Consider the following 72089-nt stretch of genomic DNA (forward strand, 5'->3'; position numbering starts at 1 on the left):
TTGGCCTCCACTGCGAACAGAACAATAGACATCCGGGACCAATCTTTATAAATAGAAGCGTCGAGCACATTCTTCATAATGCAGATTCTTCATAAAATCCTGAAAGAGAATTGGAAAATGTTGGATTACTCGGCTGGTCTGGCAACATCTGTGGAGAGAGAAAGAGAGTTACAGTTCCGAGTCAAGTATGACCCTGCTTCTCATACTCTGTTTCCCTCTCTACAGATGCTGCCAGGCCTGCTGGGATTTTCCAGCATTTTCTGTTTTTATCACGGGACTACCGCCAGCTCTCGGCGACCAACGTGGACACGGTGGGAAAAATGGATTTCGCCTGATCTGTAACTATTCAATGATTCTCTAAACGAGAGTGTAAGATCTGATCAAAGTGAAGTATCCAATTGGAGAGTTGCATCCTGGAGATTTGAATCTGTCTCCACAGCTGCTTCCGGTGCTGCTTTCACAGACAAGTAGCCGAAGAACCCCTCCAGTGGACAAACATGAGGAAATTCATCCAGTGGAAGCGGCAGAGGAGGATTCTGGAAGAGGTCAACTGGGTCACCTCGACTGTACTGTTGGCAGCCGAAGAACTGGCGTGAAGAAGTGGTTAAGCTGTAAACATGACCCTCGCTCCCTCCCTCCCTTTCCTCCAAACTACTCCCGAGTTCAGTCAATGGCACCATATCGATCGTACAGATTTAAAAAAGTTATTTGCACAGTCCGCAATCTGAACCCGGGATCTCTCTCATTTTATGGCAACAGAAGATCCTAAGCGAGAATCATCCCACTAGACCAACGAGCCAGCCGGTGGTCAGCGTGCCGCTGACAGCATTTTACCATTACCTCCCAAGCAAAATTTATTTTATCAACTCAATGGGCTTTTTAATTCCTGTTCAATTTGGTTTGGTTGTTAAAGTAAAATCGAAAGAAACTCTTTTTTGTCCCTTGCTTTTCTCATCGGGGTCATTGGGTCAATTTGGTTCTTTCTGGTTTGTTGGCCTCCGCTGCGAACAGAACAATAGACATCCGGGACCAATCTTTATAAATAGAAGCGTCGAGCACAAGGGCAATGCCGCTATGGAAATTCTTCATAAAATCCTGAAAGAGAAATATAAAATGTTGGATAACTCGGCTGGTCTGGCAACATCTGTGGAGAGAGAAAGTTACAGTTCCGAGTCCAGTATGCCACTGCCTCCCATTCTCGGTTTCCCTCTCAGTCAATGTCTGGTACTGTATGTGAGGGTGGGATTCAGTCTCTATCAGACATTGGTACTGAATGTCAGTGTGGAAATCATTCTGTATTTATCAATCACAATTCTTGTTTGGGAAACGTGAGATGAATACGTAACATCAGTATGGCTGTAAAAGATAGAGAAAGTCACACAGAAAGAGACTATCAGGATACACACAGTGACACACAGAAAAGGTGCAGTGCAAACCAGCAAGATACTGAGATGGAGAAATTGGGTATTTAGGAAAATGTGTTTTCTGCTGCACACAGAGAGGCCCTGTTTGTAAATGTATATCCTGCTGTGTAACCGTGCTCTCTGATGTGTAACTGAGCTCTCAGCTGTGTAACTGAGCTCTCTGCTGTGTGACTCTTCTCTCTGTCGTGGAACAATGACTCTGCCGGTGACAGATCTGCACTGCACTAATTGGAGGGCTGTGACCAGTGGTGTTCCACAGGGATCAGTGCTGGCAACTTTGCTCTTTGTAGTATATATAAATGATTTGGAGGAAAATGTAACTGGTCTGTTTAGTAAGTTTGCAGACGACACAAAGGTTGGTGGAATTGCGGATAGCGATGAGGACTGTCAGAGGATACAGCAGGATTTAGATTGTTTGGAGTCTTGGGCGGAGAGATGGCAGATGGAGTTTAATCCGGACAAATGTGAGGTAATGCATTTTGGAAGGTCTAATGCAGGTAGGGAATATACAGTGAATGGTAGAACCCTCAAGAGTATTGAAAGTCAAAGAGATCTAGGAGTGCAGGTCTACAGGTCATTGAAAGGGGCAACACAGGGGGAGAAGGTAGTCAAGAAGGCATAGGGCATGCTTGCCTTCATTCGCCGGGGCATTGAGTATAAGAATTGGCAAGTCATGTTGCAGCTGTATAGAACCTTAGTTAGGCCACACTTGGAGTATAGTGTTCAATTCTGGTCGCCACACTACCAGAAGGATGTGGAGGCTTTAGAGAGGGTGCAGAAGAGATTTACCAGAATGTTGCCTGGTATGGAGGGCATTAGCTATGAGGAGCGGTTGAATAAACTCTGTTTGTTCTCACTGGAATGAAGGAGGTTGAGGGGAGACCTGATAGAGGTCTATAAAATTATGAGGGGCACAGACAGAGTGGATAGTCAGAGGCTTTTCCCCAGGGTAGAGGGGTCAATTACTAGGTTTAAGGTGAGAGGGGCAAGGTTTAGAGTAGATGTACGAGGCAAGTTTTTTACGCAGAGGGTAGTGGATGCCTGGAACTCGCTACCGGAGGAGGTGGTGGAAGCAGGGACGATAGTGACATTTAAGGGGCATCTTGACAAATACATGATTAGGATGGGAATAGAGGGATATGGACCCAGGAAGTGTAGAAGATTGTAGTTTAGTCGGGCAGCATGGTCGGCACGGGCTTGGAGGGCCGAAGGGCATGTTCCTGTGCTGTACATTTCTTTGTTCTTTGGTTGTGTCAAATCATTCCCTGTTGTGTAAATGTGTTCCCGGTTGTGGAAATCGATCCGTCTGAAGCAGAACCTTTCTGCGCCATTACGGAGACGAAATTTCAATTCCTGATTTATTCAATCTTGTCACCAAGGGTTCAGACCCCTGGATTCCCAGTCAAGCGACATCACCTTGTGTTTTTGTTATGAAGGCAATTAATTCAGCATGAATATTTTAAGATACTAATATGGAAGCCCTCAACGTGGGGCTCGAACCCACGATACTGAAATTAAAAGTACCATGCGTTACCGACTGAGCTAGCCGGGATGGTGCTGCACTCTTTATGGCAGAGTAGCGGCGGTGCTCATTCGGAGGATCAGTGTTGACGCGTTGGGTCGAATGGCCTCCTTCTGGGCTGGAGATTTTACGATTCGATGATACAAGGAGGTTGATGCGGTGGAGTCCTTCTGCCATACTGCCCACTCCTGACACCATGTAGGAATTCTGGTCTCTCAATGACTGGCGACCAAGGTCTTTTAATAAAAAATAATTAAATTAATAATTGAGCAGCCCCTCCTGGTTTGTGCTCTGACCGCGATCCGGGGAGAACTGCTCGAATCCAGACACGTGATCATGTTAGTTGCGTCATCGGGTCATCACGTGACCATTCGGCCTGCACAGGTCTCTTTCTGTGCCGTAATTTCTAGATTCCATCATTTTAATTTTCTTCCAGACTGGGAAGTGAGGTCCTGTTCCATTTGAATTTCTAATATATTTCCAATGTAACTGATGTTGTTACACAAACTATTAAATCAGTGGAATTGTGCGTTTAGGGAGTTGAGATTTTCGAGTCTCTCAAGGCTTCTCTCCAAATCCAATGGCCATTTTCCACGAAGTATCAACCCCTCCTCACATAAACACTATCAGAACATAGAAAAATACAGCACAGTACAGGCCCTTCGGCCCACGATGTTGTGCCGAACCTTTTTCCTAGATTAATCATAGATTATCGTTGAATTTACAGTGCAGAAGGAGGCCATTCGGCCCACCGTGTCTGCACCGGCCGACTATTGGTCGCTTGAATGGAATAACTTCCTGGAGTGATTCCAGGCTGGTTTTAGAATGTATTCCATCGACCAAATAACTAAGGAATGACGCATTGAATGCAGCTGCGATGGCCGAGTGGTTTAGGCGTTGGACTTGAAATCCAATGGGGTTTCCCCGCGCAGATTCGAATCCCGCTCGCAGCGACTGTGATTCGATGTATTTGTTCATACCCCGCACAAGCCGCTGACTCGAAAATTAATACGTTTTCCGATTGTTTATAAATAAGCGGTTTGAACGGCAATCCAGTTCAGTCAGATATTTAACATTTTTGGGGGGGTGACTGAACGAAATATTCAGATGAATAAGGAACTCACACCCAAAACAGCAATCAGTAAATAATAATATTTCCTGCAACGTTCGGAAGGAGAAGCAGCAACGGCAGCGAATGGAAACGTGGTTTGGTTTCATTCAGCTGAATGTATTTCTGGGTAAAAAGATCGTGGCAGAAATGGAACATATTTTTAAAATATTTTCTTGTTCTCTTTCCTTTGTCTCCATCTGTTTCTTTGTCTCTTTCTCTCTCCCTCACTCGTTGCTTTTGTTCTTCTCCGGGGACTCATTGGATACACAGTGAAACTCAGCCCCATCTCATTCCAACTCTTTTGGACCAACACGTCCTGGTGATGGACGGTCCTGAATCAGTGGAAGAATCGACAAACTATTCCATTCATGGCTCTGTGAGAAGTTCCATTCCTGGTTGTGAGGTGGCTCTGAGATAAAGGGATCGAGAGAGAACGAGGTGACTGCAGTCTGACTCTTACTCTGAAAACCAGTTAGTGCGCCCTTGTAGAAAGTGGATGTGTCTGAGAACAGGAGGAAAGCAGATCATGGGCCTGTGATTGATTTTATTGAGCAGGACCTTGAAAAGTGATGCAATCTTCTAACCAGTCGGCGCCTGTCTGAGAACTGGCAAGGAATTAAGGCTGATATTGAAACGGTTGACCTTGAATTAGTTTAGGCAAATCGATTCTTTATGAGGTGTTGGTATATTGTTTTCAGAGACACTGTCATACTTTCTTAAAATATGATTTGTGCTTGTTTTTGTTTTGTTCAATAAGCTGGGGAATCTATTTGGAGCGGGTGCAGTTGGTTAATATCTGTGCCTCTTGCTTGTCCAGCTGCCCGTGCAGCAGCAGCTCCATTCCTGTCGAGACCTGTGGACACAAACAGGATATCCAAACTATTGCGCACTGCTGCCGTCTCCTGGTTGAACGCGAGTTGTACAACACGGTAACGCTGTATTCGTAACACATTTCAATTGGAGCAAAAGAACATTAACATGGTTAAATATTATCATTGTAGTAATCATCTTGAAATCCCCAGATATCTGATTTCTGACTGAGCTACCCAGCTCTACCCGATCTATCGGAATATGAAAGATTCCCATTGCAGCCATATTGGTTACAAGAATATCGAATCCCTGATTTAATACATTCACCCGCTTCATTGTTTGTGTATTCGTTCTATAAATACAGAGGGGGCAACATTGCCCAGGGACAGGTGGTGGTATAGTGGTGACTGTCACAGCATTTGACCCAGCTTCAGTTCCTGCCCATAACAGTGGTGAATTATTTAATTAGATACCGCAGGTCCGGGCAGAAAAGGAGTGGACACTCCTGAAATAAAATTCACCAATTGTTTTCATCACCCATGGGTTCCTTATGTAATAACCAGCATCAATTTGTTTCGAGTGGAAACTTAGTTTAAATAAACGACAATCTTCAACATTAATAACTAAGTTCTCAGTCTGCAACCATAGTAAATAGGTTGGTTAAACGGGACAAAAATACGAGCCACGCAAAGTTCCGTTTACAAAATGAGCTTAAAACACTCCTAGTGGCTGAATAACTTAATCACTAAGTAAGTTACATAATTAATACCAGTAAAAAGTTATTGCTGAAACAGGATGAAAAGGGCAGCATCAGGGCACAAGGACAAGGTAATGTCTCAGACCAGAGTAAGAGTCCAATGTAATGACACACAGAACACCAGAAATATATTGCATAAATACATTTATTGTGGACTGGTGCAATCTCCTGGCTGATCGGGAGCCGTGTGACACAGACCCTTTCATTCAGGAGCGTTTTAAATTGGAGTGAAATTCACACAAACAACACGAATTTCTTTCTGCTCACTGTGCCAGTTATAGTGATCTGTATTAAACAGCAGGAGCGGGACCCGCAGTCTTCACCTTGTTTTAAAATAATTTAGAGTACCCAATTAATTTTTCCCAATTAAGGGGCAATTTAGCGTGGCCAATCCACCTAGCTTGCACATCATTGGATTCTGGGGGCGAAACCCACGCAAACACGGGAGAATGTTCAAACTTCACACGGACAGTGACCCAGAGCCGGGATCGAATCTGGTACCTCGGCGTCGTGAGGCAGTAGTGCTGACCACTGTGCCGCCATGCTGCCCTCGCAGTTTCGTTGTTGAAATAAAATCAAAAGAAACAATTTTTGTCCCTTGCTTTTCGTACTGGGATCATTGGGTAAATTGGGTTATTTTTGGTTTGTTGGCCTCCACTGCGAACAGAATAAAACACATACGGGACCAGTCTTTGCCGTTGCTGAGTAAGCACTGTGCAATGGTCACTCCGAACGATTCTGTCATGAAGCTGCTTTTCAAGTATTCTCTTTCTCAATCTGCTGAAGGCTGAGCTGACACATTGAAGGTGAGGGCGAATCCTATCTGCTGGATCTGCCTTTTTCCAGTGGTGGCTTCCGGTCATGGAAAATGGTCCACATTTTCCACGATCTCGCTATTTTATTCTGTGTGCCATTTCTATGTGAGTGTTGACACCATAATTCAGCTCTTGGTATTCACCATGATTCAGGGACAGCACGGTAGAATAGTGGTTAGCACTGTGGCTTCACAGCGCCGGGTCTCATGTTCGATTCCCACTTGGATCACTGTCTGTGTTCTCCCTGTGTCTGCGTGGGTTTCCTCCGGGTCTCCGGTTTAATACCACACTCCAAAGATGTGCAGTTTAGGTGGATTGGCCATGCTAAATTACCCTTAGGTTAGATGGGGTTGCTGGGATACGGGGAAAGGGTGGACGCATGGGCTTCAGTGGGGTGCTATTTGAAGAGCCGGTGCAGATTCCATGGTACGAATGGCCACCTCTGCACTGTAAATTCTATGATTCTATATTCCCTTAAAAATGCATAATGAATGAATGAAAATCGCTTATTGTCACAAGTAGGCTTCAAATGAAGTTACTGTGAAAAGCCCATAGTCGCCACATTCCGGCGCCTGTTCGTGAAGGCTGGTATGGGAATTGAACCGTGCTGCTGGCCTGCTTTTGTCTGCTTTAAAAGCCAGCGATTTACCCCAGTGTGCTAAACCAGCCCCTGTCTGGTTTCTAGTCTAAACCATTCATCTCACACGTCTCCAGACTGAAAATCATCTTTCGTCGTTTGAAGTTCGAGACTGTCCACGTATCAGTTCAGAACATTTCCAAGTTTGTATCATCATCAAACTTTGAAACTGTTCCCTCTACACCATGATCTAGCACATTGTTATATACCAGGGAAAGCAAATATTCCAGTAGGAACCCATGTCGAACACTACAAACCTTCTTCCAGTCCGAAAATTCTCTACTGGCCATTATATTCTGTTTCTGATTATTCAACCACATTTATATCCATATTGCTACTGTCGCTTTTATTCCAGGAGCTACACATTTCGCTAATTCTGTGCAGTTTTGGTTTCCTTATTTAGGTAAATACGGTTCAGAGGAGGTTTCCTCGATTGGTCCAGGAATGAGCGGGTTTTCTAATGAGGAAAGGTTAGACAGACTGCACTTGTTTCCAATGGAGATGTGAAGAGTGACAGTTGATTTGATTGAAGTACATCAGATTTTGAATGGTCTTGGCAAGGTGGACGTGGAAAGGATGTCGCTGCTTGTGGGTGAGACCAGAACTACTGGGCAGTTAAAAACAAGGATGCCGCCCTTTTCGGATGGAGATGTGGAAATTTCTCACTCCCAGAGAGTTGTGCGACTTTGGAACTCTGCCTCAGAAGGCGGCGGAAGCGGCACATTGATTATTTTTAAGGCGGAGATTCAGCAAATAAATCAAAGGTTTATTGGGGTTACATACAAACATTGCATTCAGCCAACTACCTGGATGCGCAAGCGTTCGTTTGTTTTACTTGATATCTGAGGATAAATTCAGAGTCCTACACCATGGTGAAACGGTCTTTAAATGTCGCGTTCGTTTCTTCGCGTGTTCTGTATTGACACATTCTCTGGAGCTCAAACTTGCTCCCGATTTCAGTCAATGACACCACATGGATCGTACTGATTAAACATAAACAGGGCTCGTCCGGGATTTGAATCCGGGACCTTTCGCATTTTATCGTTAACGGAAGTCCCTATGCGAGAATCATACCCCGAGACCAACGAGCCAACCGACATGCAAACGTCACTCAAACCAGCTTATCATTGCGTCCCGAAGCCTATTGTATCAGCTCAATGCGCTTTTTAATTCCTGTTCAATTTTGTTTCGTTGTTGAAATAAAATCAAAAGAAACAATTTTTGTCCCTTGCTTTTCGTACTGGGATCATTGGGTAAATTGGAGCATTTTTGGTTTGTTGGCCTCCACTGAGAACAGAATAAAACACATACGGGACCAGTCTTTGCCGTTGCTGAGTCAGCACTGTGCAATGGTCACTCCGAACGATTCTGTCATGAAGTTGCTCTTCAAGTATTCTCTTTCTCAATCTGCTGAAGGCGGAGCTGACACATTGGAGGTGAGGGCGAATCCTGTTTCATGGATCTGCCTTTTTCCAGTGGTGGCTTCCGGTCATGGAAAACGGTCCACATTTTCCACGATCTCGCCATTTTATTCTGTGTGCCATTTCTATGTGAGTGTTGACAACATAATTCAACTCTTGGTATTCACCATGATTCAGTCAGTGGTGGTCTGTGGAAAGTAGGATTCAGTCTGTGGAGCTCTGTCTCCCATAGTCTTGACGTTCAGAGTGACCATTACACAGTCCTTGTGGCGACAAGGTCCCCTTTGCACATTGAGGATTCGCACCATCCGGTTATTTGACACTAACACCCTGCTAAGTGCGATCAATTTTGAAATACAATTGCTGCATATTTCAGTCCCTGACACTATATGGCAGAGTCAGATTCATTCCATATTTGTAATATACTAATCATTCTTCGGATTGTTACATATCTTCTGCAACAATCTGTCTTTGGGATTCAGTTAAATCGCTTTGCGAGAGTCTCTGGGACTGTATGAGAGTCTGTCATTCATTCAATATCTTTCATACTCTGAAAATCTGTGTGAAGGTTGAACTAAATCTGTAATGATCAATCTCTGATATTGTTATTGAGTGGATAAAATCATTATGTTGTTTGCTAGTTTCCGTTAAAACGTCTGCATATCAGAATCATGACAAAACTTTCAGTGGCAGTGGGCATGCGCGTGTGTTGGGGGAGGTGCATATAGACATTTGGGTGGTGAATGACTCTTTATCTGTCAGCCCCTGCTGTGCACAGTAACAAGTCTGACAACACAAGGTTAAAGTCCAACAGGTGTGTTTCAAACACTAGCTTTCGGAGCACTGCTCGTTCCTCAGGTGAATGAAGAGGTATGTTTCGGAAACATATATATAGGCAAAGTCAAAAATGCAAGACAATGCTTTGAATGCCAGCATTTGCAGGTAATTAAGTCTTTACAGGTCCAGAGATGAAATGAAAATCGCTTATTGTCACAAGTAGGTTTCAAATTAAGTTACTGTGAAAAGCCACATTCCGTCGCCTTTGCGGGGAGGCTGATCCGGGAATTGAACCGTGCTTCTGATCTGACTCGGTCGGCTTTTAAAGCCAGCGATTTAGCCCTGTGCTAAACCAGATAGTGGGTAACCCGAGGTTAAAGGGCTGTGAATTGGCTCACACCAGGACAGTTGGTAGGATTTCGCGAGCCCAGGCCAGATGGTGGGGGAAAAATGTAATGCGACATGAATCCAAGGTCCCGGTTGAGGCCATACTCATATCTGCGGAACTTGGCTAGAAGTTTCTGTTCGGCGATTTTCCTTGTCGCGCGTCCTGAAGGCCGCCTTGCAGAACGCTTACCCGGAGATCAGAGGCTCAATGCCCTTGACTGCTGAATTGTTCTCCTACGTGTTCTCTGGTGTGACATGTGAATATTCGATTCATTCTCTATCTGCAGACTCTGTTGCTTTGTGTGGCACAGGTCTCCCCAGACCAACGAGCCAGCCGCTGATTTGATCTCACTTGAAGCAACTTTTAATTGCGTCCAAAGCCCATCAGTTTCCCCACACAATTATAAATCAGAAATATGAAAGGACAATGTGACATTTATCTCTCTGTTCTGGAGCTGATCAGAAGCAGTGATGTCAGTTTGCACCACTCGCCAAGTCGGTCTGTCGATGCGCCTCGCCAATCATGTGGGTAATGTGTTTCTGCCAGTCAGTGGGTTCAGTTGGCATTTTAGGAGAAATTCGAAGTCATCATGACTTCATCAGTGGCCTCATGGTTAAGGTGTAAGTGATGTTAATAATGATGTGATCAAATGAGTGTCTGTTTCAGTGTTTCCGCGGGGAGTTTTCATGCTGAGGAGAAACATGTTGGACATGGTCTGGGAATGTTTCACTCCGGTCCATTCCCAACATATCCTGATCTGATGGGATGGGCATTTCCTTCCAATCGTTGCAGAACACTTTTTAAATATTGATTAATATTCGTTAATTATCATTTATTAAGTATTGTTTCATATGTTTAGTGTAGTTTATTTAAAAATACTAATTACCAGACGCGATAAATTTTTACTTTCATTCCCGAAACAGCCAAATTGGGTGAAAACCATCAATGAGATGCATAGGGAGCGCCGATCATTTGTGTGGTCAGTGGTTTGTTTATGGAGCTGAGTAAATATTCCGGAGCAGAGCCGCTGCGAACGGGGTTCGAACCTCCACGGGGATACAATAACGTGGGTTTGCCGTTTGTGTCCACACCTTTGGCGAGGAATGGAGCTGCTGCTGCCCGGTGAGCTGGGCAAGCAAGAAGCACTGTTATTGACCAACTGCACCCGCTCCAAATAGATTCCCCAAACTACTGGACAAAACAAAAACAAGCACAACTGATCTTTTCAGAAACTATGTCAGTCTCTACGAAAACAATATGCCAACACCGCTTCAAGATTCGATTTGCTGTAAGAATTCACTATGAACTGCCTCAATGTCAGCCGTAATTCCTTACCAGCTCTTAGACAGAAGCTGACTGTTTAGAAGTTTCCTTCACTTTTCTAGGTCCGGCTCAGTAAAATCAATCACACCCCCATGATCTGCTTTTCTCCTGTTCTCAGACACATCCACTTTCTACAAGTGCGCACGAAATGATTTGCAGAGTAAGAGTCAGACTCGTTCTCTCTCGATCCCTTTATCCCAGAGCCACCTCACAACCAGGAATGGAACTTCTTACAGAGCAAGAATGGAATAGTTTGTCGATTCTTCTACTGATTCACGACCGTCCATCACCAGGACGTATTCGTCCAAAAGAGTTGGGATGAGATGGGGCTGAGTTTCACTGTGTATCCAATCAGTCCCCGGAGAAGCACAAAAACAGTGAGTGAGGGAGAGAGAAAGAAACAGAGACAACAGAAAGAGAACAAGAAAATATATTTTTTAAATGTTCAATTTCTGCCACGATCTTTTTACCCAGAAATACATTCACCTGAATGAAACCGAACCACGTTTCCATTCGCTGCCGTTGCTGCTTCTCCTTCCGAACGTTGCAGGAAACGTTATTATTTATTGATTGTTGCTTTGAGTGTGAACTCCTTATTTATCTTTATGTTTCGTTTAGTTTCCAAAAAGAACGTTTTTCCAAAAAACTGAATTCGATAAATGTTAATACCGTTAACAGACAACCAACCGAAATTCCGATTCATTGTCGAGCCGGCAGCTTTTCCGGGGAGTTGAACAAACATTTCGAATCACAGTTGAATCTGCGGGGGGGGGGGAACGCTATTGGATTTGAAGTCCAACGACTTGACCACTCGGCCATCACAGCTGCATCACTCAACAGTAATTTGGTCGACAGAATACATTCGAAAGCCGGCCTGGAATCACTCCAGGAAGTCATTGCATTCAAGCGATCAAAGCGGCCCCGGGGTTTATGTGAGGAGGGGTTGAATCTTGTGGAAAATAACCATTCGATTTGGAAAGAAGCCTTCAGATATTCGAAAATCTGAGTTCCCTAAACGCACAATTCCACTGATTAAATAGTTTGTGTAACAACATCAGTTACATTAGAAAAATATCAGAAATTCATGTTCCTTTTCAAATGCAGCAGCACTAAACTTCCCAGTCTGGATGAAAATTAAAATGATGAATCTAGAAATTAGAGCACCGAGGGAGACCAGTGGAGACCGAATGGTCACGTGATGACGCAACTAAAATGATCACGTGTCTGGATTCCTGCAATTCTCCCCGGATCGCGGTCAGAGCACAAGCCAGGAGGAGCAGCTCAATTATTAAATCAATTATTTTTTTATTACAACTCCTTGGTTTCCAGTGATTCAAAGACGACCATTTCTACATGGTGTCAGGAGTGGACATTATAGCAGAAGCATTTGAACGCATCAACCTCCTTGCTTCATAGAATCGTAGATTCTCCAGCGCAGAAAGCCATTTGGCCCAACAAGTCATTACTTACCCTCCGAATGAGCACCGCAGCCACTCTCCACAAGAAGATGTTTAATGGGCAATGCAGCACCAGCTCGGCTAGCTCAGTCGGTAGAGCATGGAACTCTTAATCCCAGAGTCGTGGGTTCGAGCCCCATGTTGGGCGCTTCCTTACTATTATCGGAAAAGATTGATGCTGAATGAACTGTCTTCACAACAAGAAGGCAAGGTTATGTCGCTGGACTGGGAATCCAGAGGTCTGAACTAACCCTTGGTGACAAGATTTAACAAATCTGGAATTGAAATTTCGTCTCAGTAATGGCGCAGAAAGGTTCTGCTTCAGGCGGATCAATTTCCACAACTGGGAACACATTTACACAACAGGGAACGATTTGACACAACCACAGTGAAGATCTGTCACCAGCAGAGTAACGGTTCCGACAGAGAGAGCACAGTTACACAGCAGAGAGCACGGTCACACAGCAGAGAGCACAGTTCCACAGCAGAAAACACATTTTCCGAAAAAAACAGTTTCTTCATATCGGCACCTTTTCGGTGTGTCATTGTGTGTGTGTCCTGATAGTCCCTTCCTGCATTTCTCTGTGTCTTTCTCTGTCAGTCACAGCCGCGATGATGTTACGGATTCATCTCACTTTTCCCAAACAGTAATTGTGATTGACAGATGCAGAAATATTTTCACACTGACATTCAGTACCAATGTCTGATAGAGACTGAATTCCACTCTCACAAAAAGTACCAGACATTGACTCATAATGAAGGCATCCTGCTCTCACAACCTGTTCCAGAGACTGAGGTGCAGACTGTTCCCTCCACTCGCGAACACTACCTGTGATTTACAGATCCAGAACAAATCTCAGTCAGGTGAGTAGCAGAGTTTGATGGGTACGACATGTATTCCACAATCGCCTTCTCTGCGCCAGATAATCAGACGCAGTCGACATACGGTGTCTGTGTTGTTTTAACAAGAGTTTTACACAAGAACCGGAACACATTTACACAATATCAGGGTATAAGACGGAGGAGCAGAAGTAGACCATTCAGCCTATCGAATGTGCTCTGTATTTCAATGAGATCATGCTTGATCTGATATATGACGTGTTATGACCTCATACGGTGGCACGTTGTCACAGTGGCTACCTCACAGCTCCCGCGATCCGGGTTCAATTCCAGCCTTTAGTCACTGACTGTATGGAGTTTGCACTTTTTTTCTGTGTCTATGGGTTTCCTCCGGGTGCTGCGATTTCCTCGCACGTCCAAATGTGTGTGGGTTAGGTGGAATGCCCATGCTAAATTGCCCCTTTGTGTTTATAAAGTTGGGTAGTGCGTTACAGGGATGTGGTTGGGGCATAGGGACTCTTTCAGAGGGTCGGTGCAGAGTCGATGGGCCGAATGGCCACCTTTTACATTTTAATGATTTCATGATGATCCTCATGCCCACTTTCCCGGCTTTTCATCTCTAGATTTCATGATTAACCTTTTTAACCAATACTCCAACTAAGCCTCAGGTACCAGTAACTCCTCAATGGGCGCTAATTTTCCGGCTGCCAATCATTTGATCAGTCTGAGGGAAGTCGCATCCTGGAAACATCATAAATTGATCCAGTTCCAAAGTAAATTAAGTCGCTGCAGTCCCTGATAACCAAAGGCTGCTTTCCCCGTTGACGGTGAGATCTGACTGATGGTGATTTAACCTGAGGATCACGATACCTCAGCCGAGTGGCAAGGCTGCGAAGGCGGGGTTTTCCTGATTCAGTTCTATTGTAACCGTGTGATCTGAATCTAATTAACCTGGTTCTCACTCTGTTAATATTGTCTCACGCTGATGCAGACCTCACCGATTGGATAGACGAGTGATCGTTCTTCAGTCTCGTCATGGACGAATCCGCTAAATATTAGACCATAAGAAATAGGAGCGGAAGTAAGGCCATTCGGCCCATCGAGTCCACTCCACCATTCAATCATGGCTGATTTCAACTCCATTTACCCTCTCTCTCTCTCCACAGCCCTTAATTCCTCGAGAAATCAAGAATTTATCAACTTCTGTCTTAAAGACACTCAACGTCCCGGCCTCCACCGCCCTCTGTGGCAATGAATTCCACAGACCCACCACTCTCTGGCTGAAGAAATTTCTCCTCATCTCTGTTCTAAAGTGACTCCCTTTTATTCTACGGCTGTGCCCCCGTGTCCTAGTCTCCCCCTGCTAATGGAAACAACTGCCCTACATCCACCCTATCTAAGCCATTCATGATCTTGTAAGTTTCTATTAAATCTCCCCATAACCTCCTAAACTACAATGAATATAATCCCAGGATCCTCAGACGTTCATCGTATGTTAGGCCTACCATTCCTGGGATCATCCGTGTGAATCTCCGCTGGACCCGCTCCAGTGCCAGTATGTCCTTCCTGAGGCGTGGTGCCCAAAATTGCTCGCAGTATTCTAAATGGGGCCTAACTAATGCTTTATAAAGCTTCGGAAGTACATCCCTGCTTTTATATTCCAAGCCTCTTGAGATGAATGACAACTTTGCATTTGCTTTCTTAATTACGGACTCAACCTGCAAGTTTACCTTTAGAGAATCCTGGACTAGGACTCCCAAGTCCCTTTGCACTTCAGCATTATGAATTTTGTCACCGTTTAGAAAATAGTCCATGCCTCTATTCTTTTTTCAAAAGTTCAAGACCTCGCACTTGCCCACGTTGAATTTCATCAGCCATTTCTTGGACCACTCTCCTAAACTGTCTAAATCTTTCTGCAGCCTCCCCACCTCCTCCATACTACCTGCCCCTCCACCTATCTTTGTATCATCGGCAAGCTTAGCCAGAATGCCCCCAGTCCCGTCATCTAGATCGTTAATATATAAAGAGAACAGCTGTGGCCCCAACACTGAACCCTGCGGGACACCACTCGTCACCGGTTGCCATCCCGAAAAAGAACCTTTAATCCCAACTCTCTGCCTTCTGCCTGACAGCCAATCGTCAATCCATGTTAGTACCTTGCCTCGAATACCATGGACCCTTATTTTACTCAGCAGTCTCCCGCGAGGCACCTTATCAAAGGCCTTTTGGAAGTCAAGATAGATAACATCCATTGGCTCTCCTTGGTCTAACCTATTTATTATCTCTTCAAAGAACTCTATCAGGTTTGTCAGGCACGACCTCCCCTTACTAAATCCATGCTGACTTCTCCTACTCCGACCCTGCACTTCCAAGAATTTAGAAATCTCATCCTTAACAATGGATTCTAGAATCTTGCCAACAACCGAGGTTAGGGGACTTTCCCTGACTCCAGTGACTTTTGAAAGATCATAACTAACGCCTCCACTTTTTCTTCACTATCTCCTTTAGAACTCTGGGATGTAGCCCATCTGGGCCCGGAGATTTATCAATTTTTAGACCTCTTAATTTCTCTAGCACTTCCTCCTTTGTGATGGCTACCATATTCAACTCTGCCCCCTGACTCTCCGGAATTGTTGGGCTTTTACTCATGTCTTCTACACTGAAGACTGACGCAAAGTACTTAGTTAATTCCACAGCTATTTCCTTGTCTCCCATCACTAGATTACCAGTGTCATTTTGGAGCGGGCCAATGTCAACTTTTGCCTCCCGTTTGTTTTTAATGTATTTAAAGAAACTTTTACTATCATTCGTAATGTTACTGGCTAGCCTACCTTCATATTTGATCCTCTCTTTCCTTATTTCTCTCTTTGTTATCCTCTGTTTGTTTTTGTAGCCTTCCCAATCTTCTGACTTCCCACTACTCTTTGCCACATTTATAGGCTTTCTCTTTTGTTTGATGCATTCCCTAACTTCCTTTGTCAGTCATGGCTGCCGAATCCCCCCTCTGATAATCTTTCTTTTCTTTGGGATGAACCTCTGTACTGTGTCCTCAATTACTCCCAGAAACTCCTGCCATTGCTGTTCTACTGTCATTCCCACTAGGCTCTGCTCCAAGTCGATTTTATCAGTTCCTCCCTCATGCCCCTGTAGTTACCTTTATTTAAGTGTAACACCTTTACATCTGATTCTACCTTCTTTCTTTCAAATTGGAGATTGAATTCTACCATATTATGATCACTGTCTCCTAAGTGCTCCTTTACTTTAAGATCTTTAATCAAGTCATGCTCATTACATAACACTAAGTCCAGTATGGCCTGTTCCCTCGCAGGCTCCATCACAAGCTGTTCCAAAAAGTCCTCCTGTAAACATTCAATGAATTCCCTTTCCTTGGGTCCACTGGCAGCATTATTTACCCAGTCCACCTGCATATTGAAGTCCCCCATGATCACTGTGACCTTGCCTTTCTGACATGCACTTTCGATTTCGTGGTGCATTTTGTGCCCCCGGTCCTGACCACTGTTTGGAGGCCTGTACATAACTCCCATTATGTTTTTTTGCCTTTGTGGTTCCTCAACTCTACCCACACAGAGTCCACATCATCTGACCCTATGTCGTTTAGTGCTATTGATTTAATTTCATTCCTAATTAACAAGGCAACCCCGCCCCCTCTGCCCACCTCTCTGTCTTTTCGATAGGTTGTGAATCCCTGGATGTTTAAATGCCAGTCCTGAACCCCCTGCAACCATGTCTCTGTGATGCCTACCACATCATACCTGCCAGTCATAATCTGGCCCACAAGCTCATCTACCTTGTTCCGTACACTGCGCGCATTTAAATATAGCACCTTTAATTCTCTATTGACCGTCCCTTTTTGTTTTCTTAGTGTGGTGGACCTTGGTTTACTGAGCCTTTCCATACACTGTGTCATATTTTGTGGGATGGGGACTATCGTAACCTCTCCTGAGTTTTGTCTTTTCGTGCTTTTTTGTATTCCTAAGCAGCTCCGCTTCCCACTGATTACTACTTCACCTCTTGTTTCCCTGACTTTCCCTTGCCCCCCAATCTTTAGTTTAAAGTCCTATTGACCACTCTATTTACTCTTTTCGCCAGAACACTGGTCCCAGCTCGGTTCAGGTGGAGACCATCCCAACGGTATAGGTCCCCCCTGTCCCAAAACTGATGCCAGTGTCCCATGAAAAGGAACCCCTCTTTCCCACACCACTCTTTCAGCCACGTGTTAACTTCCCTTATTCTTGCCTCCCTATGCCAATTTGCACGTGGCTCGGGCAGTAATCCGGAGATTATGACCCTTGAGGACCTGTTTTTTAATTTGAATCCTAGCTCTTTATAATCTCTAAACAGGTCCTGTTTCCTAGACTTGCCTATGTTGTTGGTACTGACATGGGCCACAACAACTGGATCCTGCCCCTCCCTCTCCAGTATCCTTTCAAGCCGGTCAGAAATACCAGGCAACGTACCATGCGGGACTCTTTATCATGCTCACAAAGGATACTATCTATCCCCCTGATAATAGAATCCCCTACAACTACAACTTGCCTCTTTACTCCCTCCCCTTGAATGGCCTGCTGAACCATGGTGCCTTGGTCAGCTGACTCATCCTTCCTGCAGCCCTGTTCGCCATCCACACAGGGAGCAAGTGCCTCACACCTGTTGGACAGGGTCAAGGGCTGAGACTCCTGAGATCCTGACTGCTGGTTCCCTTTAACTGCCTGACCTGCAGTCACACCCTGCTGTCCCTGGCCACTGGCAGGATTTAAACTAGTTACTCTGACAGGTGTGACTGCCTCCTGAAACACAGTGTCCAGGTAAGTCTCCCCCTCCCGGATGTGCCTCAGTGTTTGAAGCTCAGACTCCAGCTCATCAACTCTGAGCCGGAGCTCTTCGAGCAGCCAACACTTACTGCAGATGTGGTCGCTGCAGCTCGGAATGCGATCTGCCAGCTCCCACATCAAGCAGCTCAAGCACATCACCTGACCAGCCATCACTGATTAATTAATTAGTTTAATTTAAGTTTACGAGTTAAGCTGTGTTTTGTTTTATATGTGGTGCCGATTTGCTAGCAACCACAATATGAAGGCACTTTCTGGAAAGTTTACCTTTCAACCAGCAATAGTCTCATCGTACCACAATAATTTACCATTAATCTGCTCCAAGTATACTTTCACGACTCGCTGAAAGAATATAATCCCTATTTCCTGGGGAATAAAGCCAGGCAGGAGTAGAAACCTGTAACTGAATGATCAGAAAATGTCCATCGTGAAATGTGTGTTCCGATGATCGACGGATTCCTCTGTGAAGCCGGGAGCGTTTGTTTTTGCTGTCAAATGCTGGTTGATTCCAGTCTTTCAGCGGGGGCCTTTCACACTGTGTGGAAACATCTTGGAAATAATATTGAAGTGCTTCACATCAGTCCATTCATAAAAGTCCCTGAATGTGATGGGAATTCATTTTATTGAAAAACACTGCATTTCCAACATTGAACACGGGGCTGGAGTCAAAGATCATAGAATTTACAGTGCAGAAGGAGGCCATTCGGCCCTTCGAGTCTGCACCGGCTCTTGGAAAGAGCATCCTACCCAACGTCAACACCCCCACCCTATCCCCATAACCCACTAACCCCACCCAACACTAAGGGCAATTTTGGACACTATGGACTACATCGACAAACAGTGATTGGTTACAGTGCGGAACAAGTGGACAAACAAAGTAAATCTATGAGCAAGAGCAGCATAGGGCGTCGTGTATAGTGTTCTTACAGGGAACAGATCAGTCCGAGGGAGAGTTGTTGAGGAGTCTAGTAGCTGTGGGGAAGAAGCTGTTCCTATGTCTGGATGTGCGGGTCTTCAGACTTCAGTGCCTTCTGCCTGATGAAATAGTCTGTAAAAAGTCAAACCTGGGTGGGAGGGTTTCTGATAATGTTGTCTGCTGTCCTGAGGCAGCGGGAGTTGTAGGCAGAATCACTGTGCGTGTGGCATGCTTGTGTGATGGGTTGGGCTGAGTTCACCACATTGCAGTTTCTTGCGAAGTTGGACCGAGCAGTTGCCATACCAAGCTGTGATGCAGCCCGATAGGATGCTCTGTATGGCGCATCTGTACAAGTTTGTGAGAGTCGAAGCAGACATGACGAATTTCTTGTCCTTCCTTCGGAGGTAGAAACGATGTTGGGCTTTCTAGCTTGTTGCATCAACGTGAGTGGACCAGGACAGACTGTTGGTGATGGCGACCCCCAGAGATGTAAAGCTATCGACCATCTCCACTTCGCACCCATTGATGCAGACGGGTGTGTGTGTTGTGCAACGCCTCATGGCGTCGATGATCAGTTCCTTGGTCTTTCCGATATTTAGAGACAGGCTGTTTTAGGTACTGTTATGGGCGAGGCGTTTTCCGAACCCCAAAATGTATCAGAAAGTTCTACCGATCTCTCCCTTTAATGGATTTGTTGCTTTTGCTAGCACATGGCTTTTTCCCTAGGTGTGGGATTACAATTATGGACACGTGGGTTTTTAAACACAAAACATTGTTTATTCCATGAACTCAACTGAACATCTTAAATAAACATTGGATCTCTTACCACAGCTTACTTCAAAGATAACTCAGAAAATATTGCAACAGTAAATAATTGCTTAAACTGTTCCTTCAAACTTCCAAGAGACTTAACACCTTGAAACAGAATCACATCAGGTTAAAGGCTTTACAATCATCAGTTTAAATCACCTAAATGATCCAAGGATGGTCTTTTATGTCAGAGATCCAGCTCCCTGCTAACACAGACACTCCCAAGCTCTTTTCAAACTTGCAGCTCCCTGGAAACACACAGACACACACAAGGTGCTTTTTAAACTGAAAGTAAAAACCTGAAAAATGGCTGACCTAAAGCCCAGCTCCACCCACTCTCTGGCATCACTGTTTTCTTAAAGGTACATTGCTCAAACATCCATGTCTTAAAGGTACTCTTACATGACACCTCCACCCAAGAAAAAAAAACTTCAATTTCAAGATGGTTTCATTTTTCACTTTTGCACCATTCACTAAGAAATATACACAGTAAATATACACTTTCGCTTAAAAAAAAACAACACATGCAAACAGGTATAATAATATAGTCCATTTTTTCTTTGTTATTCTTCCTCCAACCGAAATCCTTCTCGATTGACAGTCTCTTTGAACAAAATCTCTGCACGAGATCTCTGCACGGGGGCAGCACGGTAGCCTTGTGGATAGCACAATTGCTTCACAGCTCCAGGGTCCCAGGTTCGATTCTGGCTTGGGTCACTGTCTGTGCGGAGTCTGCACATCCTCCCCGTGTCTGCGTGGGTTTATCTCCGGGTGCTCTGGTTTCCTCCCACAGTCCAAAGATGTGCGGGTTAGGTGGAATGGCCATGATAAATTGTCCTTAGTGTCCAAAATTGCCCGTGGGGTTACTGGGTTATGGGGATAGGTTGGCGGTGTTGACCTTGGGTAGGGAGCTCTTTCCAAGAACCGGTGCAGACTCGATGGGCTGAATGGCCTCCTTCTGCTCTGTAAATTCTGTGATAATGATCCATCCATTCCTCTACTACTCTGCATTTCTCTTTAGAATCAGATACTTTAGTTCAATCTGACCACATAGTCCCTTGCAATTCTCCAATACAGGGACATTGGTGATCACAGCTTTCAGGCAGTCAAATGCCTGTTGAAAGTACGCTGTCGATTGAATATTTTTACGTTTCTTCAGCAATTCCATCAGTGGAGTAATCACGCCACAAAACGTTTGCACTAAAGTTCGATTAAATCCACTCATTCTAAGAAATCGCATTATTTCCCTTCCTCTTGAGGATATCAGAAACCCCTCAAGGAAAGTTACTCGGGCTCCGGCAAATTCACTTTCGGCTAGTTTCATTACCAACCCCGCCACCTGAAGTCGATCGAAGAACTCCATACGATGCTTTAAATGTTCTTTCCATATCTGGAAGTTGGAAATAAAAGCAGATTGTCCTACTTTCTCAATGCAATCATTCAAACGTGGGATAGGGTAAGAGTCAGTTCTTGTAACTGCATTCACCTTTCTATAGTCCACATACAACCGTTGGGTACCGTCTGGTTTAGGTACCATCACTATGGGTGAGCTCCATTGGCTGCTACCCACTTCAATTATGCCATTTTAAGCATACTCTCAATCTCTTTGTTAACCTGTGCCAATTTTAAAGGATTAAGTCTATATGAATGTTGTTTGATAGGAACAGCATTTCCTACATCTACATCATGTATAGCCATTTTAATACTACCCAATTTATCACTACAAACTTGCCCATGTGATTTCAATAACTCTCTCTGGTCAGTTCGTTTTTCCTCTGGAAGGTAACTTAACAATTCATACCAAATTTTAAGAACATCCTCATTATCCAATTTAATTTGAGGATGTCAAATTCACAGTCATCTGGATTTGGTTCGTCACTTTGAGTTAGAATCATTAAAACCTCCTTTTTCTCTCCTTCCCTTTCAAAGTACCTTTTAAGCAGATTCACATGACACACTCGGTGAGTCTTCCATCTATCTGGTGTTTTTACCACTTAATTCACCTCATTTAATTTCCTTTCAATCTGATACTGTCCACAAAACCTAGCTTTTAAAGGCTCCCCTGCCACTGGTAACAACTTTATCCCCACTGGCAAAACTACGAACTTTGGATTTCTTGTCCGCTACCCATTTCATTCCATTTTGTACAACTTTCAAATGTTGTCTAGCCAATTCACCTGCTCTATTTAATCGTTTCCTAAAATTTGACACGTAATCCAACAGTGTAATTTCCGATTTCGCACCCACCAATTTTTCCTTAATCAATTTAGGCGGACTAAAGGACTAAATTTGGTAGACTCATTAGGTGCATCCCTAATTGCAAACAATACGAATGGGATTCATTTATCCCAATCCTCTGGTTAATCTTGACAATACGGCCGCAACATTGGCTTTAATGTCTGATGCAAACTTTCTGACGCTCCCTGCGATTCTGGATGGGACGCAGTTGATTTAAATTGTTTTATTCCTAAGCTATCCATAACTTCTTTGAATAACTTTGAAGTAAAATTAGTTCCTTGATCGGGTTAAATTTCTGGTGGTAGTCCATATCTAGTAAAGAAATGAAGTAACTCCTCCACAATCCTTTTAGCTGTAATATTACGTACTGGAATGGCCGCTGGAAACCTAGTAGTCACATCCATTACAGTCAAAAGATATTGATTCCCACTTTTTGTTTTAGAAAGCGGTCCTACACAATCGATTAGGACCCTTGTAAAAGGTTCCTTAAATGCTGGAATGGGTATTAAGGGCGCTGGTTTTATCATTGCTTGAGGTTTCCCTATCACTTGACATGTGCGACATGATTTATAAAATTTAACTACATCTTTATGTAGTCCAGGCGAGTAAAACAATTTTGGATTTTAGCTTGTGTTTTCCTTATTTCCAAATGACCTCCCACTGGTACCTCATGTGCAACTCGCAACACCTCCTTTCTATACCCTATCGGCAATTCTACTTGATGATCTTCTGCCCACTTTTCATCCGCCTGCATATGTACAGGTCTCCATTTTCTCATCAGGCCATCATGTTTACGGTAATAACACACTGGTATACTCTCAGATTCCTCTTCCGTATATGCTTTCTGATATATCCGTTTTATTTCTACATCTTTCTGTTATAACTCCGCAAATATTCCTGAACTAAAAATATCCGCCTCATCCTCCACCTGTTCTTGTTCTTTTTCAACCATCTGATCAAAAATTGTTGCTGATAATTGCACTTCAACTTCACCTTTACTCTTTGATTTCTCCTCTTGTCTTAACCTGTAACTTTGCGACCTTGTTACGACACAAACCGGAAAAATCCCAGGATATTCGTCCTTCAACCCTTCAGTTGACTGATTTTCCACTGGCTTATCAACCACAGTAGGCATCACTCCCACCTGCGATGCAGGTATATCATTACCCAATATAAACTGTATTCCTGGACAAGATAGTTTATCTATTACTCCTACTACCTCTTCACCATTCTTCACTGGACTTTCCAACTTCACCTTATACAATGGAACGCGGCTCCTCTCACCCTGAATTCCACATATCACCACCTTTTCTGGCAACATTCTTCCCAAACTACATAATTCCTCATTTTTACCATTAAAGATTGACTAGCCACTGTATCTCCAAACATTGTGACTTCTTCACCTGCTCCTCTTGATACACATAAGTAAATTTTACCCACACAAGTAAATTCTTTAAATACATCTGGCACCTTCTTAACAATTACTTCTTGAACAGGCTGTACAATTGTTTGCACCTCCTTCGCGTCCCTTGGGATTTCCTTTACCACTCTTACAAACCCCACCGTCTTATCCTGTTTTACCACATCACCCTTCTCAGTGCTTGTCTTCAACCACCAACACTGTGACTTTAATGACCTTGTTTATTACAGTGAAAACATTTGAAACTTTTCATTTCTTTTCCACCCTCCTGGATTTCTTTTTTAATCAGAGGTACACTCCCTTTATTGTCTCCCATCATATCACCTTTACCTTTACCACTTGAGTATTTCTCATGTCCCCAGTTTCTATCCCTCATCGGCTGAAACTGATGTCGGAAAACAATCTTTGATTTATGAACGTATTCATAATCATCTGCCATTTCTGATACTAATTTCGCAGCTCTAACCTTCTGTTCTTCCACATGAGTTCTCACTACATCAGGAATTGAATTTTTAAACTCCTCCAAAAGTATAATTTTCTGAGAACGTAATACATTTGGTCTATTTTCAAAGCCCTTATCCACCTATCAAAATTACTCTGTGTCAGCCTTTCAAACTCCATGTATGTTTGACCAAATTCTTTCCTTAAATTTCTAAACCTTTGTCTGTAAGCTTCAGGCACTCGCTCAGATGCACTTAAGATGTGTTTCTTCACCTGCTCATACGTTCCAGATTCCACCTCCGGTCGTGATGCAAACACTTCACTAGCTCTACCTACCAGCTTTGTTTGAATCAGTAACGCCCACATGTCCTGTGGCCATTTCATTTGTTTAGCTACCTTCTGAAATGAAATGAAAAAGGCTTCTACTTCCTTCTCGTCAAACCGTGGCAGTGCTTGGACATATTTAAATAGATTCCCACCAAGCCTTCGACTATGATGCGCTTTCACACTATCCTCATCACTATCATCCAGCTGTACGTTTCCCTTTACGTCTGCCAATTTTAACTGATTGTCATGTTTCATGGCCATTTTCTGAAGTTCAAACTCGCTCTCTTTATCTTTTTCCCTCCTCTGTATTTCCATTTCTTTTTCTTTTCGTTCTGCTAGGACTATTCTTTCTTTTCGCTTTTCTGCTCTCTCCGTTTCTTTTTCCTCTCTCTCTCTCTTTCTCTTTCTTTTTCCTCTCTCTCCCTCTCGTATTCAAGCCGCTTTCATTCTTTCTCATGTTCCATTTGTTTAATTTGCAACTGAATTTTTGCCATTTCCAATGAATCAAACTCTATCGCATGCAAATTTAAATGCTTAACCACCGCCATAATTACTTCACCTTTTCGCATTTTGTCAGGTAAGGTTAACTGCAATGTTCTTGCCAAATCTAACAATCTGCTTTTCGTTTCTGCCCGTAAAGTACTTCGTGTGACATTCTCCACCCCCAAAAACTTCTGAGCCTCTGAAAGAGCCATTGTTCACAACACTCTCCCCACGTAAACTAAAATACCACACCGGAAAAGGAACAATCCTTCACTGTCTTTAAGTTCACAAAAGCCAATCCAATAGATAGACTTTTATCCCGGACGAGCCCCCAATTTCTATGGGTGAGGCGTTTTCAGAACCCCAAAATGTATCATGGAGTTCAACCAACCTCTCCCTTTAATGTATTTGTTGCTTTTCCTAGCACACGGCTTTTTCCCTAGGTTTATTATTATTATACAATTATGGACTCGTGGGCTTTTAAACACAAAGCACTGTTTATTCCATGAACTCAACTTAACATCTTAAATAAACATTGGATCTCTTAACGCCCCTTACTTCAAAGATAACTCAGAAAATATGGCAACAGAAACAATTACTTAAAATGTTCCTTCAAACTTCCAAGAGACTTAACACCTTTAAACAGAATCACATCAGGTTGAAGGCTTTACAATTATCAGTTTAAATCACCCAAATGATCCAGAGATGGTCTTTTATGTCAGAGATCCAGCACCCTGCAAACGAAGACACTCCCAATCTCTTTTCAAACTTGCAGCTCTCTGGAAACACACAGACACACACAAGCTGCTTTTTAAACTGAAAGTAAAAATCTGCAAAATGGCTGACCGAAAGTCCAGCTCCACCCACTCTCTGACATCACTGTTTTCTTAAATGTACATTGCTTAAACTTACATGTCTTAAATGTGCACTCACATGACAGTGCACTATGCAACTATGTGATTTATCTACCTTCTGTATCTGATTCGTCATTGTTTGGGATACGACCTATCGCAGTGGTATTATCCACAAACGTATAGCTTGAGTTGGAGCTAAATCCTGCCACACAGGATATGCCTCCATATTCAGCGGGTCCGACAATGACAAGACTGAAGAACGATCACTCGTCTATCAAATCAGTGAGGTTTGCCTCACTGTGAGACAAGATTAGCAGAAGGAAAACCAAATTAATTAGATTGAGATCACACGGTTATACTAGACCTGAAACATGAAAACCCCGCCATCTCACAATTCCCGTTCCAGCCTCCCCGAACCGGCGCCGGAATGTGGCAACTCCGGGCTTTTCACAGTAACTTGATTGAAGCCTACTTGTGACAATAAGAGATTATTAGTATTATTATTATTGCTCCTCGCCTGAAGTATGGTGATCCTCAGGTTAAATCACCACCAGTCAGATCTTACACTCAAAGGGCCTATGGTCATCAGGGACTTGAGCGACTTAATTTATTTTAGAACTGGATCAATGTATGACATTTCCAGGATGTGACTTCACTCAAGACTGGCCAAATGACTGACAGCCGGGAAATTAACGACCATTGAGGAGTTACCGCTACCTGAGGCTTGGTGGGATTGCTGGTTTTAAAGGTTCATCATGAAATCTAGAGATAAAAAGCCGGGAAAGTGGACATGAGCATTATCATGAGATCATTAAAATGTAAAAGGAGGCCATTCTGCCAATGGACTCTGCAACGATATTCTGAAAGAGCCTCTGTGTCCCCATCACATCCCTGTAACACCACCCAACTTTCTGAACACTAAGGGTCAATTTAGCATGGACAGTCCACCTAACCCGCACACATTTGGACTGTGCGAGGAAATCGGAGCACCCGGAGGGAACCCACACAGACACGGAGAGAAAGTGCAAACTCCACACAGTCAGTGACCAAAGGCTGGAATTGAACCCGGATCGCGGGCGCTGTGAGGTAACCACTGTGATAACGTGCCACCGTATGAGGTCATAACACGTCATATATCAGATCAAGCATGATCTCATTGAAATACGGAGCATATTCGATGGGCTGAATGGCCTACTTCTGCTCCTACGTCTTATACCCTGATATTGTGTAAATCTGTTCCTGTTCTTGGGCAAAACCCTTGTTAAACCAACACAGACGCCGCATGTCGTCTGCATCTGATTATCTGGTGCAGAGAAGGTGATTGTGGAATACATGTCGTACCCATCAAACTCTGCTACTCACCTGACTGAGATGTGTTCTGTATCTGTAAATCACAGGTAGTGTTCGCGAGTGGCGGGAACACTCTGCACCCCAGTCTCAACAGTTTGTGAGAGCAGGATTCCTTCATTATGAGTCAATGTCTGGGACTGTATGTGAGAGTGGGTTTCAGTCTCTATCAGACATTGGTACTGAATGTCAGTTTGGAAATGTTTCTGTATCTATCAATCACAATTACTGTTTGGGAAAAGTGAGATTAATACACAACAGCAGCACTGCTGTAACAGACAGAGAAAGATACACAAAAAATCAGGAAGAGACTATCAGGACACACATACAATGACACACAGAAAAGGTGCCGAGATGGAGAAACTGTTTTTTTAGGAAAATGTGTTTTCTGCTGCACACAGAGAGGTCTTGTTTGTAAAATTATATCTTGCTGTGTAACTGAGCTCTCTGCTGTGTAACCGTGCTCTCTGCCATGGAACCGTGACACTGCCGGCGACAGATCTTCACTGGAGTTGTGTCAAACCATTATCTGTTGTGTAATGTGTTCCCAGTTGTGGAAGTAAGATCCGTCGGAAGCAGAACCTTTCTGCGCCGTTCCTGAGAAGCAATTTTAATTCCATATTTATTAAACTTTGTCACGAGGTTAGTTTAGATCTCTGGATTCCCAGTCAAGGTTATGTCCCTGTTATGAAGACAGTTCATTCAGCGTCAACATTTTCAGATAATAACAAGAAAGCGCTCAACGTGGGGCTCGAACACACGACCCTGGGATTAAGAGTCGCATGCTCTACCGACTGAGCTAGCCGGGTTACTGAGGCGCTATTTATTAAACCTCTTTTTGAAGAGAGTTGCTGCGGTGCTCATTCGGAGGGCCAGTGCTGACTTGTTGGGCCGAATGGCCTACTTCTGAGCTGGATATTCTACGATTCTGTGATACAAGCATGTTGATGCGGTGAAGTCCTTCTGCCATACTGCCCACTCCTGACACCATGTAGAAATGCTGGTCTCTCAATGACTGGCGACCAATGACATGTAATAAAAAATAACTGACTTAATAATTGAGCAGCTCCTCCTGGCTTGTGCTCTGACCGCGATCCGGGGAACTGCCGGAATCCCGACACGTGACCATTTTAGTTGCGTCATCAGGTGACCATTCGGCCTGCACAGGTCTCCTTCTGTGCTGTAATTTCTAGATTTCATCATTTAAATTTTCTTCCAGACTGTAAAGTGTGGTCCTGTTCCATTTGAAATTCTAATATATTTCCAATGTAACTGATGTTGTTCCACAATCTATTTAATCGGTGTAATTGTGCGTTTAGTGAGCTGAGGTTTTCGAGTCTCTCAAGGCCTCTCTCCAAATCCAATGGTCATTTTCCACGAAGATTCAACCCCTCCTCACATAAACACCGGGGCCCCGTTGATCGTTTGAATGCAATAACTTCCTGGAGTGATTCCAGGCTGGTTTTAGAATGTATTCTATCGACCAAATTACTAGTGAATGACACACTAGACACAGCTGCGATGGCAGAGTGGTTAAGGCGTTGTACTTGAAATCAATGTGGTTTCCCCGGGCTGGTTCGAGCCTTGCTCGCAGCGACTGCGATTCGAAGTGTTTGCTGAACTCCCCGCGCAAGCCACTGAATCGGAATGTTTGTAAATGAACGGTTTGAACCAAGATCAGAATCGGTCAGCATTTGTTTTGGAAACTGAACGACATATAAAGAAGCTCGCACTCAAAACAACGATCAATAAATAATAACGTTTCCTGCAATGTTTGGAAGGAGAAGCAGCAACGGCAGCGAATGGAAACGTGGTTCGGTTTCATTCAGCTGAATGTATTTCTGGGTAAAAAGATCGTGGTAGAAATGGAACATATATTATCTCTCTATCTGTTTCTTTGTTTCTTTCTCTCTCCCTCACTCACTGTTTTTGTGCTTCTCCGGGGACTGATTGGATACACAGTGAAACTCAGCCCTATTTCATCCCAACTCTTTTGGACGAATACATCCTGGCGATGGGCGGTCCTGAATCAGTGGAAGAATCGACAAACTATTCCATTCTTGGCTCTGTGAGAAGTTCCATTCCTGGTTGTGAGGTGGCTCTGCGATAAAGGGATCGAGAGAGAACGAGGTGACTGCAGTCTGACTCTTACTCTGAAAACCAGTTAGTGCGCCCTTGTACAAAGTGGATGTGTCTGAGAACAGGAGGAAAGCAGATCATGGGCCTGTGGTTGATTTTATTGAGCCGGACCTTGAAAAGTGAAGCAAACTTCTAACCAGTCAGCGCCTGTCTGAGAACTGGTAAGGAATTACGGCTGATATTGAAACGGTTCATCTTTAATTAGTTACAGCAAATCGATTCTTTCAGAGGTGATGGTGTATTGTTTTCAGAGTCACTGTCATAGTTTCTTAAAATATGATTTGTGCTTGTTTTTGTTTTGTTCAGTAATTTGGGGAATCTATTTGGAGCGGGTGCAGTTGGTCAGTATCTGTGCCTCTTGCTTGGCAGCTCCCCGGGAAGCAGCAGCTCCATTCCTATCGAGATCTGTGGACACAATCAGGAGACCCAAACTATTGCGCACTGCTGCCATCTCCTGGCTGAAAGCAAGTTGCGCAACAAGGTAACGAGGTATTCGTGACAGGTTTCAATTGGAGCAAAATAACATTAACATGGTTAAATATTATTACTGTAGTAATCACATTTAAATCCCCAGATATCTGATTTCTGACTGAGCGATCCAGCTCATCCCGATTTATCGGAAAATGAAGGATTCCCATTACAACCGTATTGGTTACAAGAATATCCAATCTCTGATTTAATACATTCTCCCTCTTCATTGCTTGTGTATTCGTTCTATAAATACAGGCAAAGTTTGAAGAAATCAGCAACAGAGTGATCAATGTTCCCGGAGATGTGAAACTGCCGCCCCGAACTTCATTTTATGAAGGTGATTCCAGTCACTCCCCACTTTCCCATCAGAACAACGTCCCAGAAGAAATCAAATCACCTTCACAGAACAACCATTCAGCACGAAAGTAAATGATCTCAACTATGCTGACCAGAATCAGTGTGCTCAAACGTGTGTTCTTGTTGAAAGAAAAAATGAGGAAGTGAATAGTGTGGCTACCGCAGGGCAGTAATGTTGTAGCTCCTGGTTTAAGGAGCAGAGTGCCGTAGCGGAAGCGTGTTGGGTGATTAGCCCGAGGTCGAGGAATCGAGGCTATTCTCTGCTATTTACATCCTCCCTGACACGAAAAGTAAAAATAACGCACGTTCCTGTTTGCTTTGCAGCAAATACCTATCAGAAACTTTCTTGCAGTCTCATCCCGACATTAAACCCAGGAATGAAGCAGACAGCGTGACACATTACAACATTGTAAAGCTCACACAGACGGAACCACAGAGAAAATGCTTTAAAGTCTCAGCAGGTCTGACCAGATCTGTAGGGAGAGAAAAGAGTTAACGTTTCGAGTCCAGATGACACTTTGTCAAAGCTGGACCGGATACGATATCCAGTAGTACCCCACAAAGGGGCAATATAGGTATATAACGATATCCAGTAATAACTCAAAAGGGGCATATAAGGAAATAAAGCTTTATCGAGCAACAAATCACAATAGAAACCAAGTTCCCATCTTCCCCTCTCGGACGGATGTGAACAATCGAACCTGCCGGACTATTTACAAGAGAAGACGAATTTTACTCGGAGTCCAGGGATCAATATTAATTCCTCAACCAAAGTCACTGAAGCAGATTATCGAGTCATTAACTGCGCTTTTGCCTGTGTGGTCTTGCTGTGCGTATTTAAGCAGGAATCTCATGTCCTGAGACCAACGCTTTTCCATTGAAAGGAAGGTATTGGACATTCGTGAGGTTGAAAATCTCGCTGGAGAAATTTAACCTCGTGGGGGAAAGGTCAATGTCAGGAGTGGGATTCGCACCCACGCTTCCAAAAGAGACTGCGACCTGAACCTTTGACCGCTCGGTCACCCTGATGCGTTGTCGCCGAAACTAAGATCCGTGCACAAATCGACTCAAATTCTATCTTCATCATCATTCCATTTCAAACAAGATATGCTTACCCTACTTTTGAACACCAGCCAGAGTCCTGTATCTGAGTGTCATCCTTGTCCAGGCCGCTGAGGGTTAAGGAGCTCCTCATTGCTGCATTGATCAGTTTGCTCCAATCAACCAGGGACGAATTCCCGCTCTACCTGTTCCTCACTCGAAGAAATTGAGAGCCTAAGATCTGAGCGACGTGAAGTATCCAATTGGAGAGTTGCATCCTGGCGACTGCAATCTCTCTCCACAGCTGCTCCCGGTGCTGCTTTCACAGACAAGTAGCCGAAGAATCCCGCCTGTGTCCAAACAGGAAAACGTTCATCCAGGAGAGGTGCCAGAAGAGTGTTCTGGGAGAAGTCAACTTTGTCACTTCGACTATACTGTGGGTAGCTGAAGAACAGGTGTCAAAGAGCGGATCAGACTGTAAGTAAAACGTTGATACTAATAAAGAAAAAGGTAGATGTGCTGCTGACAAATAGCGACTTGTTTCCGTTTGGTGTGATTGAGAATATGAATAGCAGAAGATAGTTTGGATCCATCGACCTCTGGGTTATGGGCCGCTGCTCCACGCTGCTCGTGCTTGACCCTGTTCGGGGTCGGACTTGAGGCAAAGTTTGAAGAAATCTCGAACAGCGTGATCAATGTTCCCAGAGAGGTGAAACTGCCGCCCCGAACTTCATTCTATGAAGATGATTTCAGTCACTCCCCACTTTATCATCAGAACAACGTCACACAAGAAATCACATTACCTTCACAGAACAACATTCAGAACGCAAGTAAATTATCTGAAATTTGCTGACCAGAATTACTGTGCTCAAACGTGTGTTCTAGTTGAAAGAAAAAATGCGGAAGTGAATAGCTGTGTGGCTACCGCAGGGCAGTAAAATCGTAGCTCCTGGTTTAAGGAGCAGAGTGCCGCAGCGGAAGCGTGTTGGGGCATTAGCCCAACGTCAGGGAATCGTGGCTATTCTCTGCTATTTACATTCTCCCTGACACAAAAAGAAAACATAACGCACGTTCCTGTTTGCTTTGCAGCAAATACCTATCAGAAACATTCTTGCAGTCTCATCCCGACATTAAACCCAGGAATGACGCAGGCAGCGTGACACATTACAACATTGTAAAGCTCACACATAGGGAACCACAGAGAAAATGCTTTAAAGTCCAGGTAACTGTTTGTCAAAGCTGGACTGGAAACGTTATCCAATAGTACCCAACAGAGGGGCAATATAGAGAAATAACGTTATCCGGTAATACCTCACAGGGGGCCAATAAGGAAATAAAGTTTTATCCAGCAGGACATCACAATAGAAACCGAGTTTCCAACTTCCCCTCTCGGACGGATGTGAACACTCTAACCAGCCAGACTATTTACAAGAAGATAAGACGAATTTTACCCGGAGTCCTGTGCTCAATATTAATTCCTCAACCAGAGACACTGAAGCAGATTATCGAGGCATTAACTGCGCGTTTGCCTGTGTGGTCTTGCTGTGTGTATTTAAACAGGAATCTCATGTCCTGAGACCGACGCTTTTCCACTCAAAGGGAGGTATTGGATCTTCCTGATGTTGAAAATCTTGCTGGAGGAATTTAACCTCATGGAGAAAAAGTCAATATTAGGAATGGGAGTCGAACCCACGCCTCAAGTGGAGACTTCGATCTAAACGCAGCAGCTTAGACTACTCGGCATTGATCAGTTTGCTCTAATCAGCAAGGTCCAATATCCCGCTCTACCTGTTCCTCAGACGAAGGTATTGAAAGTCTAAGATCTGAGCGACGTGAAGTGTCTAATTGGAGAGTTGCATTCTGGCGACTGCAATCTCTCTCCACAGCTGCTTCCGGTGCTGCTCTCACAGACAAGTAGCCGAAGAACCCCTCCAGTGTCCAATCAGGTGAACGTTCATCCAGTAGAGGCGGCAGAAGAGTGTTCAGGGAGAAGTCAACTTAATCACCTCGACTGTACTGTGGCTAGCTGAAGAACAGGTGTCAAAGAGTGGATAAGACTGAAAGCAAAACTTTGGTACCAATAAAGAAAAAGGCAGAGGTGCTGCTGACAAATAGCAACTTTCTTCCGTTTGGTGCGATTGAGACTATGAATAGCAGAGGATGGTTTCGATCTATCGACCTCTGGGTTATGGGCCCAGCACGCTTCCGCTGCGCCACTCTGCTCGGTGCTCTTTATTTTTGTGGTCGGACTTGAGGCAAAGTTTGAGGAAGTCTGTAACTGCGTGATCAATGTTCCCAGAGAGATGAAACTGCCGCCCCGAACTTCATTTTATAAAGGTGATTCCAGTCACTCCCCACTTTCCCATCAGAACAACGTCACAGAAGAAATCACATCACCTTCCATAGAACAACCATTCCGCACGAAAGTGAATTATCTGAACTGTGCTGACCAGTATCAGTATGCTCAAACGTGTGTTCTTGTTGAAAGAAAAAAATGAGGAAGTGAATAATTGTGTGGTTACCGCAGGGCAGTAATGTTGTAGCTCCTGGTTTAAGGAGCAGAGTGCGCAGCGGAAGCGTGCAGGGCTATTAGCCCGAGGTCGAGGAATCGAGGGTATTCTCTGCTATTTACATTCTCCCTCACAACAAAAGTAAACATAACACGCGTTCCTGTTTGCTTTGCAGCAAATAGCTATCAGAAACTTTCTTGCAGTCTCATCCCGACATTAGTCCCAAGAATGAAAGAGACAGCATGACACATTACAACATTGTAATGCTCACACATAGGGAATCACAGAGAAAATGCTTTAAAGTCTCAGCAGATCTGACAGCATCTGGAGGGAGAGAAATGAGCTGACGTTTCGTGTCCAGGTGACCCTTAGTCAAAACTGCACGGGAAGCATTATCCAGTAGTACCCCACAGAGGGGCAATATAGATATATAGCGATATCCAGTAATAACTCACTGGGGGCCAATAAGGAAATGAAGCTTTATCGAGCAAGGAATCACAATAGAAGCAGAGTTCCCAACGTCCCCTCTTGGACGGATGTGAACAATCCAACCAGCCAGACTATTTACAAGAGAAGACGAATTTTACCCTTCTGTTTGGATCAATATGAATTCCTCAACCAGACTCACCGAAGCAGATTGTCGAGTCATGAGCTGGGCTTCTGCCGGTGGGGTCCTGCCGGTGGGGTCTTGCTGTGCATATTTAAGCTGGAATCTCATGTCCTGAGACCAACGCTTTTCCATTGAAAGGGAGGTATTGGATCTTCCTGAGTTTGAAAATTTTGCTGGAGAAATTTAACCTCGTGGAGGAAAAGACAATATCAGGAGTGGGATTCGAACCCACGCCTCCAGAAGAGACTGCGACCTGAACGCAGCGCCTTAGACCGCTCGGCCATCCTGATGCGTTGACGCACAAAGTAAGATCCGTGCACAAATCGACTTAAAGTCTGTCTTCATCTTTATTACATTTCAAACAAGACATGCTTTCCCTACTTTTGAACCCCAGCCAGAGTCCTGTATCTGAGTGCCATCCTTGTCCAAACCGCTGGTGGTTAAGGAGCTTCTCATTGCTGCATTGATCAGTTTGCTCTAATCAGCAAGGTCCGATATACCGCTCTACCTGTTCCTCAGACGATGGTATTGAAAGTCTAAGATCTGAGGACGTGAAGTATCCAATTGGAGAGTTGCATTCTGGCAACTTTTTCTTTTGGACCCACGGTGAAGAATCACTGAAACGACTGCACGATGACATCCATAAGTTCCATCCAACCATCAGGCTCACCATGGACTACTCTCCAAAATCAGTTGCATTCTTGGACACACTCGTCTCCATCAAGGGCGGTCACCTCAGCACTTCGCTTTACCGCAAACCCACGGATAACCTCACACTTCTCCAGCTTCCACCCTAAACACATTAAAGAAGCCATCCCCGATGGACAAGCTCTCCGTATACACAGGATCTGCTCAGACGAGGAGGAGCGTAACAGACATCTACAGACGTTGAAAGATGCCTTCGTATGAACGGGATATGGCGCTCGACTCATCGATCGACAGTTCCAACGCGCCACAGCAAAAAAACGCACTGACCTCCTCAGAAGACAAACATGGGACACAACCGACAGAATACCCTTCGTCGTCCAATACTTTCCCGGAGCGGAGAAACTACGACATCTTCTTCACAGCCTTCAACACATCATCGATGAAGATGAACATCTTGCCAAGGTCATCCCCACACCTCCACTACTTGCCTTCAAACAACCGCACAACCTCAAACAAACCATTGTTTGCAGCAAACTACCCAGCCTTCAGAACAGTGACCACGACACCACACAACCCTGACATGGCAATCTCTGCAAGACGTGTCAGATCATCGACATGGATACCACCATTACACATGAGAACACCACCCACCAGGTACGCGGTACATACTCGTGCGACTCGGCCAATGATGTCTACCTCATACGCTGCAGGAAACGGTGTCCCGAAGCATGATACATTGGCGAGACCATGCAGACGCTGCGACAACGAATGAACGGACATCGTGCGACAATCACCAGGCAGGAATGTTCCCTTCCAGTCGGGAACACTTCAGCAGTCAAGGGCATTCAGCCTCTGATCTCCGGGTAAGCGTTCTCCAAGGCAGCCTTCAGGACGCGCAACAACGCAGAATCGCTGAGCAGAAGCTTATAGCCAAGTTCCGCACACATGAGTGCGGCCTCAACCGGGACCTGGGATTCATGTCGCATTACATTCATTCCCCACCATCTGGCCTGTGAAATCCTACCAACTGTCCTGGCTTGACAGAATTCACACCTCTTTAACCTCAGTCTAACGCCGGCATGTCCACATCAGAATGATACAGGCATAGAAGGTTTCAATTATGAGGACAGTTTAGAATTATAGATGATGGCTTGACACAATTCACACCTCTTTAACATGGGGTTACCCCATCTCTGGATCTGTAAAGATTTAATCACCAGCTAATGCTCGCATTCCGTGTCCAAGCATTGTCGGGCATCTTTGAATCTGTCTATATATATGTTTGTGGACCATACCTCTTCATTCACCTGAGGAAGGAGCAGCTCTCCGAAAGCTAGTGAAATCGAAACAAACCTGTTGGACTTTAACCTGGTGTTGTAAGACTTCTTACTAGAATTATAGAATGGTTCCAGCACAGGGTGCGGCCATTCCGCCCACCGTGTCCATGTCAGTCGCCCAGAGCTGGAAAATCTCAGCAGACCTGGCAGCATCTGTGGAGCAGGAAACAGAGAATGGGAAGCATGGTCAGACTGGACTGGAAACTGTAACTCTGTTTCTCTCTCCACAGATGCTGCCAGACCAGCCGAGTTATCCAACATTGTCTATTTCTGTTGCAGCCTTGCCTTTGTGCTGGGCGGTTCTATTTATTTATTTCTGTGTAAATTTAGAGTTCCCAATTCTTTTTTTTTTTTCCGATTAAGGGCCAATTTTGCGTGGCCAATCCACAGACCTTGCACATCTTTGGGTTGTGGGGGGTGAAACCCAGGCACACATGGGAAGAATGAGCAAACTCCACATGGGCAGTGAGCCAGGGCCCGGATGACGCTTCTGTTTATGAAGACTGGTCCCGTATGTAACGTATGGGCACTGAGTGCAATTTAGGACGGCCAATCCACCTAATCCACGACTTTGCACTGTGGGAGGAATCCGGAGCACCCGGAGGAAACCCACGCAGACACGGGCAGAAAGAGTAGACTCCGCACAGACAGTGAATCGAACCTGGTACCCTGGCACTGTGAAGCCACAGTGCTAGCTACTTGTGCTACCGTGCTTTGTGGCCAGAGAAGTTATTGCAGCGAATATATCAGTGGAGAACACGTGAAGAAATGAAAACGACATTTTAAGACCGTTTCACTATGGTGTGGAACTGATATATCAAATAAAAAACCGCACGCTTGTGCACCCAGGTGACTGGCTGAATGCAATGGTTGTATGCAACCCCGATAAACCTTTGATTTATTTGCTGAACAAGAATTTCCCCATCTCCGCCTTAAAAATAATCAATGTCCCGCTTCCGCGGCCTTCTGAGGCAGAGTTCCAAAGCCGCACAACTTTGAGAGGGAGAAATTTCCTCATCTCCGTCCGAAAAGAGCGACATCCTTGCTTTTAACTGCCCAGTAGTTCTGGTCTCACCCACGAGCAGTGAGATTGAACCAACTGTTTGGGCAGCACGGTAGCACAGTTGGTTCAATATTCTCAGATAATAATATGGAAGCGGCCAACGTGCGGCTCGAACCCTCGACCCTGGGAGGTAGACTCCCATGCTCTACCGACTGAGCTATCCGAATGTTTGATGAAACTGCTCAAATATATGAACTGAGCGGGTCAATCTGAAATATCCGGAAAGATACACCAGCATTGCGGCTTTGAACGGAGTCATTTCAGGAACATTCCCACAGAGAGAAATTCCTGGAACCAGCGGCAGAAAAACATCCTGAGCTTGACGTGATTTGAACACGCAACCTTCTGACCTGGAGTCAGACGCGCTACCGTTGCGCCACAAGCCCAAGTGCGGACCAGTGCGGGTTTCTCCTCATAGATTTATGTTTTATTTATACCCAACTGTGTGAAAGAAACGCAGAGAAGTCAGATTGAGGGATATTAAAGGACCATGAAGTAAAGCAGCTGTACCACGTGGTTAAGGGGATGCACAATAACCCATTGTGCTCTGTACACGTGGCTTCAAATCCCATCCTCGTCTGTAACGTGTCTGTTGTGTCTGGTCCACTTCATGAGGCTGAAGTGAAAATGCTGTGATTTTTAGCTTTTGTCGGAGGGCTTGGACAGTGAATAGTCGAACACTGTCCATATTGAAACCACATTAAAAATGTTGAGAAAGTTACTTATTTCACTCCTCGCTGTACTTGCCACTAAATTCTGACTGAGAAACTTTCTCTTCCTCAGTTTGAAACTCACAAAGTGGTGCAAAAATTGGAAATTTATTATTGCGATGGCCAGGAATCGAATCTGGGTCAACTGCTTGGAAGGCAGCTATGCTCACCACTATACCACCATCGCTCACGGTATGGAAACGTGTCCTTTTGGTTCTTTAGATCAGTTTGATTAACTGTTTCGTAACAAATACTTACTTTGCGTAAGTTATTTCACTCCAATTTCAAATGCTCCTGAATGAAAGTGTCCGTGTCGCACGGCTCCCGTTCAGCCAGGAGATGGCACCAGTCCACAATAAATGTACATTCTATGTGTCATTACACAGGACACTTCCTCTCGCCTGAGACCTTAACTCGTCCCTGTGTCCTGATGCTGCCATTTTCACCCTATTTCAGTAATCATAGAATGCCTCCAGTGCGGAAGGAGGCCATTCGGCCCATCGAGTCGGCACCGACCCTCGGAAAGAGCACCCGATTTCGGCCCAATCGCACCTAACCTTTCGAATACGTCAGGATGGCCGAGCGCAGGTCGCAGTCTCCTCTGGAGGTCAGGGCTCGAATCCCACTCCTGAAATTGACTTTTCCTCCGCGAGGCACCATCCAAACCTGGAACCCCTCCCTAACAGCACTGTGTGTGTACATACACCATATGGACTTGCAGCGGTTCGAGAATCCCCTCACCGCCCATTCTCACGGTCAATTAATGATAGATTGTAAATGTTTGGCCGAATCAGCGACAATCACAGCCAGAGAGACCTGCAATAACCCTCAGGGCAGGAAAGGCAACTCATTGTCCTTTGACCCAAAAGCAAAATACTGCGGATGCTGCAAACCCGAAACAAAGACAGAACATGCTGGAAATATTCAGTTGATCCGGTAGCTTCTGTGGAGAGAGAAACAGGTCGTTCCAACGAAAGGTCAGGTTGTGAAATGTTAACTATTTCTCTTTTCACAGATACGACAGATCTGTACAGTATTTCCAGTATTGCCCTGTGATTAGCTGAACATCCTCAGACTCTGTACCTTCGTCCAGTAAAGTGTCTGTTCACTGAAGAAAAATCTGGACTCAAATCCCAGCCCAGCCTTATTGCGTTTGACCACCTGTGCGATTGAGAACTTCCTCCACAACAGGGGAAAATGTGTTGGATTTCTAGTCGGAAAATATGCCTTTTGCAGGGTTAAATTCAGTAGAATATCTACAGAGATTGTAACGCAAGGACTGATTTCAGCTGCCATCATCCAGTTGTTAAATCTTTCCACTAGAAACCCACTGGATTTTCCCCTTTGACTTGAGTCCTGCTCCCAGAGGATCTGTTCAGTATTTTCAATAATATTATATTTTGAATGCTCTGTATCCAGAGAATTGTGACGCTGAAATTGCTCACCCTTCTCCTCATTGTTATCTACTCTGCAGGTATTGACTACACCGTCTAATGGAGACACGCTCACAGGGCTGTGAGAGAGGCTTTCTTTCAGGCGTGAGGCCTCTTTTGGTCCATCAACAGCAACCGGATGCCTGCAGAGAAACTCGGAATACCGAGCCCCTCTTCCCAGGATGAACTTAATCAGGGACAAGATGTTGTTTGAAGAGATAATCAAAGGTCTGAGGATTTGGGTTGAGGTTCCTGGACTTTTGTGAAGAGACCAAGGTGGTGGAGCAATGTGACAATAGCAGGATACGAGTTTGGGATATTATCCAGTCTGTGCTGGGGGGCTGCGGGAAGGAAGTCGTCTTGTCTGCCCACCCAAGCTGAATGTTGGGATTGAGGTGGTGATCAGATTCCGAGAGGAGGGTGAAATCCTTTCACTGAGTTTCAAGCTCACAGTGCGGTTGAGTGTCTTGAGTTACAGGAAGATACAGACGGGATGGTCAAATGGGCAGGAAAGTGGCTGATGGAATTTAACGCTGAAAAATTAGATGTGATCCATTTGGTAGGGATTTTCGCAGTAACTTCATTGAGGTGTTAATATAAGCCTATTTGTGACAATGAAGAATATTATATTATTATTGTAGAACTAATGTGAATGGCCTGACACTGGGAAGTCCTGAGGAACAAAGGTCATAGATCTCTGAAGGCAAGGTTAATAGGGTGGTGGAAAAGACATTTGAGATACTTGTCTTTATCAATCGGGGCATGGATTACAAAAGCAGAGAGGTCATGGTGGAGTTGAATAGAATGTTGGGGAGGTCACAGCTGGAGTACCATGTGCAATTCTGGTCACCACATTCTAGGAAATATGTGACTGCACTGGGTGCGTTGCAGAGGTGATTCAGCAGGATGTTGCTTGGGATGTAGCATTTAGGATATGAAGAGAGGTTGGATAGGCTTGTTTTCTCTCTCTCGCGGGAACAGAGATGACTGAGGGGTGATCTCATCGAGGTGTACAAGATTATGATAGGTATAGACAGGGCGGATAGGGAGCACCTGTTCCCTTCAGTCACAAGGGGACACTGTATTATTCTGTGATTCTGTTACAGATCAGATCTTGGAGGTATCGCTGCTGTATTCCCAGGAGGCGGTGGTCTGATCCGGAGAGCAAAAGCTTCCATCGAGGACGGGGTTCTCAATAAGAACAAACTGGAGGTGTGGGATGTTAGAATCTGCTCAGCACTGATTCATTTTTATTCATTGTTGTGTCCTAGAATAAACACGTGGATTGTAGCGGTCCATTAAAAACAAAAATAGAATTCGGAAATTTCTGGCCAGTAACTTCACCATGTCCACGTTACATCACTCAGCATCCTCAGCTGCATCACATCTGGTCCACGTTTCCTCAGCAGAGAGCAGTTTCACAGCAGAGAGTACATTTCCACTGGAGAGATCGCAGTTTCTCAGCAGAGCACACAGTTTACGGCAGAGAACACAGTCCCACAGCAGAGAACACAGTAACACAGCAGAGAGCACAGTTTCACAGGAGAGGCACAGTTCACAGCAGAGAACACAGTAACACAGCAGAGAGCACAGTTTCACAGCAGAGAACACAGTTTCACAGCAGAGAACACAGTCCCACAGCAGAAAGTACATTTCCACAGGAGAGGTCGCCGTTTCCCAGCAGAGGCACAGTTCACAGCAGAGATCATATTCCACAGCAGAGAGCAGTTACACAGTAGAGATCTCGGTTGCACAGTAGAAATCACAGTTCAGCGGGAGAGAATATACTGAAATATCGGAAAGCAGTTTAATTAACATCAGGGAAGACCTTTCAATAACAGAGTGAAGATGCAGATAACACAGTTACACAAGAGGAAAGAGGGGAGATTTTACAACAAAGAACAAAGACAAAGAAAAGTACAGCAGAGGAACAGGCCCTTCGGCCCTCCAAGCCTGAGCCGACCATGTTGCCCACTGAACTAAAATCTTCTAGTCTTCCTGGGTCCGTATCCCTATATTCCCATCCTATTCATGTATTTGTCAAGATGCCGCTTAAATGTCACTATCGCCCCTGCTTCCACCACCTCATCCGGCAGCGAGTTCCAGGCACCCACTACCCTCTGTGTAAAAAACTTGCCTCGTACATCTCCTGTAAACCTTGCCCCTCACACCTTAAACCTATGCCCCCTAGTAATTGACCTCTCTACCCTGGGAAAAAGCCTCTGACTATCCACTCTGTCTATGCCCCTCATAATTTTGTAGACCTCTTTCAGGTCTCCCCTCAACCTCCGTTGTTCCAGGGAGAACAAACCAAATTTATTTAACTGCTCCTCATCGCTAATGCCCTCCATACCAGGCAACATCCTGGCAAATTTCTTCTGCACCCTCTCTAAAGCCTCCACATCCTTCTGGTAGTGTGGCGACCAGAATTGAACACTATACTCCAAGTGTGGCTTATCTAAGGTCCTATACAACTGCAACATGACTTGCCAATTCTTATACTCAATGCCCCGGCCAATGAAGGCAAGCATGCCGTACGCCTTCTTGACTACCTTCTCCACCTGTGTTGCCCCTTTCAGTGACCTGTGGACCTGTACACCTCGAGCTCTCTGACTGTCAATACTCTTGAGGGTTCTACATTTCACTGTATATTCCCTACCTGCATTAGACCTTCCAAAATGCATTACCTCACATTTGTCCGGATTAAACTCCATCTGCCATCTCTCCACCCAAGTCTCCAAACGATCTAAATCCTGCTGTATCCTCTGACAGTCCTCACGCTATCCGCAATTCCACCAACCTTTTTGTCGTCTGCAAACTTACTAATCAGACCCGTTACATTTTCCTCCAAATCATTTATATATACTACGAACAGCAAAGGTCCCAGCACTGATCCCTGCGGAACACCACTAGACATAGCCCTCCAGTCAGAAACGCACCCTTCCATTGCTACTCTCTGCCTTCTATGACCTAGCCACGTCTGTATCCATCTTGCCAGCTCACCCCTGATCCCGTGTGACTTCTTCACCTTTTGTACCAGTCTGCCATGAGGGATCTTGTCAAATGCTTTACTGAAGTCCATATAGACAACATCCACTGCCCTCCGTGCATCAATCATCGTTGTGACCTCTTCGAAAAACTCTGTCAAGTTAGTGCGACACGACCTCCCCTTCACAAAACCGTGCTGCCTCTCTCTAATACGTCCATTTGTTTCCAAATGGGAGTCGATCCTGTCTCGAAGAATTCTCTCCAGTAATTTCCCTAACACTGACGTAAGGCTCACCGGCCTGTAGTTCCCTGCATTATCCTTGCTCCCCTTCTTAAACAAAGGAACAACATTGGCTATTCTCCAGTCCTCCGGGGCGTCACCTGAAGACAGAGAACACTGGAACTTAATGGGAGCACTTTCTATATATGATCAGTCAGTCGATGCTTGTGTGCGTGTGTGTTTTCTTGTGTAAGGTGACAGTGTCCAGCTGCTGCGCGTGTGTGTGTGTTCAATTGTTGGTGAGTTACACAGTGGAATTGTGCCGCCAGGGTGCGCTGTCGAGCACATGTGGTCCTGATGAACAACATTGCGGAAGTGAGGAATTGTGTCGCTTCAACGCAATACTAATAATCATAGAGCAGAGTGTGCTGGGCCCATAACCCAGAGGTCGATGGATCGAAACCATTCTCTGCTAGTTATTTTTTATACTTTCCGTTACAGTAAAAAGAAACATTTAGCTTCTCACCACAAGTGTATCTGACATTTCTTTCCAGGAAACGGGTTTTTTACTCGGCTGGAAGAGGGTTCCAGCAAACACTTAATTTGTGCAACCAATGTCTGAAATGGCATTTACTCACACACGGACACACGCTGTAAATGCTGCAAACACACAGGCTTTCCATGATTGCAGAATGTTCAGCACCATTCACAACTCCTCTGTTAATGAAACAGTCCATGTCCAAATGCAGCAACCTGGACAATATCCAGGCTTGGGCTGAAAAGTTCCAGGCAAAGACCATCTCTAATAAGTGAGAATCTAACCATCGCCCCTTGACATTCACCGGAATTCCCATCACTGAAACCCCACTGCCAACATCTGACTGATTGCCATTGGCCAGAAACTGAACTGGTCATATAAATACTGTGGCTAGAAGGCAAGCCAAAGACTCGGACTCCTGTGGCGAGGCACTCACTCCCTGACTCCCCAAACCCTGTCGACACAGCATAAATCAGGAATGTATTGGAATAATTTCCATTTCCTTTAATAGTTGCAATTTCAACAACACTGAATAGGTTTGACACCATCTAGGACCAGGCATCCTGCTTGATCGGTACCCCATCCATAAACACTCACTCGCTCCACCACTGATGCAGAGTGGCAGCGTGTATACCAGCTACAGGATTCACTGCAGGAAGTCACCAAGGCTCCTTTGGCAACACCTTAAAAAACCCACATCCACCACCATCTAGAGAGGGACAAGGGCGGCCGACACCACGACCTGGAGGCTCTCCTCCAGCCACTCACCATCCTGTATTAGAACTATATCTCTGTTACTTCACTGCAGCTGGATTAATTATTTCTCTGATGTAATGTATCTGTCTCTGTGTATATCTGTGTCTGTGAGCACATGCGTGTTTCTATATATGTGTGTGTATTTGAGAATTTGTGTGAATGTTTATGTGCCTGTGTGTGTATACCTGTGTGTGCGGGTGTGTACAACTGTGTGTGTATAACGCGTGTGACTCTGTATACTGTGTGTGTACACGTGTATATACCTGTGTGTCTATGTTTGTGTATCTGTGTGTGTGCAACTGTATGTATAATGTGTGTGGGCCTGTACACTGTGTGTGTATCTCTGTGTATACGTGTGTAAAGCTCTGTGTGTATACCTGTGTGTGTGTATGGGAATACGTTTGTGTGGTGTGTGTGCACGCAGTCTTCCGTTTGTATGTCATTATTGTTTCCTCTCTGAGAGTCTTTTAACCATTTCTAAATCTCTCAGAGGTACAATTGTTGAGTCTGATTGCTTCTTGTGATTGCTATTTATGAGTGAGTACAGTGTCTTTCAGCATCTTACTCTGAACAACCGTTTGAGAATAATCCTGAATCTGTCATGCTCCAGGACTCAGTGTGAGGATGGATCTTAGTCTAAACATGTGTTTGGGGATTATCCTGTACCTGTCAGGCTCTGTGACTCAGTGGAAGGATGCGATTCAGGATGTGACCTTTCAATCTCTGGGACAGTTTATAAGTTTGCATTCATTCCACTTAAATTTCCAGCACAGAAAGAAACCATTGCTGTGGGAGGTTTGAAGCAAACAATGTGAGAATTTTGGACCAGCATTTAATATCAGAACACAATTGTGAAAGATAATGTAACCTTCAATCTGATACTGGATTGCTCTGGAAGTTAAACTCAGGTTGTACACATGATTTGATCTGTGACACTCAGTCTGATTCGGAGTCAACATTTTGACATGAATGTAAAATGGACCACAGTCTGGAATTGCTGCAGTATCTTCCATCTGGAACAGATTCAGTGAGGATTTTGCAATAGTTTGCAAGTTACAGCTCAGTTCATAGTCAGCGAAATGAGATTGTATCTTTTATTTTCATAAACTTTGTCGCTTTCAGCATATCTCAATCTGAGAATGCACCTGATATTTGTGTTTGCAACTAATGTATTTGAGAGGACACACTCGGAGGATTAGTACAGCCACCCCTGATGTGAGTGATGTGGCTGGTATTTAACTCGAATCTCAGAGTACATTATTAAGATTAATTGTGTAATTCTTAACCGGAAACCATGTGTCAGTTTTCTCTGATATTGATTATTTCACTAAGCTGCTCCATTGTGGAACTGATACAGTGATGATGAGAATGGGTGAGAATTTGCACTGGGATTTATGGGGCCTCCTGTCAGTGGTACTGAGTTAGGGTGACATGGACACAGCGTCTGTCTCTCCTGCTGTTTAATTGATGGGTTGAAACTGTGTCCCTGGAACGATTTCTGCTGCCTGAGACTGTGGAACTGATGACCTGTCTGTGTCTCTTTGCTCTGTCAGTGACAATGTACGGATTGTGTGTGACAAGGAGCTGGCGACACTCTTCCCAAAAACTTGTTTGGAGGAAGCATCACATTTATTCATCTTCAGAATATTCTGGTATTTGTCGGTGGAAACAAATTATATTTAAAACTCAAGGACAGTCAACAATTAACCAATCACAGGCCAGAGAGAAGAATGTGGAGGTTTTGATTGGCTGACATTTTCAAATTCGAAACTCCCGCCAATTTCAGTTCAGGAAAATCCCAAATAACGGAACGGCTCAATGTTCAGGAAACTATTTTCCCTCCCAGAATCCGGGCGCTATTTTCGGAACAGTTTGATTTTGTCAATCTCTTCTCTGTAACCGGCGACCCCGTTCAGCAATTTAAAACGGAGCAAATCTCAGCTCACTGCAACAGCAGAAACATAGAGATTACCAACCAACTCCTTCACACAGGCTTCACAGGGACAGAGGGAAAGGGCTGATTTCTGAGCCTCTCTCCTGAAAGCGGCCGGGAATGTTACACTGGGAAGTGTGGAGAGAATCCCCGACTCTATCCAGCCGGTGGAACAGGCAGCTTTGTGTCCGGAGAATAGGGAGGGCCGGGGAGAGGCAGATCTTAAAGCGCGGCAATGGACTCAGGTCCTGTGTGTGCTCAAATCTCGCTGGTTCCGTCCCCTGGGAAAACTGCGGAACAACAGATCAGCCCGAAAATAACCTCTCAATTCCCGCCTTTCCTGTGTCCCGAGAGCGGGAAACACATCACCCGAAAGAAAAAAATAATAATTTCCTTATTAATTTAACTCACCAGTTGTTAAACTCTGAATATGGTTATCATTAAATAGAAAGAATTCCCTCCTGAAATTGTGTTTCTCCTCATTGTCCGTCACAAATGCCAGACTGCGTTTAAAATCCGCTCTCAATTCAGTTTGATTCTCTTCTGTGTGAAACTGTCTGTTACGGGCGGGTATGAAGCCACATTCACAACATTCTGGAACGGGACAAATCTCTATCCTCCACAAAGAGATTTCTCATTAAGTCAATGCGGGAAAAGATGGTGCAGCTTTTTCACAGAGATTGTGGGTGGCTCTTAAAAGAGCCGTTGTGTTTGGGGTGGTTTTCAGTCCTTGTGGAGTTTTACTTGGAGCTGGTGTACTTGGTCACCGCCTTTGTCCCTTCCGACACGGCGTGCTTGGCCAGTTCCCCGGGCAGCAGCAGGCGCACGGCGGTCTGGATCTCCCGGGAGCTGATGGTGCTGCGCTTGTTGTAATGGGCCAAGCGGGAAGCCTCACCCGCGATGCGCTCGAAAATATCGTTGACGAACGAGTTCATGATGCTCATGGCCTTGGAGGAGATGCCGGTGTCGGGGTGAACCTGCTTCATCACTTTGTAGATATAGATGGAGTAACTCTCCTTCCTCGACCTTCGCCGCTTCTTGCCGCCCTTTACTGCCGGTTTCTTAATGACTTTCTTGGCTCCCTTCTTGGAAGCTGGTTTCGATGTTGGTTTCTTCTCGTCAGCCATCGTCAATTTCACCCAGAAATAAAGCAAACCCCTTCCGAGCGCTGATTAAATAGGCAGAGCCTCACATCTATGCTAATGAGGAATGGGGAAAGGAATGATTGTGATTGGACATTGTGAAAATGAGGACTGCCAGTTACGTTCTGCTTATTTGACTGGAGATGTAAACAGACCAATCACATTTAGGAATTTCCACCAATCAGAAACCTTCTTACTACAAACAGGGAATCCATTTCAGAAAGAATGTCTCCAGTCCCAGTTTGTCAATGTGTAAAGATTCACCGGGAAATGTCACCTAGCTGTCGGTGAGAGGGATTGTGCGGCAGTCTGGGATTCCTTCAGGAACTGTGAGTGTCTTGTAATGTGTGTGAGTGTGGTATTTACTCACTCTCCGATACTGTGTGTGAGTGTAGGATTTACTCACTCTCTGATACAGTGTGTGAGTGTGGGATTTACTCACTCTCTGATACAGTGTGTGAGTGTGGGATTTACTCACTCACTGATACAGTGTGTGAGTGTGGGATTTACTCACTCTCCTATACAGTGTGTGTGTGTGGGATTTACTGACTGTCAGATACAGTGTGAGAGTGTGGGATTTACACATTCTCTGATACAGTGTGTGAGTGTGGGATTTACTGATTCTCTCATACAGTGTGAGAGTGTGGGATTTACTCACTCTCTGATACAGTGTGTGAGTGTGGGATTTACTGACTGTCAGATACAGTGTGAGAGTGTGGGATTTACACACTCTCTGATACAGTGTGTGAGTGTGGGATTTACTGATTCTCTCATACAGTGTGTGAGTGTGGGAATTACTCTCTGATAGTGTGTGTGTGGGATTTACTGACTGATACAGTGTGTCTGTGGGATTTACTCACTCTCTGATACAGTGTGTCTGTGGGATTTACTCACTGTGATACAGTGTGTGAGTGTGGGATTTACTCCCTGTCTGATACAGCGTGAGAGTTTGGGATTTACTCACTCTCTGATACAGTGTGTCTGTGGGATTCACTCACTCTCTGATACAGTGTGTGCGTGTGGGATTTACTCACTCTGATACAGTGTGTGAGTGTGGGATTTACTCACTCTGATACAGTGTGTGAGTGTGGGATTTACTCCCTCTCTGATACAGTGTGAGAGTGTGGGATTTACTCACTCTCTGATACAGTGTGTGAGTGTGGGATTTACTCACTCTCTGATAGTGTGAGTGTGGGATTTACTCACTCTCTGATACAGTGTGTCTGTGGGATTTACTCACTCTCTGATACAGTGTGTGCGTGTGGTATTTACTCACTCTCTGATACAGTGTGTCTGGGGGATTTACTCACTCTCTGATACTGTGTGAGTGTGGGATTTACTCACTCTCTGATACAGTGTGTGAGTGTGGGATTTACTCACTCTCTGATACAGTGTGTCTGTGGGATTTACTCACTCTGATACAGTGTGTGCGTGTGGGATTTACTCACTCTCTGATACAGTGTGTCTGGGGGATTTACTCACTCTCTGATACAGTGTGTCTGTGGGATTTACTCACTCTCTGATCCAGTGTGTCTGTGGGATTTACTCACTCTCTGATACAGTGTGTCTGTGGGATTCACTCACTCTCTGATACAGTGTGTGCGTGTGGGATTTACTCACTCTCTGATACAGTGTGTGCATGTGGGATTTACTCACTCTCTGATACAGTGTGTGAGTGTGGGATTTACTCACTCTGATACAGTGTGTGAGTGTGGGATTTACTCACTCTCTGATACAGTGTGAGTGTGTGATTTACTCACTCTCTGATACAGTGTGTGAGTGTGGGATTTACTCACTCTCTGATACAGTGTGTGTGTGATTTACTCACTCTCTGATACAGTGTGTGAGTGTGGGATTTACTCACTCTCTGATACAGTGTGTGAGTGTGGGATTTACTCTCTCTCTGATAGTGTGTGAGTGTGGGATTTACTCACTCTCTGATACAGTGTGTGAGTGTGGGATTTACTCACTCTCTGATACAGTGTGTGAGTGTGGGATTTACTCACTCTCTGATACAGTGTGTGAGTGTGGGATTTACTCACTCTGATACAGTGTGAGAGTGTGGGATTTACTCACTCACTGATACAGTGTGTGAGTGTGGGATTTACTCACTCTCTGGTACAGTGTGAGAGTGTGGGATTTACTCACTCTCTGATACAGTGTGAGAGTGTGGGATTTACTCACTCTCTGATACAGTGTGTCAGTGTGGGATTTACTCACTCTCTGATACAGTGTGTGAGTGTGGGATTTACTCACTCTCTGATACAGTGTGTGAGAGTGGGATTTACTCACTCTCTGATACAGTGTGTGAGTGTACGATTTACTCACTCACGGATACAGTGTGAGAGTGTGGGATTTACTCACTCTCTGATACAGTGTGTGAGTGTGGGATTTATTCACTCTCAGATACAGTGTGAGTGTGGGATTTACTCTCTCTCTGATACAGTGTGTGAGTGTGGGATTTACTCACTCTGATACAGTGTGAGAGTGTGGGATTTACTCACTCTCTGATACAGTGTGTGAGTGTTGGATTTACTCACTCTCTGACACAGTGTGTGAGTGTGGGATTTACTCACTCTCTGATACAGTGTGTGAGTGTGGGATTTACTCACTCTCTGATACAGTGTGTGAGTGTGGGATTTACTCACTCTGTGATACAGTGTGAGTGTGGGATTTACTCACTCTCTGATACAGTGTGTGAGTGTGGGATTTACTCACTCTCTGATACAGTGTGTGAGTGTGGAATTTACTCACTCTCTGATACACTGTGTGAGTGTGGGATTTACTCATTCTCTGATACAGTGTGTGAGTGTGGGATTTACTCACTCTCTGATACAGTGTGTGAGTGTGGGATTTTCTCACTCTCTGATACAGTGTGTGTGTGTGGGATTTACTCACTCTCTGATACAGTGTGTGAGTGTGGGATTTACTCACTCTCTGATACAGTGTGTGAGTGTGGGATTTACTCACTCTCTGATACAGTGTGTGAGTGTGGGATTTACTCACTCTCTGATACAGTGTGTGAGTATGGGATTTACTTACTCTCTGATACAGTGTGTGTGTGTGGGATTTACTCACTCTCTGATACAGTGTGTGAGTGTGGGATTTACTCACTCTCTGATACAGTGTGTGAGTGTGGGATTTACTCACTCTCTGATACAGTGTGAGTGTGGGATTTACTCACTCTCTGATACAGTGTGTGAGTATGGGATTTACTCACTCTTTGATACAGTGTGTGTGTGTGGGATTTACTCACTCTCTGATACTGTGTGTGAGTGTGGGATTTACTCACTCTGATACAGTGTGTGAGTGTGGGATTTACTCACTTCTGATACAGTGTGTGAGTGTGGGATTTACTCACTCTGATACAGTGTGTGAGTGTGGGATTTACTCACTCTCTGATACAGTGTGTGAGTGTGGGATTTACTCACTCTGATACAGTGTGCGAGTGTGTGATTTACTCACTCTCTGATACAGTGTGTGAGTGTGGGATTTACTCACTCTCTGATACAGTGTGTGAGTGTGGGATTTACTCACTCTCTGATACAGTGTGTGAGTGTGGGATTTACTCACTCTCTGATACAGTGTGTGAGTGTGGGATTTACTCACTCTGTGATACAGTGTGAATGTGGGATTTACTCACTCTCTGATACAGTGTGTGTGTGTGGAATTTACTCTCTCTCTGATACAGTGTGTGTGTGTGGGATTTACCAACGTTTTACAGTTCCAGCAGAACCTGCCTGTTCTTAAACTCTGTGCCTCGGCTAATATAGTCTGTGGTATCATGGTCCTGGCATTTTTAAGCTCAGGGTCGTGTCCTGTGGGTGGATCTCGGGAAGGTTCCAGGATGGTGGCGGTAATCAAGATTGCGGGGGGAAGCTGAAAGCTGACCTGAGGGCCTGTGTCAAAGATTAATTCTAGCAGCAGAGGGAACAACTGTGAAAAGACCTCATCAAGGCCACTGAAGGGACTTCCGGTTGCGGTGATGCCTAGCTAGCCGCACGCTTCGGCGGCTCCAGCTCCGACGGACCTTCGGGCTCTTTTAAGAGCCCCAACGGGGAATTTTTCGATGCGCAACCCGGTGTGGGGTGTGTGAGAAGGGAGTCCCCCCCAAACGAAGGAGGAAAAAACCGGCGGTGGCGGCTGCAGCGCAAGGAATCGTCGACCAAAGGGTCAGAAAGAGAGAAGTACAAGATGGCGGCGGAGAAAGCGCAGGCGACATGGGGGCCTGAGCAGGATGAAATTGTGAGATGGTGCGTGGAGCTGCTGAAGAGGGAGGTGCTGACCCCGTTGCTACAGGCAATTGAGGGGCTCAAGGAGACATTAAAGACCCAGGAGACTGAGCTCCGCGTGTTGGAGCAGAAGGTGACAGATATTGAGGACGAGATCCTGGGCCTGGCGGTTAAGACACATACGCATGAGGCACTTCATAAAAAGTGTACTGAAAGGATCGAAGCCCTAGAAAATGGAGCGCGAAGGAAGAACCTTCGGATACTGGGTCTCCCTGAGGGTGTGGAAGGAGTGGACTGTGGAGCGTATGCAAGTTCGATGCTGAGCTCACTGATGGGTGCTGAGGCCCCTACCGGCCCCTTGGAGGTGGAGTGGGCAAATCGGATTCCGGCGAGAAGACCAAAAGCGGGAGAACCACCCAGGGCGATAATCGTGCAATTTTACCGCCTTAAGGATAGAGAAGAGGTCCTGAGATGGGCTAAAAAGGTGCGGAGTAGCAGATGGGAGAATGCAGTGGTACGGGTATACCAGGATTGGAGTGCGGAGGTGGCGAGAAGGAGGGCGAGCTTCAACCGAGCCAAAGAGCTGTTGCATAAAAGGAAGGTGAAGTTCGGGATGCTGCAGCCGGCAAGACTATGGGTCACGTATCAGGAGAGACACCATTATTTCGAGACGGCGGAGGAAGCATGGACATTCATCAAAGAAGAGAAATTGGATCGGAACTGAGGGACTGATGCTGCAGGAAATGTTATTGTTAATGTTATGGTTGAAGTTAATTGAGAAGTAAATTGGGAAGGGGGGAGACATTGGGAAAATGTGGGCGCCGGTGAGGGGGGAAAGACGGAACATAGTTGGGGAATGGGGAAGGGGAGGGGGAGGGGAAAGGGAGCTGCGCCATAAGAGGCGGGTCAGGTAAAGGGATGTTCCCGCACCAGAAAGAATAAGGCGGGAAGACAGGCGCAAGGCGGATGGGAGTTCCCCACACGGGGGGGTCGAGGAGTGAGCAGGAGTAGCCGGGGTCAGTTGAAGTCAGCTGACTTACGGAAGTAATATGGGGGGAGCAATCATGCTAGAAAGAGATCTAGCGGGGAGGGGGGTAGGGAGGCGGAGGGGGGGAAAACTGGGTTGCTGCTGCGGAAATCCAAAAGGAAATGGCTAAAGAGAAGGTGGGCGGGGATGGTGTGCGACGCTGGGGGAGCGAGCGGGAGCGCGGAGGCGGGATATGGGACTGGCCTAGAGAAGGTAATGGCTAGTCGACACGGGAGGGGGGCAGGTAGCCCCTTAGTGAGGCTGATCACGTGGAACGTGAGAGGCCTGAACGGACCGATAAAAAGGGCCCGAGTGCTCGCGCATTTGAAAGGACTAAGGGCAGACGTGGTTATGCTCCAAGAGACGCACCTAAAGTGGCAGACCAAGTTAGGCTAAGGAAAGGATGGGTGGGACAGGTGTTCCACTCAGGACTGGACGCAAAGAATAGAGGGGTGGCCATTTTGGTGGGGAAACGGGTAGCATTTGAAGCAAAGAACATCGTAGCAGATAGCGGAGGTAGATATGTAATGGTGAGTGGCAGGCTGGAGGGAATGGAGGTCGTGTTGGTTAATGTGTATGCCCCAAACTGGGACGATGTGGGATTTATGAGACGGATGCTGGGGCGTATACCGGACCTGGAGATAGGAAACTTGATTTTAGGAGGGGACTTTAATACGGTGCTGGACCCGGGGCTAGATTGATCCAGCTCAAGGACCTGAAGAAGGCCGGCAGCGGCCAAGGTACTTAAGGGGTTTATGGACCAAATGGGGGGAGTGGATCCATGGCGATTTCTTAGACCTAGGGCTAGGGAGTTATCCTTCTTCTCCCATGTCCATAAAGTGTACTCATAGAATTTACAGTGCAGAAGGAGGCCATTCGGCCCATCGAGTCTGCACCAGCTCTTGGAAAGAGCACCCTACCCAAGCCCACACCTCCACCCTATCCCCATAACCCAGTAACCCCACCCAACACTAAGGGCAATTTTGGACACTAAGGACAATTTAACATGGCCAATCCACCTAACCTGCACATCTTTGGACTGTGGGAGGAAACCGGAGCACCCAGAGGAAACCCACGCACACACGGGGAGGACGTGCAGACTCCGCACAGACAGTGACCCAAGCCGGGAATCGAACCTGGTACCCTGGAGCTGTGAAGCAATTGTGCTATCCACTATGCTACCGTGCTGCTCCCGGATTGATTTTTTTGTTTTGGGAAGGTCGTTGATCTCTAGGGTGGAAGAAGCTGAGTACTCAACCATAGAGGTTTCGGATCATGCCCCACATTGGGTGGACCTGGAATTAGGAGAGGAAAGGGAGCAGAGAACACTCTGGCGATTAGATGTGGGACTGATGGCGGATGAGGGAGTGTGTGCAAGAGTGCGGGTGTGTATTGAGAGATACCTGGAGGTCAATGACGACGGCGAGGTCCCTGTGGGAGTGGTATGGGAAGCACTAAATGTGGTGGTCAGAGGAGAGCTGATCTCCATTGGGGCCCACAAAAGGAAAACAGAGGCCAAGGAAAGGGAAAGATTACTGGGGGAGATTTTAAGGGTGGATAGGGAATTTGCAGAGACCCCGGAGGAGGAATTGTACAGGGAGAGGAGACGACTCCAGACGGAATTTGACCTTCTGACCACCAGAAAGGCGGAGGTACTGTGGAGGAAGGCACAGGGGAGGAGGTATGAATATGGGGAAAAGGCTAGTCGCCTGTTGGCTCATCAATTGCGAAAGAGGGCAGCAGCGAGGGAGATAGGAGGAATTAGAGACAAAAGGGGAGACACGGTGCGAAGGGCAGGAAAGATAAATGAGGTGTTCAAGACCTTCTATGAGGAACTGTATAGGTCTCAACCCCCAGAGGGAGAGGAGGGGATGCGGCAATTCCTGGACCAATTGAGGTTCCCGAAAGTGGAGGAGCGGGGGGTGGTAGGCCTGGGGGCACCGATTGGGGTGGACGAGGTTATTAAGGGACTGGGAAGCATGCAAGCAGGGAAGGCCCCAGGACCAGACGGGTTCCCGGTGGAGTATTACAGAAAATATGTGGACTTGTTGGCCCCGTTGATGGTGAGGATGTTCAATGAGGCCAGGAAAGGGGGGACTCTACCCCCGACGATGTCGGAGGCAACGATATCGTTAATTTTGAAGAGGGATAAAGATCCGTTGCAGTGCGGGTCCTATAGACCCATTTCATTATTGAACGTGGACGCCAAATTGTTGGCAAAGGTACTGGCATCGAGGATAGAGGACTGTGTCTCGGGGGTGGTGCACGAAGACCAGACAGGGTTCGTAAAAGAGAGACAACTGAATATTAACGTGTGACGACTATTAGGGGTGATAATGATGCCCCCAGTGGAGGGGGAGGCAGAGATAGTGGCGGCAATGGACGCAGAGAAGATTTGATAGGGTGGAGTGGGAGTATTTATGGGAAGTGTTAAGGAAGTTTGGGTTTGGGAACGGGTTTATTAGCTGGGTTAGACTTCTTTATGGGGCTCCAACGGCAAGCGTAGTTACAGGTCGACATAGATCGGAGTATTTCCGACTATTTCGGGGAACAAGACAGGGATGCCCGCTGTCTCCATTGTTGTTCGCGTTGGCAATTGAACCTCTGGCCATGACATTGAGAGACTCCAGGAATTGGAGAGGGGTGATTAGAGGGGGAGAAGAACACAGAGTCTCGTTATACGCGGATGACCTATTGTTATACGTGTCGGACCCAGCGGGGGGGGTGATAGAGGTTATGCGAATTTTGAGGGGGTTCGGGGATTTCTTGGGGTATAGGCTAAACATGGGGAAGAGTGAATTATTTGTGATACATCCAGGGGACCAGAGTAGAGAGATAGAAGGCTTGCCTCGAAGGAAAGTGGAAAGAAACTTCCGATACCTGGGGATTCAGATCGCTAGGAGCTGGGGAACCTTGCACAGACTTAATCTGACACGGTTGGTAGAACAAATGGAGGAGGACTTCAAGAGGTGGGACATGCAGCCTCTATCGCTGGCGGGCAGGGTGCAAGCAATTAAGATGATGGTCCTCCCGAGGTTCTTATTTGTATTGCAATGTCTCCCTATACTAATCACCAAGACCTTTTTTAATAAAATAGACAGGAGCATCACGAGCTTCGTGTGGGCAGGGAAAGTTCCGAGAGTAAGGAGGGGGTTCCTTCAGCGGAGTAGGGACAGAGGAGGATTGGCACTACCGAACCTGGGCGATTACTATTGGGCTGCCAATGTGGCAATGATACGTAAATGGATGATGGATGATGGAGGGTGAGGGAGCGGCGTGGAAAAGACTGGAGAGAAAGTCCTGTAAAGGGACGAGTTTAGAGGTGCTGGTGACGGCGCCGCTACCGATCTCACCTTAAAAAGTTTACCACAAACCCGGTGGTGGCGGCAACATTGAATATCTGGGGACAGTGGATGCGACAGAGAGGGGTGCGGGGAGCCCTGGTGGGGTCCCCAATCGGGAACAACCATAGGTTCGCCCCAGGAAGAATGGATGGAGGATTTCAGAGCTGGTACCAGTTGGGAATTAGGAGGGTGGGAGATTTATTTATAGATGGGACTTTTGCGAGCTTGGGAGCATTGGAGGAAAAGTATAAGTTGCCCCGGGGAAATTTCTTGAGATATATGCCGGTGAGGGCGTTTACTAGACAACAGGTGAGGGAATTTCCGTTGCTCCTGGCACAGGGGATACAGGACAGGGTGCTTTCAGGGGTGTGGGTCGGAGAGGGCAAGGTGTCAGAGATTTACCGAGAGATGAGGGAAGAGGGGGAGGAGTCGGTGGGCGAACTAAAAGGAAAGTGGGAAGAAGAACTAGGGGAGGAGATAGAGGAGGGTATGTGGGCTGATGCCCTAAGCAGGGTAAATTCCTCTTCCTCATGTGCCAGGCTTAGCCTGATTCAATTTAAGGTGCTACATAGAGCACACATAACGGGAGCAAGATTGAGCAGGTTCTTTGGAGTGGAGGACAAATGTGGGAGGTGTGGCGGGAGCCCGGCAAACCACGCACATATGTTTTGGGCGTGCCCGGCACTGGAAGGGTATTGGAAGGGAGTGATGGGAGTGATTTCGCGGGTGGTGAAGGCCCGGGTCAAACCAGGCTGGGGGTTAGCTCTATTTGGAGTTGAGGAAGAGCCGGGAGTGCAGGAGGCGAAAGAGGCCGACGTTGTGGCCTTTGCGTCCCTAGTAGCCCGGCGCAGGATCCTACTCATGTGGAAGGAGGCGAAACCCCCCGGACTGGAGGCCTGGGTAAATGATATGGCGGGGTTCATTAAACTGGAGCAGATAAAGTTTGCCCTGAGAGGATCGGCTCAAGGGTTCACCAGGCGGTGGCAGCCATTTCTCGACTACCTAGGGGAACGTTAGAGGGAAGACAGATGACCAGCAGCAGCAACCCAGGGGGAAGGGGGGGGGGTGGGGGTTAGTTTAGTTTAGGTCAAAGATAAAGGGGTTTTGCTACTTGTGTATTGTTAAAAATTTCTGTATTGTTATTGTTGCGTTTGCTTTGTTAGAGGGGAAAAATTGTTGTTTGGGAAAAAAATTTCAATAAAACATATTTTAAAAAAAAAACATTGCGGGGGGAATGGCCAATGGTCACGACCAGCTTTTATAAGTGCCGGCCGTGAGGCTGTTTTAAGATTAACTGCCATCCGCGCCTGCCCACCTTATCAAGTAGTGCGCAAGGTGGACCGGCTCCTCCTGATGTCAGTGCACAGTCCCAGGCCAGTTATTTTCAGCAAATTCTGGAATCCTCCCACCGGAGGCGGCGCCAGAGAGCAGGTCACACTGACATCACGTGTTCTGGGCCCGAGCCAGATTCCTCCATTTTGCAGCTGCCAGCAGTGCTGGAGTGAACTCCAGGGCCTCTGGATAACAACCCATGAAGAAGCTGAAAACAGGAACAAAGCACCACAATGATGATTAGGGGTAGCACGGTAGCAGTGTGGATAGCACAATTGCTTCACAGCTCCAGGGTCCCAGGTATGAATCCGGTTTGGGTCACTAACAGTGCAGAGTCTGCACATCCTCCCCGTGTGTGCGTGGGTTTCCTCCGGGTGCACCGGTTTCCTCCCACAGTCCAAAGATGTGCAGGTTAGGTGGATTGGCCATGATAAATTGCCCTTAGTGTCCAAAATTGCCCTTAGTGTTGGGTGGGGTTACTGGGTTATGGGGATAGGGTGGAGGTGTTGACCTTGGGTAGGGTGCTCTTTCCAAGAGCCGGTGCAGACTCAATGGGCCAAATGGCCTCCTTCTGCACTGTAAATTCCATGATAATCTATGATTATTTGAGGGGTAGGTTTATAAATTGTGCCACTGCAATCAGGAGTCAAATTTCATGGGTGTTACATGCAGGGAATTACTGGCAAATGAATGTTTAAAACCTCAAATTGTCAAAGACGTTTGAAGAATAAACATGGCGAGTTCTAGGACAAACCTCTGTAATTTTTTCAGTGGATGCAGTGAGATCTTCAATCATCAGCTGAAGTCATTATCAGAAATGTAACATTGAATAACAAAGCAAGTGAGATCGTGGGGACCAAGCAGGCTCACCTGTCACATTAAAGTCAAGTGAAAATGGTGGGTCGCGAAGATCAGCCGGAGATGGTCGCAAAGGCCACCCAGCGAGGGTCCCGAAGGATGGCCGGTTGGTAAAAATGGGACCCCAGTTAAAAAGTTTGATCCACACTGCCATAGGCTTCCTTAACCATTGTATCCAGCTGCTCTGCCACCTTGAGGTACTGGTGTACATGCACACCAAGATCCCTCCGGTCCTTCGAGCCTCCCAGCGTCCTGCCATTTATCATGTATTCTCTTGTCTTGTTTGTCCTGCCCAAGTGCATCTCTTCCAGATTGAATTCAGTTTGCCACTGATCAGTCCATCTGTGTCGTCCTGTATTCGGAGGCTATCCTCCTCAATATTTACCACCCCACCAAATTTCATATTAGCAGCAAACTTACTGATCAACCCTCCTATATTCATATCTAAAACATTTGTATCAACCACAAACAGCAAGGGCCTCAACACTGATCCCTGTGGGAAACCACTGGACACAATCTTCCAATCAGAGGCTAGGGGCTGGTTTAGCACAGTGGACTAAACAGCGGAACAATGCCAGCAGCGCGGGTTCAATTCTCGTACCGGCCTCCCCGAACTGGTGCCGGAATGTGGCGACTTGGTGCTTTTCACAGTAACTTCATTGAAGCCTACTTGTGACAATAAGCAATTATCATTGTTAGAAAGACACTCCTCCACCAACAGCCTCTGCTTCCTGCCACTCAGCAATTTTGGATCCAATTTGCCAAATGTCCTTCAGTCCCTTGGGCATGTGTCTTCACATCAGTCTCCCATGTGGGACCTGATGAAAAGCCTTGCTGAAGTCCAAGTAGATTACGTCAAATGCATTTCACTCATCGACACACCTGTTCACCTCTTCATAAAATTCAATCAAGTTGGTCAGAGTCCTCCCCTTAACCAAACCACGCTGACCTTTTAATCTCTGCCTCTACAAATGCAGATTAATTCTGTGTCTCAGATTTGCTTCCAATAGTTTCCCCACCACTCAGGTTAGACTGACTGGTCTGTAGTTTCCTGGTTTATCCTTTCCTCCCTTCTTCAATAATGGTACCACATTGGCGATCCTCCAGTCCGCCAGCGCCTCTCCTGTGGCCAGAGAGGAATTGAAAATTATTGCCAGTGTCCCTGCTATTTCCTCGCTTGCCTCACTCATCAGCCTGGGATACATTTCATCTGGCCCTGGAGTTTTGTCTACTTTGAAGCCTCCCAGTCAGAACCTCCTCTCTGTCTATATTAATCTCTTTAGTTTTATTACAGTCCTTCTCCCTGATATCTATACCCACACTGTCTTTCTCACGGGTGAACACTGACACAAAATACCCTTTTAGAACTCCACCTACATCACCCGGCTCCACACACAAGTTACCACTGTGATCCATCATGGGCCTTACTCTGCCCCAAGTTATCATTTTACACTTAATGTACTTGTAGAACAACTTAACAACTTTATTTTACCTGCCAGTATCCTTTCAGTATCTGGTGCGACCGCATTTGGAGTATTGCGTGCAATTCTGGTCGCCGCATTATAGAAAGGATGTGGAACCATTGGAAAAGGTGCAGAGGAGATTCACCAGAATGTTGCCTGGTATGGAGGGAAGATCTTAAGAGGAAAGGCTGAGGGGCTTGAGGCTGTTTACGTTAGAGAGAAGAAGATTAAGAGGTGACTTAACTGAGACATACAATAGGGCAGCACGGTGGCGCAGTGTGTTAGCCCTGCTGCCTCACGGCGCTGAGGTCCCAGGTTCAATTCTGGGTCACTGTCCATGTGGAGTTTGCACATTCACCCCATGTTTGCGTGGGTTTCGCCCCCACAACCCAAAGATGTGCAAGTTAGGTGGATTGGCCCCACCAAATTGCCCCTTAATCAGAAAAATGAATAGGGTACACTACAAAAAAAAATTTTTTTTTTAAATAAATTGAGTCATGCAGAATGGTCAGAGGATTGGATAGGGTGGACAGTGAGAGCCTTTTTCCTTGGATGGTGATGTCTCGCACGAGGGGACATAGATTTAAATTGAGGGGAGCTAGATATAGGACAGATGTCAGAGGTAGATTCTTTACTCAGAGAATAGTAAGGGCGTGGAATGCCCTGCCTGCAACAGTAGTGGACTCGCCAACACCAAGGGCATTCAAATGGTCATTGGATAGACATATGGACGATAAGGGAATAGTGTAGATGGGCTTTAGAGTGCTTTCACAGGTCGGCACAACATCGAGGGCCGAAGGGCCTGTACTGCGCTGTAATGTTCTATGTTCATGTCTCCTTTTTGCTCTCCTCATTTCCGTTTTAAGTCCCCTCTTGCACATTCTGTACACCTCTAGCACTTCTGCTGTTTTGAGCCCTTGATATCTGCCACAAGCCTCCCCTTTTCTACTTATCCAACGCTGTATATCCCTCAATATACATGGTTGACTGGATTTGTTGGTCTCACCCTTTTCTTGATTGGAACATGTTGGCCGTGTACTCTCCCTATTTCCTTGCGGAATGTGTCCAACTGTTCTGTCACAGATTTACTGAAAGGTGTCTGCTCCCGATCCACTCTGGCCAAATCATATCTGTTCTTATTAAAATCAGCCTTCCTCCATTTGTGAACTTTGATCTCAGGTCCATCCATCTCCTTTTCCAGAACTATCTTGAATCTAATGAAGTTAAGATCACTGTCTGCAAAATGCTCCCCCAACGATACTTCAACCACTTGTCCAGCTTCGTTACTGAAAGGGAAGCCCAAGACCGCTCCTCTCTTGTCTGTCCTTCTACGTACTGGCTTAAAAAGTTCTCATGGATGCATTTTAAGAATTACGCTCCCTCTAAACCGTTCACACTATGACTACCCCAGTTCATATTGAGGAAGTTGAGATCCCCCACTGTTCCCACTATCACAACCCTATTACTGTTCCACTTCTCTGAAATTTGCCTCCATATTCACTCTTCTATTTCTCTCGGATGGTTAGGGGGCCAATGGAACACGCCAGCAATGTGATTGCTCCTTTTTGGTTTTTAAGTTCTACCCATTTGGCTTCAGTATAGTTCTAATATCTGGGCCCCGCAAGGCTACCTACTTAGCCCCTTACTATCCTCCCTGTGCACACATGACTGCGTGGCCAAATTTGGTACCAACCCCATCCACAGGTTTGCTGACAATACGATCATAGTGGGCCGGATCGCGAATAATGACGAGTCAGAATACAGGATGGAGATCGAGAACCTAGTGGAGTGGTGTAGCGACAACAACCTCTCCCTCAATGCCAGCAAAACTAAAGAGCCGGTCATTGACTTCAGAAAGCTAAGAACTGGACACACCACTGTCAGCATCGATGAGGCCGAGGTGGAGATTGTTCGCAGTTTCAAATTCCTAGTGGTTCACATCTCCAAAAATCTGTCCTGGTCCACCCACATCGACGTTACCACCAAGAAATCTCAACAGGGCCTTTACTTCCTCAGCAAACTAAGGAAATTCGGCATGTCCACATTAACTCGTACCAACTTTTACAGATGCACCATAGAAAGCATCCTAGCTGCTGCATCACGGCCTGGTATGGCAACCCCTCGGCCCAAAACCGCAAGACACTTCAGAGAGTCGTGAACACCACCCAGTCCATCACACGAACCTGCCTCCCATCCATTGACTCCATCTACACCTCCCGCTGCCTGGGAAAAGCGGCAAGCACAATCAAAGACCCCTCCCACTCGGCTTACTCACTCTTCCAACTTCTTCCATCGGGCAGGAGATACAAAAGTCTGGGAACACACACAAACAAACTCAAACAGCTTCTTCCCCACTGTTACCAGACTCCTAAACCACCCTCTTATGGACTGACCTCATTAATACTACACCCCTGTATGCTTCACCCGATGCCGGTGTCTATGTACTTACATTGTGTACCTTGTGTTGCCCTATTATGTATTTTCTTTTATTTCCTTTTCTTTTCATGTACTTGATGATCTGTTGAGCTGATCGCAGAAAAATATTTTTCACTGTACCTCGGTACACGTTACAATGAACAAAATCCAATCCAGTTGAAGAGCTTTCTAAGATGTCATCTCTCCTTACTGCTGTAATTCATTCTCTGATCAAAATTGTTGCACTCCCTCCTCTTTTACCTCCTGCCCTATCTCTCCTGGAGATCCTGTATCCTGGAATATTGAGATCCCAATCCTTCCCCTCTCCCAAGCGTGATTCAGTGACAGCAAATACATCATAACCCCATGTTCTCACTTCATCTGCCTTGTTCGTCAGACTCGCAATCTCGCTGTGATATAGAACGCATACTTACTGTTTACTGCTAAGTTAGTGTGTGTGAGTTTTATCCTCAATGTCTCTGTGATATATAATGCATATTTTACTGCTTCCTGCTCAGTTACTGGTGTGTCAGAGCGAGAGAATGTGAGTGTGTGTGCGTGTGTTTTATTTTCAATGTCACTCTATGATATATAACACGTATTTTACTGCTTACTGATCAGTTATTGATGAGTGAGTGTGTGTTTGTGGGTGTGAGAGAGTGTGAGTGACCGCATTAATGTGTGCGAAAGTGTGTATTACCCTCACTGTCTCTCTTTGATACAGAACACATATTTTACTGCTTGCTGCGCAGGTACTGGTGTGAGTGTGCGTGAGAGAATGTGTGGGAGAGAGAGGGCATGTGTGAGAGAGCGAGCACGTGCATGTGAGAAAGCGGGCGCGCGTGTGAGAGCGAGCGCGCGTGTGAGAGCGCGCACGCGTGAGAGGGAGCGCGCGTGCGAGGGGGAGCGCGCGTGCGAGGGGGAGCGCGCGTGTGAGAGGCAGCGCGCGTGCGTGAGGCAGCGCGGGTGCGAGAGGGAGCGCGTGTGTGAGAGGGAGCGCGTGTGTGTGAGGCATGTGTGTGAGCATGGGTGTGTGAGCATCTGTGTGTGTGAGCATGTTTGCATTTTACCCTCTTTATCTCTCTTTGATATATTACACATATTTTACTGTTCATGCCCAGTTACTGGTGTGTGTGAGAGAGAGAGTGCGAGCGTGTGTTTTCCCATCATTGTCTCTCTATGATAGATGATGCATTTTTTACTCAGGAACTGTTGTGTCAGAGAGTGTGAATATGAAAGAGTGTGAGTGTGTGAGGGAGCGTGTGCAAGTGAGTGTGTCAGTCTGTGTCAGGGAGAGTGAGAGAAATAGTCTGCAGGAGTGTGAGTGTGTGGGGAGAGAGTGTGTGTTTTACCTTCATTGTCTCTCTGTGATATATAACATATTTTACTGCTCAGTCACAGGTGTGTGAGTGTGTTTTATCCTCACTGTCTGTCTATCAGAAATAACATATTTCACTGCTTACTGCTCAGTTACTGGTGTGTGTGTGAGAGATTGTGGGGAGAGCGCGTGTGAGCATGTGTTGTACCCTCACTGTCCCTCTGTGAAATCAGCAAGAAGTCTTGCTGGAGAGGGATAGGGCCATACGGCAGGGCAAGGTTTATAATTGGGGGAGGGGGGAACTTCCGGTTGCGGCTATGCGGAGCTAAGTCGCACATTCGGCGGTTCCCGCAAAAACAGACTTATGGGCTCTTTTCAGGGCCCCTAACGGCACTTTTTCGACGTTTCCCGGTGTGGGAAGGAGTCTACAACAGCTCCCCGTCAGTATATGGCTTCAACTAGGAGCGGGGTGAAAAAAAAGGTGGTGGTGGACCCGACAAAGGTGTGAGGGAAGAAGGACAAAATGGCGGCGGGCGGAGACCAGGCAGCGTGGATGCAGTGGGCGGAAGAGCAGGGGGCGCGTGTCTCAAGCAGGGGCCGCGGGTCCCAAGCAGGGGGCGCGTGTCTCAAGCAGGGGGGGCGTGTATCAAGCAGGAGGCGCGTGTCTCAAGCAGGACGCGCGTATCTTAAGCAGGGGCCGCGTGTCTCAAGCAGGAAGCGCGTGTCTCAAGCAAGGGGCGCGTGTTTCAAGCAGGGGGCGCGTGTCTCAAGCAGGGGGTGCGTGCCTCAAGCAGGGTGCGCTTGTCTGAAGCAGGGGCCGCGTGTCTCAAGCAGGGGCCGCGTGTCTCAAGCAGGGGGCGCGAATCTCAAGCTGGAAGCGCGTATCTCAAGCAGGGGCCGCGTGTCTCAAGCAGGAAGCGCGTATCTCAAGCAGTGGCCGCGTGTCTCAAGAAGGGGGCGCGTGTCACAAGCAGGGGGCGCGTGTTTCAAGCAGGGGGCGCGTGTCTCAAGCAGGGGCCGCGTGTCTCAAGCAGGACGCGCGTATCTCAAGCAGGGGCCGCGTATCTCAAGCAGGGGGCGCGTGTCTCAAGCAGGGGGCGCGTGTCTCAAGCAGGGGGCGCGTGTTTCAAGCAGGGGGCGCGTGTCTCAAGCAGGGGGTGCGTCTCTCAAGCAGGGGCCGCGTGTCTCAAGCAGGGGCCGCGTGTCTCAAGCAGGAGGCGCGTATCTCAAGCAGGGGCCGCGTGTCTCAAGCAGGAGGCGCGTATCTCAAGCAGGGGCCGTGTGTCTCAAGCAGGACGCGCGTATCTCAAGCAGGGGCCGCGTGTCTCAAGCAGGAAGCGCGTATCTCAAGCAGTGGCCGCGTGTCTCAAGCAGGGGGGGCGTGTCTCAAGCAGGGGGCCCGTGTTTCAAGCAGGGGGCTCGTGTCTCAAGCAGGGGGCCCGTGTTTCAAGCAGGGGGCGCGTGTCTCAAGCAGGGGCCGCGTGTCTCAAGCAGGACGCGCGTATCTCAAGCAGGGGCCGCGTGTCACAAGCAGGACGCGCGTATCTCAAGCAGGAGGCGCGTGTCTCAAGCAGGGGGCGCGTTTCTCAAGCAGGACGCGCGTATCTCAACAGTGGCCGCGTGTCTCAAGCAGGAGGCGCGTATCTCAAGCAGGGGGCGCGTGTCTCAAGCAGGGGGCGCGTGTCTCAAGCAGGGGCCGCGGGTCCCAAGCAGGGGGCGCGTGTCTCAAGCAGGGGGCGCGTGTATCAAGCAGGAGGCGCGTGTCTCAAGCAGGGGCCGCGTGTCTCAAGCATGAGGCGCGTATCTCAAGCAGGGGCCGCGTTTCTCAAGCAGGAGGCGCGTATCTCAAGCAGGGGGCGCGTATCTCAAGCAGGAGGCGCGTGTCTCAATCAGGGGGCGCGTGTCTCAAGCAGGGGGCGCGTGTTTCGAGCAGGGGGGGCGTGTCTCAAGCAGGGGGCGCGTGTCTCAAGCAGGTGGCGCGTGTCTCAAGCAGCGGCCGCGTGTCTCAAGCAGGACGCGCGTATCTTAAGGTGGGGCCGCGTGTCTCAAGCAGGAAGCGCGTATCTCAAGCAGGGGCCGCGTGTCTCAAGCAGGAGGCTCGTATCTCAAGCAGGGGGCGCGTATCTCAAGCAGGGGGCGCGTGTCTCAAGCAGGGGCCGCGTGTCCCAAGCAGGGGGCGCGTGTCTCAAGCAGGGGGGGCGTGTCTCAAGCAGGACGCGCGTATCTTAAGCAGGGGCCGCGTGTCTCAAGCAGGAAGCGCGTATCTCAAGCAGGGGCCGCGTGTCTCAAGCAGGAGGCGCGTATCTCAAGCAGGGGGCGCGTGTCTCAAGCAGGGGCCGCGTGTCCCAAGCAGGGGGCGCGTGTCTCAAGCAGGGGGGGCGTGTCTCAAGCAGGAGGCGCGTGTCTCAAGCAGGGGCCGCGTGTCTCAAGCAGGAGGCGCGTATCTCAAGCAGGGGCCGCGTGTCCCAAGCAGGGGACGCGTGTCTCAATCAGGGGGCGCGTGTCTCAAGCAGGGAGCGCGTGTCTCAAGCAGGGGCCGCGTGTCTCAAGCAGGAGGCGCGTATCTCAAGCAGGGGCCGCGTGTCACAAGCAGGAGGCGCGTATCTCCAGCAGGGGCCGCGTGTCTCAAGCAGGAGGCGCGTGTGTCAAGCAGGAGGCGCGTATCTCAAGCAGGGGCCGCGTATCTCAAGCAGGGGCCGCGCGTCTCAAGCAGGAGGCGCGTATCTCAAGCAGGGGGCGCGTATCTCAAGCAGGGGCCGCGCGTCTCAAGCAGGAGGCGCGTATCTCAAGCAGGGGCCGCGTGTCTCAAGCAGGAGGCGCGTATCTCAAGCAGGGGGCGCGTGTTTCAAGCAGGGGGCGCGTGTCTCAAGCAGGGGGTGCGTGACTCAAGCGGGGGTCGCGTGAAAAGAGAGATCAATGACAGGAAATATTGGTCTATTTTAACGCTGCACTTCCTCCTTACTCGTAAACCTGCTGGGTACATTATGTTGCTGCCATTCTCAGGTCAGTGCTCTCAATGTGAGGATTTGGGCGGCTCTTAAAAGAGCCTTTGGGTTTTGTTAAATTGTCAAATGGAATTTCTCAGCCGCCGAATCCACAGAGAGTGCGGCCCTGGCGTTGGAGTGCGTAAACCACATCCATGGCGGTGACGATCTGGCGCTTGGCGTGTTCAGTGTAGGTGACCGCGTCCCTGATCACATTCTCCAGGAAAACCTTCAGCACCCGGCGAGTCTCCTCATAGATCAAATCCGAGATGCGCTTGACGCCGCCAAGGCGAGCCAGGCGGCGGATTGCTGGTTTGGTGATGCCCTGGATGTTATCACGAAGCACTTTGCGGTGCCGCTTTGCTCCGCCTTTGCCCAGTCCTTTGCTTCCTTTCCCTCTGCCAGACATGGTGCTTCTTCAGTCAAATCGCTGCTGAATGAGAGAGGAGCTGCTGCACTTTCCATTTTTATACAGCCCGCCCCGACCTGACTGAGAGAGAGAGAGGCGGGGAACAGACTGAGTGACAGGGGGAGCAGTGAAATGTCTTTGATCATCCAGCTCCGCCTCCTGCCTGCTCCAACCCACATTTTATAATCCAAACAGAAGTGAAAAGAGCGCGCTGAACAACACGTACAAACTGCAACATGATGGGCTGCACAGTGGTCAGCACTGCTGCCTCACAGCGCCAGGGACCCTGGTTCACTCTGACCCTGACATTCTGTGTCTGTGTGGGTTTCCTCCCACAGTCAAAGATACGCAGGTTCGGTGGATTGGCCATGCTAAATTAGCCCTTTGTGTCTCGGCGTGTGTGTTAGGTGGAGTTGCGAGGGAGTGGGCCTGGGTATGTTTGCTCTTTCAGAGAGTCGCTGTGGACTCGATGGACTGAATGGCCTCCTGCACTGTAGTAATTATATGGGAAGGATCTCGGTGTTGCTGGACGTGGCGCAGGTCTGGCCCATTCCCCAGTCCTACGCGCAGCAGTCACCCGAGTCATCATCAGGTTCATCTGGAGATCACAGGGACCCATATACAAACAGAAGGGACAACATGTACAAATCTCTGGAAAATGGAGGGAGAAACATACACAAGGCCGGCCTCCCCCTGATGTTCACCTTTGTGTGTGACTACATCAAGCTGTGCGTGTACCCCCAGTACACAAACACCAAGTGTCACTACGTACTGAGGTTCTACCTGTCCCCGGTGTTACGAACGATGGGTCTGGCCTCATTGCCGCAGGATGCTCTGGTAGTTGGACCATGTCGTAACACCTGTCCCTCATGGAAACATTTGTTCAGGAAAACACCTTTGACCACAAGGCGATCAAGCAGTGGTCTGCACGTAATGTCCTCGAGGCCCTTAGGGAAAAAGTGACTTTGGATCATGTCAGATGGTTCCCCTGAGCGGACTCTCAGAGGCATCTGGCAGATCATCTCATCACCAGAACTTTCAAACAAGCACCAAGCCCCAGCTTGGCTGGTGGTGAGCAGGGCTCTCCCGGCAGATCCTTCCTGCACTCCCGAAGTCTCAACGCCGTCACACGCTGCCCTCGAAGTGGCTGGGGGCGGGGGGGGGGGGCGCGAAATGGTCACTCGCCTCCATGTGGAATGTGCCTTTCCAAATAAGGTCTGGAGAGTGAAAGTTCATGGATGACACCAAGGTTGGTGGGAGCGGCAGAGAGTGTTCAGAATTGTCAGAGGATACAGCAGGACATACACAGGATGGAGACTTGGGCAGAGAAATGGAGTTTAATCTGGACAAATGGAAGGTAATGCATTTTGGTAGGTTTAACATAGAGGGAAAATATACCGTAAATGGCAAAACTCTTAGGAATATAGAAAGTCGGAGAGATCTGGGCACGCAGGTCCACAGATCTTTGAAGGTGGCAATGGAAGTGGACAAGGTTGTCAACAAAGCAGGCGGAATGCCAGCTTTCATTGGACGGGGCATTAAGTATAAAAACTGGCAAGTTATGCTGCAGCTGTACAGAACCTTGGTAAGGACGCACTTGGAATATTGTGCGCAATTCTAGTCGCCACCTTACCAGAAGGCTGTGCAGGCTTTGGAGAGGAGGCAGAGGAGGTTTAACAGGCTGTTGCCTGGTCTGGAAAGTGAACTTCATGGAGAGGCTGAATAGACTCGGACTGTTTTCATTAGACAGACGGAGTTTGAGGTGTGATCTGATAAAGGCCGACCAAATTATGAGGGGCATGGATAGAGTGAATGGGCAGGCAATCTTTCCCAGGGTGGAGGGGCCAGTCACCAGGGGGCATAGATTTAAGGTGCACGGGGTAAAGTTTACAGAGGATGTGCGAGGCAGGTTTTTTTACACAGACAGTGGGGAGAGCATGGACCGCGTTGCCAGGGGAGGTTGTGGAAGCAGCTACATTACGGCTGTCAAAAATCATCTTGACAAACACATGGATCGAATGGGTAGAGAGGGATACGGCACAAGGAAGTGCTGAGGGTTTTGGCAAAGTTTGGTATCATGACCAGTACAGGTTTGGACGGCCGAAGGTCCTGCTCCTGTGCTGTATTGTTCTTTGTTTGAGAGATGCAGTGAGATTTGTCCAGGTTCAGCCCGAGCAGCTCTGTGACACAGGACTCTGTGCTCTACGGGCTATTCCCAGGAGAACACACTGAGACAAACATCAACTGCTGCTGGAGGATCATAAACTCGGTGAAAGACTCTCTTTGGTCTGCCTGTAACCTGTTGATCTTCCAGGGTAAAGAATTGTCCTCGACTGAGTGTTGCAGACTGGCACATTCCAAAGTCCAGGACTACGTGCTGAGGGACGCACTCAAGCTTGGGGTACCCGGCACCAAGGCTCAATGGAGAAAGGCCACTGTGTAAGTTCTTGCAGCAAATGTACACCAAGAGGCTGGTAACCGGGTAAAACCCCGGGTCTGTGTGAGTAACACTAAAGAGGGGCTGGTATTATTCTGTGATCCTGTGACAGATCAAGATCTTGGAGGTATCGCTGCTGTATTCCCAGGAGGCGGTGGTCTGTTTCGGAGAGCAAAAGTTTCCATCGAGGACGGGGTTCTCAATAAGAACAAACTGGAGGTGTGGGATGTTAGAATCTGCTCAGCACTGATTCATTTTTATTCATTGTTGAGTCCCAGAATAAACACGTGGATTGTAACTGTCCATTAAAAACAAATATAGAATTCGGAAATTTATGGCCAGTAACTTCACAATGTCCACGTTACATCACTCAGCATCCTCAGCTGCATCACATCTGGTCCACATTTCCACAGCAGAGAGCACAGTTTCACAGCAGAGAACACAGTCCCACAGCCTTCCTGGCTGTTGACCAGCCTTCAATTTGTTGCGCTGCTTTATTTCGAACTTTCAGTTCGGCTGGTCAGTTTGAAAATAAGAGACATTAAAAGATCTGACATATGATAAATTCTGGCAAAAGATGTGACAAAAATAAATTTCACATTGCTTTGTTATCAGACATTTTCACAATTCTGGTTCCTGATGAAGTTAATATGAAGGTTACTGAGGTGGTGATATTGTCCTGACAAATAAGAAAATTCAGAGCGAAAGCAGAATGAGGAAAACAGCTTCAGGGCACAAGAAGATTTTCGTGTAATGACATTTCAACAGAATACATTGAATGATGAAACAAATTGATGCTTAAATGATACAACACTGCATTTTTCGAACAAATGGCTCCAAGATTGCCATTATTTCGCTGCGAGCAGGGTTCGAACCTACGTGTAGAAACCCCATTGGATTTCGAGTCCAACGCCTTAACCACTCGGCCATCGCAGCTGATATCTGTACAGCCAATTCGTTCTATAGAAAGCATTGTAAAACCAGACACGCGGGATTGCAGTATTGCGTTGAACGGTATCCCAGTCTTTCTGTGAGAAGGGATTGAATCTGCGTGGAGAAAAAATATTCGATTTGGCGCCACGCCTTCACAGTATTGAGAATATTGAGCTGAACGAACTGTTTTGATAACAGGAACACAAGGTTATGTTCCTGGACTGGGAATCCAGAGGCCTGAACTCACCTTTCGTGACATGATTTAATAAATCTGGAATTGAAATTTAGTCTCAGTAATGGCGGATAAAGGTTCTGCTTCAGACGGATCATATTTCCACAACTGGGAACACATTTACACAACAGGGAATGGTTTGACACAACCACAGTGAAGATTTGTCACCGGCAGAGTCACGGTTCCGACAGAGATAACAGTTAAATAGCACAGAGCACGGTTACACAGCAGAAACCTCAGTTCCACGGCAGAGAGCTCAGTTACACAGCCGGGAGCACAATTACACAGCCGGGAGCACAGTTACACAGCAGAGAGCACAGTTACACAGCAGAGTGTGCAGTTTCACTTCACAGAGCACAGTTACACAGCAGAGAGCACAGTTACACAGCCGAGAGCACAGTTGTTGATTCCCAAATTTCTTTCTCTGTCAGTCTGGCCTCAATAAAAGTCGAGATGGATTTGCAAGTAAAAAGAAGTTATTTTATTCAGCTTGCAAGCTACCTAGTCCACAGTGATACAGACAACATGTTGCTGTCTGCAGTCCCGGGAACTAAGTGAAGGTCCCAGACAAAGAGATCAGTACTCATACATTCAAATGGCATCAAGTTTCACATACTCGACAGCCATAGGTCATCCTATGTCCCTCCTAACTTGTTTGATCTATTCTGATTGGCTCACTTCCAATCCCTTTCTCCGGCCCCTATCAATGCAGCATCACTCTCATAGACACACCTCTTCCTGCTTTTTCCATGCGGTCTCAAATCCCTTTGTCTCTACCTGCCAGAATCAAAGTGGCTTATTTCTACATTACATTAACTAATATCTCTAAAGTAACTATTTTATATCACATTCCTCATTCCCTCCTTTTATCATTCCATGATAGCCGACCTATCCAATCCATAGCTACGGTTCCTCATCTAAAAAGATCCGTCGCTGCATTTCCAATTCCTGTCCCCCCTTCATCTGCCTCACCCTCATGGATTTTAACAGTTAATTTTTTTTTTGCGGTGATTGGGGCGGTGATCTGATCCAGTGCACCCCGCATTCTACCCATCACACATTTAAGGATGGCCAGGCCCACAAAGATGCAGCCGATAGCTACCACTAGATACATGGCCATATTTATCAACCAGTCCTTCCATCCTCCAAATCCCCAGTTACCCCAAGAGCCAGGATCCTGCATCCCGTCCAAGTGATCCCGTATGCGATCCATAAATTTAGTGATGTTAGCGGTCAAGTCCTGAACTCCCATGATACACTTGCCCTGCACTATGGCGCATACCCCACCCTCACGGGCCAGAAGATAGTCAAGAGCATACCGGTTCTGCATTGCAAACAACCGTAGCTGAGACAACTCCTTGCTTATTGCCCCGAGGGCTCCCAAGGTTTCATTTCCCAAGATGGTAAGGCCGCAAATAAAATAATTCCGATCACTGACAGCCAAGGAACCCCCCACACCTCCCAGTGTCAATACGCTCAGAATTCCCCACCCGGCTGAGTGGCCCCGGTTGGGTGCAAGAACTTGAGGTTTTTTCCAGTTCTCGCAAAATTCAGCAGAGACTGCCCGGCCCGGCGTGCTAACTGATTATGCAGGTTCCACGCCGAAGGGCAGGGGACTGTGGTAGGGACTAGAGTCCCTATAGCAATTTGGCGGGGAAATGGGGGTGACAAAACGTTGGTCGCTGTACCATGAAATAAAAAGTAGTATCCTTGCTCCGTGTGCAGGCTAGCATCACAATCAGCATATCGGTTGCGTAAGGACCCCCCAGTAGCCCAGTTTATCCAACTTTGAAATGCCCATTCGGGCCGCCCAGCAATGCGGAAAGCCCTCGTCCCAACAGTGATATGAGAGACATTCGCCCAGCCACAGAGGAGCTGGAGGCCGGCGTTCAATGGAACGCAAGTGGTGTTGTAACAAACGCATTGGCCAGACGCCTGGGTGATATGGCACCTCCTGTCCGTACAGGTGGGAAACAGACATGTTATATTTGTGTCCACCTCTACCAGCAAACAGCCATATCCTTCACTGCTGAAACAATTCTCGTACGACCGGGAATCCCTATTGGGAGTGAAGTGGCTAGGTATGTATGCCCTCCACCGTCGCAGCCTATCGTCCTGTGAATGGGAATTATCCCGAGGAAGGGGAAGGCAAATAGCCGGTGGTGCTGAACCCGGATCGTAAGGAAGAGTGACTTGCTCGGGCAGTGGCTCGGAATGCTGACAATGAACCACGGTTTGGGG

General features: G+C 46.7%; 1 long non-coding RNA gene and 6 other non-coding genes across 7 annotated transcripts; 2 read left to right on the forward strand and 5 right to left on the reverse strand.

Annotated features, from left to right (window-relative positions):
* The first annotated feature begins 3817 nt into the window (after positions 1–3817).
* trnas-uga (transfer RNA serine (anticodon UGA)) lies at positions 3818–3899 on the forward strand. The gene has a single exon. It is a non-coding gene; the product is annotated as a tRNA-Ser (tRNA).
* An 8618-nt stretch (positions 3900–12517) lies between these two features.
* Positions 12518–12590, forward strand: trnak-cuu (transfer RNA lysine (anticodon CUU)). Its single transcript has one exon. It is a non-coding gene; the product is annotated as a tRNA-Lys (tRNA).
* A 21713-nt stretch (positions 12591–34303) lies between these two features.
* trnal-cag (transfer RNA leucine (anticodon CAG)) lies at positions 34304–34386 on the reverse strand. Its single transcript has one exon. It is a non-coding gene; the product is annotated as a tRNA-Leu (tRNA).
* Positions 34387–37458: 3072 nt separating this feature from the next.
* trnaw-cca (transfer RNA tryptophan (anticodon CCA)) lies at positions 37459–37530 on the reverse strand. Its single transcript has one exon. It is a non-coding gene; the product is annotated as a tRNA-Trp (tRNA).
* Positions 37531–37969: 439 nt separating this feature from the next.
* trnag-ucc (transfer RNA glycine (anticodon UCC)) lies at positions 37970–38041 on the reverse strand. The gene has a single exon. It is a non-coding gene; the product is annotated as a tRNA-Gly (tRNA).
* A 6828-nt stretch (positions 38042–44869) lies between these two features.
* On the reverse strand, positions 44870–46525 carry LOC140400006 (uncharacterized). The gene is made up of 2 exons (XR_011937957.1): positions 46134–46525; positions 44870–45734 (listed from the first exon to the last, which is right to left on the reverse strand). It is a non-coding gene; the product is annotated as an uncharacterized lncRNA (long non-coding RNA).
* Positions 46526–69537: 23012 nt separating this feature from the next.
* trnas-cga (transfer RNA serine (anticodon CGA)) lies at positions 69538–69619 on the reverse strand. The gene has a single exon. It is a non-coding gene; the product is annotated as a tRNA-Ser (tRNA).
* Between the last annotated feature and the right edge of the window lie 2470 nt (positions 69620–72089).

This window comes from Scyliorhinus torazame, chromosome 24 (assembly GCF_047496885.1).
Source record: "Scyliorhinus torazame isolate Kashiwa2021f chromosome 24, sScyTor2.1, whole genome shotgun sequence".
Taxonomy (NCBI): Eukaryota; Metazoa; Chordata; class Chondrichthyes; order Carcharhiniformes; family Scyliorhinidae; genus Scyliorhinus; species Scyliorhinus torazame.